The following is a 72,089-nucleotide window of genomic DNA, read 5'->3' as shown; positions in this document are numbered from 1 at the left end:
TTTGGTGCCCTGCGGTTTGGTTTTCTCAAAGAGAGGTGGCCTCTTGAGAACAAGGCAACAAATGCATTGCTTTTCATATTCTCAGGCTTTCTTCAATGTTCAGCAAAGAGTGAATGCATGCAATTTATAGAATGATTTCCACAATTATACTTGCTGTGTTGGCTAAACACATATTAAGGTGAAAGGAGATTTAAAAAAAATATATTGACTAGACATACCTTTAAAAGCATATTATGACTTGGCTTCTCCAAAGAACAGAAACCTGTGATGGTTTAGTGCTCTTACTGACATCCAAGATTTGATTTAGGAGCGTGTGTTTAGGTGATTGCAGTTTATCAAGCAGCTGGACTAAGAATACATGTTCTAGAACCAACAAAGACCGTTTACTAGAGTCCGCATGTCTGGGTTTTTGTAATTCTTTTTAATGATTCGATAAATACATGTGATATAATTTGATAGGCTAAACGTTTTGTTTTTATTTACTATCAGTTACCCAGAGGTTGAACGTGTTTAAATACATAAAATTAGGTCTCCAAGCGGAAACCTCAAATACATTTAAATAAGTCTAAACATTGAGCAAACATTTTGAGCGGAGAATCTCACGTATTGAATCTGGACACAAGTATCTTGATAAGCCACCAGGTCAAATCAGTGAAGTACTTCCTTCAAATTGTTCCATGGTCAGATGTGGTTTATTCTCCACTGGCTTGTGTGCTTTCTAATCCAAGTGGCTTGTTAGGAAACCTCAGAGGGATAACTGGTGTGTCCTATAGCCTGGCTTCTGGCCTCCCTTTCCCTGAACTCTGTGGGCAAGCAGCCACAGTGAGTTCCCAGTATTGAAGACTTGTTTCTCCTTAGCAGCCAGGAATAAACCTTTAGTGCAGTGGCTAACCTCAACATTATGGAAAGACATGGGATGCTAAAATGGCTTACGAGTTCCATTTAACTAGGAGTAGGCTGAAGTATACAAGAGAAAACAAAAGTCTCAAAAGCCTAGCCTTGCAAAAACACAGCCCTTTAAAATCATGGCTCCCCAGCAAAACTGTTTACCAAATTTTGCATATTTTTCACTCTCTTAACAGGAGCTCAAATGTCCATTTTCAACCATCCTTTATGGATATAGAACTGGGGAAAAATCATGATATTCTCCCTCCCACCCTCAACACATTACAGGTGCACTTTCTATTTTCAAACTGAGGATAGCTTTTAAAGGGAGAAAATACCGTAAAAAGAAAGCAATCCAAAATCATGTATACTGCAGGGGAGGGGTATTTAACAATTTAAATTCAGTTATTCTTTCTGGGACATGAAATAGAGAAAAGGATCAGTGTTCCTCACCCCAAAACACAAACACACACACACACACACAAACACACACACACACACATTTTTAAAATCTCAAATTTATAAAAATCCCAGAGGATGAAATGAAACTCTTCCTGAGAACACCTCCACAAGTCGCTGTGCAGTCACCAGTAGCTTAGAATTCCCTAAATGTGATCTTTCTGATTTGGCTGTCTCTCAAAGAGGCAAATCCAATGAACATTAATGTAATCGCTAGCTTTGATGGTAACTGTAATTATGTAGAAGTCTAAAAACTCAGTCATCATTTTAACTAGCTTATCAGGATTAGTGGAGGGAGAGGAAGAAAATATTGCATATATATCTGGAATGTCATTGTCTTGTGTTCATTTTACTTTCACCTCTTATTTAATTTGCTTTTCACATGTGTGTACCTGAATATGACTGGAAACTCAGTCATTTTGTTAAAATATTCTCTTCTGGTTCTAAATTGAATCCTATAGTGTGGTTAATTTATAATCCTATGAATCTGCATATTGAATAATTGTGCAATAAATAAATAACCAAAAAAACCTGGCCTATTTGATTTTCTGGTCTGTTTCAGCATAAATAAAAAGAACACGAAAAAAATTAATTGAATCTAAATAGAATCTTAGCCTTCTAGAGGAGGAAAGGGCAAAACAGTCGGTGGCCAGAATTAATTTGATGTTAATAAATAACACATATAATGAACTTGAATTCCTATTTTACTTAGAGTAGTTCCAGTTCCATATTAACTCTCAAGAATGAGATATCTTGTAAGCCTTCAGGCAAAAAAATATTTATTATGTGCTAGATTCTGTTTTATAAATCCTTCAGTGCAAGTGTTACTGCGCATGACAAATGGAAAGACACTATCATTCTTTATATTTTCTTCTTTGTAGATGAAATCTCTGAGTCAAACAAAAATAAGAGACCTGCCCTTGAGAGTAGAGTCTAAAACACAGTCTTTGGAATCAGTGGAATGCATCACAAATTCTGTGCTGTTCTGATGAAGTTATGTATCCAGAACTGCTTCTTCAGGAAGCCAAGTCAGCATTAGGGATGGCAATTCTGGTGTTTCAAAAGAGTTCGTAATGGAATCATTTTGCCCTAGAGATCATTTGGTAAGAGGAAAGCTCTAATTTCAAACAAATAAACTACAAAATGATTTAACTTATACTCAGACCATAACTAACACCATCATTCAGAAACCAACAGTACACTCTACCTTGCCCTGAATTAAATCATTTGTAGTGTAGATTTAACCACTCAACACAAATTCATTAACAGTTTTGCAAATGCTACATTTCCATTTCACCCAAAGAAGGTAATCCACTTAAGAAATGTTAATGGTAAAGACAAATGTATTTCATTTCTGCTATTCAATATTATTGGTTCAAAATGTTAGATACAGTTCAAAGAGTATTTGTTATCAGTCTTACAATCCAAGTTCAGGTGTCAATGTAGCATTCTTATTTATGTATCTGGTTTTCTAGCTCAAGGGCTAGAGGTCGGGTTGGTTATTCCACAGTGGGCAGGTATGTGCAAACCTACCCCTAAAGGCCTTGGCTGAGAGGTGAAAGAAAGAGGCTGACAAGTTTATTTTTTCAGGAAGAAATACTTAATGGAGACTTAAGAATAGAAATCATTTCTCAGTGGCCAAGAGACACTGGATCCTTGAACCTGCCTTCCAGAAAGTGTCCTTTATATAGCAAGCAGCTGGGCATGCCTCTTTCTTGCAAAACTTGTGGCTACTGGGGAGGTGAGATAAGCATCTTTCTGAGGGGTTATCTATGCTACAGGCATTGTTTCTTAACCTGGCTGCAGAACGTCTTGGGACGCAGAGGTCAAGCATCAGTCATCTTGGCAGGTTTGATTGAAGATGACGTTACTCTTGCAATACAACAGGCTATTTTTCTACATCGGTGAGTGAAAATAAAAATCTTTTTGCAGTTTTATATGTAGACATGAGATTGACCTACCCTACTTCCCAATTCAGGAATCATAACTATATATAAAACTACCAGAGTGCTTACGCATATCAGATACTGTGTTATTTCCATGAATTACCACATCTGTGAATTTTCACAAGAATTATCTGAAGTAGGCATTAGCATCTGCATTTTGGTAGATGAGAAAACTTGGATGTAAAAAATAATAAGTAATTTAAAATAACAAGGAGATACCACTAACCCTAGTAGAATGGGAAATTCAGAACACTGGCAACACTAAATACTGGTGAAAATGTGGAGCAGCAGGAACTCTCCATCGTTGCTAGTGGGAATGCAAAATGGTACAGCCACTTTGGGAAACAGTGTGGCAGTTTCTTACAAAATTTACCATACTTTTATCATACAATCCAGCAATTTTAGTCCTTGGTATTTACCCAAAGGAAAAATTATGTCCACACACAAACCTGCACACAGAGTTTAATGGCAGTTTTATTCATAATTGCCACAACTTAGAAACAACCAAGAGGTCCTTCAGTAGGTAGATAAATAAACTGTGGTAAATCTGGAAAATGAAATATTATTCAGTGTTAAAAAGAAATAAGCAGTCAGCAGTATTTTGTAGTTTACCGTGTAGAGGTCTTTCACCTTCTTGGTTAGGGCTATTCCTAGGTTTTTAAATTTGTTTGTTTTTTGCAGCTATGGTAAAAGGGGTTGAGCTCATGATTTGATTCTCAGTTTGGTTACTGTTGGTGTATAGCAGAGCTACTGATTTGTGTACCTTAATTTGGTATTCTAAAACTTTGCTGAATTCATTTGTCAGTTCTAAGAGCTTTTTTGAGGAGTATTGAGGGCTTTCTAGGCATACAATCATATCATCAGCAAACAGCAACAGTTGACTTCCTATTTACCAATTTGAATGCACTTTATTTCTCTCTTGTCTGCTTGCTCTAGCAAGGATGTCCAGTCCTATGTTGAAAAGAAGTGGTGAGAGTGGATATCCTTGTCTTGTTCCAGTTCTCAATGAGGAATGCTTTCAACTTTTCCCTGTTCAATAGTATGTTGGCTGTGCATTTGTCATAGATGGCTTTTATTACATTAAGATACATCTCTTCTATGCAGATTTTGCTGAGGGTTTTCATCATAAAAAATATGCTGGATTTTGTAAAATACTTTTTCTGCATCTATTGAGATGATCATGTGATTTTTATTTTTAGTTCCGCTTATATGGTGTGTCACATTTATTGAGTTGCATATGTTAAACCATCCCTGAATCCTTGGTATGAAACCCACTTGATTATGATGGATTATCTTTTTGATATGCTGTTGGATTCAGTTAGCTAATACTTTGTTAAGAATTTTTGCATCTATATCCATCAGGGATATTGGTCTGTACTTTTCTTTTCTTGTTATGTCCTTCCCTGATTTTGGTACTTGGGTGATACTGGCTTCATAGATTGATTTGGGGAGAATTGCCTCTTTCTCTATCTTGTGGAATAGTAGGATTGGTACCAATCAATAGGATTGGTACCAATTATTCTTTGAATGTCTCATAGAATTCAGCTGTGAATCCATCTTGTTCTGAACTTTTCTTTTTTCTTTTTGAGGCAGAGTCTCACTCTGTCACCCAGGCTGAAGTGTAGTGGCACGATCTTGGCTCACTGCAATGTCCATCTCCCGGGTTCAAGTAATTCTCCTGCCTCAGCCTCTGAGTACCTGGGATTATAGGCATGCACCACCACATATAGCTAATTTTTGTATGTTTTAGTAGACACAGGTTCTCACCATGTTGGCCAGGCTGGTCTCAAACTCCTGACCTCAGGTGATCCACCCGCCTCAGCCTCCCAAAGCGTTGGGATTACAGGCATGAGCCACCATGCCCCGCCTCTGAATTTTTTTTTTTTTTTTTTTTTTTTTTTTGAGACAGAGTCTTGCTCTGTCACCTAGGCTGGAGTGCAGTGGCGTGATCTCGGCTCTGCAAGCTCTGCCTCCCGGGTTCCTGCCATTCTCCTGCCTCAGCTTCCCGAGTAGCTGGGACTACAGGTGCCTGCCACCACGCCCGGCTAATTTTTTGTATTTTTAGTAGAGATGGGGTTTCACTGTGTTAGCCAGGATGGTCTTGATCTCCTGACCTCGTGATTCGCCTGCCTCGGCCTCCCAAAGTGCTGGGATTACAGGCGTGAGCCGCCACCGCGCCCGGCCTGAATTTTTTTTTGTTGACAATTTTTGTATTACCATTTCAGTCTTGCTGCTTGTTATTGGTCTGTTCAAAGTTTGTATTTCTTCCTGTTTAATCTAGGAGGGTTGTGTATTTCCAGGAATTTATCTATCTTCTCTAGGTTTTCTAGTTTATGCGCGTAAAGGTGTTCAAAGTAGCTTTTCACAAACAAATGGAAACACATCCCATGCTCATGAATGGGTAGAATCAATACTGTGAAAATGACAAACTGCCAAAAGCAATCTACGAATTCAATGCAATTCCCATCAAAATGCCACCATCATTCTTCACTCAACTAGAACAAAACAATCCTAAAATTCATATGGAACCAAAAAAAGGGACCACAAAGCCAAGCAAAAAGAACAAATCTGGAGGCGTCACATTACCTGACCTCAAACTATACTATAAGGACATAGTCACCAGAACAGCATGGTACTAGTATAAAGATAGGCACATAGACAAATGAAACAGAATAGAGAACCCAGAAATAAAGTTACAGTCAACTGATCATCAACAAAGCAAACAAAAACATAAAGTGTGAAAGGTCACCCTATTCAACAAGTAGTGCTGGGATAATTGTCAAGCCACATGTAGAAGAATGAAACTGGATCCTCATCTCTCACCTTATATAGAAATCAACTCAAGATGGATGAAATACTTAAATTTAAGAAGTGAAACTATACAAATTCTAGAAGATAACTTCAGAAAAACTCTTCTAGACATTGGCTTAGACAAAGACTTCATGACCAAGAACCCAAAAGCAAATGCAACAAAAACAAAGATAAAAATATGGGACTGAATTAAACTAAAAAGCTTCTGCAAGAAAAAGAAACAATCAGCAGAGTAAACAGACAACCCACACAGTAAGAGAAAATCTTTGCAATCTATACGTGCAACAAAGAACTAATATCCAGAATCTACAAGGAACTCAAACAAATCAGAAAAAAAAAATCCCATCAAAAAGTGGGCTATGGACATGAATAGAAAACTCTCAAAAGAAAATATACAAATGGCCAACAAACATGAAAAAATGCTCAACATCACCAATGATCAGAGAAATGCAAATAAAACCCACAATGTGATATTACCTTACTCCTGCAAGAATGGCCATAATCAAACAATCAAAAAAATAAATAAACATTGGTGGGAATGTGGTAAAAACGGGACACCTTTAAACTGCTGGTGGGAATGTAAACTAGTACAGCCACTTTGGTAAACAGTGTAGAGATTCCTTAAAGAACTAAAAGTAGAACTACCATTTGATCCAGCAATCCCACTACAGGATATCTACCCAGAGGAAAAGAAGCCATTATACAAAAAGGATACTTGCACACACACGTTTGTATTATAGCAGAACAATTCGCAATTGTAAAAATATGGAACCAGCCTAAATAGCCATCAATCAATGAGTAGATAAAGGAATTGTGATACACACACACACACACACACATATACATACATACCATGGAATACTACTGAGCTATAAGAAGGAATGAAATAATGGAATTTGCAGCAACCTGGATGGAATTAAAGACCATTATTCTAAGTGAAGTAACTCAGGAATGCAAAACCAAACATCAGATGTTCTCACTCATAAATCGGAGCTAAGATGTGAGGATGCAAAGGCATAAGAATGATACAATAGACTTTGGGGACTCAGGGGAAATGGTGGGAGAAGGGTGAGGGATAAAAGACTACACACTGGGTATAGTGTACACTGCTCAGGTGACAGGTGCACAAAAATCTCAGAAATCACCTCTAGAAAACGTATTCTTGTAACCAACCACCAACTGTTCCCCACAAAACTATTGAAATTAAAAATAAATGTTTTAAAAAAAGGAAGAAAGAAGCTGTTGAACTATGACAAGACATGGAGGAAGCTTAAATGCATATTACTAAGTAAAAGAAGACAATCTGAAAAGCTTACACACTGTGTGAATCCAACTATATGACATTATGAAAAAGGCAAAAATATGGAGACAATAAAAAATCAATGGTTGCCAGGAGATAGGGAAGAGGGAGGGATAAATGGGTGGAGCACAGAGGACTTTTAGAACAGTTAAAGTATTCTATATGATATTATGATGGTGTAATGGTAGATACATATCATTATATGTTTATCCAAACTGATAGAATGTACAATATGAAGGGTGAACCTAATGCCAACAATGGACTTTGGGTGATAATGATGTGTGGGCTCATCTGTTGTAACAAATCGACTGCTTTGATGGGAAGTGTTGATAATTGGAGAGGCTACTGATGTGTGGGGTGAGGGAGTATTTGGGAAATCACTGTGCCTTCCGCTTAATTTTGCTGTCAACCTAAAACTGCTCTTAAGGTTCTTAATTTAAAAAGGAATAAAAAAGAAGTAAGCCATTCAAGTAAGTGGCAAACTTGTAAGTGGTAGCTTCAGTTTTTTCTGACTTAAAAGTCATCTTATTTTATTTTCAACATTTTTTTTATAGAATGGTGTTGTTTTAACTTTTTCCCTGGTTTAAGCAAGTTTTTGAGAACCTAGTAAACTATGAGTAAGTTCTTAAAGAGCCTGAGTTACAGAAAGAACAGAGCAGAATCAGACCCCAAAACACCAAATTTATTGTAATTTTCAAGTACCAACAATATATTTTTGAAAGGTTGAATATGTTCAAGTAAATGAAATAGGCAATCAAAAGTACATGTACACCATGGAATACTATGCAGCCATAAAAAGGAATGAGATCATGTCCTTTGCAGGGCCATGAATGGATCTAGAATCCATTATCCTCAGCAAACTAATGCAGAAATAGAAAACCAAACACCATATGTTCTCACTTATATTTGGGAACTGAACAACAAGAACACATGCACATGGGGAAGGGAACAACACATCCTGGGGCCTGCTGGGGGGTAGAGTGGGGGGAGGGAGAGCATTAGAAAAACAGGTAATGCATTCCAGGCTTAATACCTAGATGATGGGTTGATAGATGCAGCAAACCACCATGGCACACATTTACAAATGCAACAAACCTGCATATCCTGCACAGGTACCCTGGAACTTAAAATAAAAATTAAAAAAAAATGCAAGCCAGTAACAGAGAGTGGAAAGTATAAAAGTTTATGTTTGCTTTTTATTTTTCTGCTTTGGTCTACAGTGGTTTTATTTTTATCTCTGTTCAAAGCCTGACATCAAGAAAAACGATTTTCCCTTTCTCAGCTTCACTTTATTAAAAATCTAAATCTTCAAATATGTAAGTAAAACAATATATAATACATTTTCATTTACCCAGCAACAACATTCAGCAGGGGTCAACTTATAGCTACTCTTGCTTATCAATATCCACTCTTTCCACGTCTTCACTCTCTCTACAGGATGACTTTTATGTAAATTCTAGACATCATTTTAGTTCATCTGCAGATATTTCTGTATTTACTTCTGAAGGCATTCTTTAACAATGTATAACCACAATATCATTACCATATTTAAAAATTACTTCTATTTTCTTCAAATGTCTCATGTTACTTTACAATTTGTTTTCTTAAGGATCCAAATAAGATCCATACATTAAAGTTGTTTTTATGTCCCTTAAGTCTGTTTTTATCTATAGATTGCTCCTTTATCTCCCACCCCCAATACACACCTTCTGTAATCTATTTATTGAAGCAACTGGATCATTTATCCTATATAGTTTATAATAAACTAAATTTTACTGATTGCCTTTTTATGGTGTCATTCAACATGCTCCTGTATCTCCTGTAAATATCGCAAATTGGTAGTTAGATCTAAAAGCTGATCTAATTGGTAATTAGATACAAAGTTTGATTTTTTTTTTCTGGCAGTAATATTTTATAGGTGGCATCATATACTTCTATGAAGAGGCGTGTCTGTTTGTCTCTCATTTTTTATGTTAGCAACAATTGATAACAACTGGCTGGATTCATTATTTCATTAGGGGTTGCAAAAATGGTAACATTTCAATTCTATCATTCTTTCTTCATTCTTTGGCTAAAGGTATCTTTAAAAAGGATTTTCTGTCATCAACATTTGGTTATCCTTAGACATAATCCATAAAGGAAAAACAGGATAAATGCTTAATTCTTCTCTTTAACTCAAAACAGTACATTCTTATGGATCCCTAACATTCTTCAAAGGTGTCCAATGACAATATTATTTTTAAATTAACATTATTAGGAATGGATAGATTTAAGCATATTTGAGGCATTTTAATCTATTGCCTTTGTTTTTCTTATTATCAAATTTTTACCTTTGGCCAATGGTAACCTCTTCAGGGTGACTCCTCTGAGTCTCTTTGATGCATCCTAATAGTCTTTCAAATCTGCCTCGCTTTTTAGTAAGAGAAGTTGATATTCCAGGCTCATCTTGTACAATATTCAACCCCCAAGCCGGAATTAGATACTTTTTGCAATGAACTTCAACTCCTTTTAGGGGCAATGTCTACAGAGCACAATCTGAGTATTACATTTCCTCTTGATATTTAGTTGTATGTTGTTTCCATATACTTTTAAGTGATTAGAACTAGGAAACTATTTTTTTTCTTTTTGTTGGGAAAATGCTTCATGACTCCATACTGATACTTTAACTTCAAACTCATATTATTGGGTTTTCATTTATTTTCTTCTACTTGCTATTATATCTTCTTTACCCCATGGGACAAATCCCATTTACAATAATGTCAACAAGCTTACTAACTTGCTTGATCTTAAAATATGTACACACCTGTCTCACAATAACAATTCAATTGCTAAAAATATAATTTTTAAACAGTTCAATATATGTTTTTGCATGTTTTTTTGTCCTTAGGATATCTCACAAAGGTTGTATAGTCAAATATTTGTGTTTGAGTAACTGATATAATTCATCTCTGTGTGATTATAATGCCAACTTAATATATTTATATTTATATTTCACCTCTTTTATCAAACTTTTCTATTATGGGTATCAATGTTTTAAAATTAAATTTTAAATTTAATTTTAAATAATGATATAATTATGTAAAATATTAAATGTTACCAGGGTCAAACCTAAAACAGGTATATTCAAATAAAATGTAGCTTTTGTTCCTATAACCTTTTCCCCATTGCATTCCTTCTCCAGAAGCAATTGTTTTCTATTATAATTTTGTTTTGCTATTAGTTTTTGGTTCATTTTTTCATTTTTTAAACATAAGTCAATACATTACAGTATATTAAAAATTATCACAAATTACATCATTTGCAGTTCCTCCCATCGAAGGTGAAAAATCTGTATCTTTACCCCTTTAAATGAAGCTGGCATTGTGGGATTTTTGATCAACAGAATGCAGCAGAAGTAACATTGTGGTATTTCTAAGTCTTTGCCTCAGAAGACCTTGCAGCTTTTGCTTTTATTGGAACCTGAGGCAACAATGAAAAACCGTGTGGAGAGAGACCCAGCTGTCCCACGTCTTCTAGGCATTCCAGCTGGGGCTCATCCATGTGAGTGAAGCCACGATGCTAGATATCAACAGCCATAGGACTCTGCACAGACAAGAACAGGAGACAAACCACCTAGTCAACCCACAATCACATTAAATTAATAAATCATTGTTTTAAGACACTATTTGGAAGTGTTTATGTTTTTTGTTTTTTGTTTTTTAGTCGGAGTCTTGCTCTGTCGCCCAGGCTAGAGTGCAGTGGTGCGATCTCGGCTCACTGCAAGCTCCGCCTCCCGGGTTCACGCCATTCTCCTGCCTCAGCCTCCCCAGCAGCTGGGACTACAGGCGCACGCCGCCATGCCAGGCTAATTTTTGTATTTTTAGTAGAGACGGGGTTTCACCATGTTAGCCAGGACGGTCTCAATCTCCTGACCTCGTGATCCGCCTGCCTCGGCCTCCCAAAGTGCTGGGATTACAGGCGTGAGCCACCGTGCCTGGTGGAAACGTTTATGTTTTATGGAGCAATGTATAATCCTCAATATATTATACTCACTTAACTTCATAATTTTTAAAAAATTTTTACTATTGTCTGAATATTACTTGATAACAATATACAGAAATATGCATCATTCTTTTATAAAGCTGCACAATACGTCATCATGGGCTTCCCACACTAGGAAACTTTCCTTTACTGATGGCACTTGGTCTGTTTCCATTCTTTCACCAGTACAATAATGCTTCAGAGAAAAGAGTTGTGCATATGTCTTTTTTACATTTTTTAACATGGCTATTTTGATAAAGAATAAAATAGAACTTATAGAAATAAGACACAAACCAATTAAAATTAAAAATTGCTATGACTTAAGTAAACGTTTTTGAAGACAGACTGGTAAATTGAGATATAAATCTGTAAAATTATCCAGAATGCAGCAAAGAGCCAAAAAAAAATTGGAAAAGAAGAAAGAATGGACAAAAAATAGGTTAAAAAGTGACCCTGGTGATGGGAGTTAAAGAAGGAGATAAGAATCGGGGGAAAAACAGTATTTGAAGAGCTTATGCCTGAAAATATTTAAAACTGATGAAAGATAGAAATTATAGGAGTTAGTATACAAATACTTGTAGTTAAATTAAAAGAAGTCCTTGCTAGGTACGTTATAATAAAATTGTAGACACCAAAAACAAAGAAGATCTTTAAAAAGGCTGAAAGAAAAGAAAGATTACCTACAAAAGAACCAAATTTATCCTGACAGCTGCCTTCCCAATAGCAATACTGGAAACTAGAAGCAAAGTGAATAATATATTCAAAGAGATGGCAAAAAATAACTGTCAAGCTAAAACTGTACACCCAGAAAAAACTGTCCTTCCAAAGTGAAGGCAAAATAAAAATATTTTCAAGTAAAAAAGAAATCCTGAGAAATTTTACCACCAACAGACTCTCATGAATAAAGTCTAAAAAATGTACTTTGAGAAAAAAGAAAATGATCCAGAGAAAAGGTCTAATGTAAAAGGGGCAATGACAAGCAAAAAATAAGTGTAAACATGTAAGTAAGTATGTCAATATGAATGTGTATAAAAATAATAGTAACGAAATTTGTAGGATTATAAAAATAAAATCATACTAAAATAGCAGAGAAAAATACAATATTTGTGAAATTGCTTATTTAAGTTAAAGCCTTCGAAGCTAATTGTTTTGATAAAAAGAAGGGTAAAGATATTGATTAGTTTTAGAATTAACTGTGCATATTAAAAAGAGTAGTAACTAAAAGCATAAAATAAAATACATAGCATGAAAATAGAATACATAATTTTCAAATAGCTAGAAAAATAGGAGAGCAATTATTTAATCTCAAACAATAAAGAGGAAAAATGAAACAGAAAATGTAGGACAAATAGAGTCCAAAGAAGATAAGATAAAATTAAGAAGCCTAACTAATTCAAATGAATTAAGCTTTCAAATTAAAAGAAAAACATATTCCCAAAAAAAAAAAATTCTGTCTCTATGTTGCTTTAAAAAAGACACATATACATTATACAAACAGAAAAAGCTAAAAAATTAAAGACTGAGAAATTATATAAGAGGTGAATACTAACAAAAGTGAAGCTATTGTTGCTTCTAGATAAATTAAAACTACGGCAAAAGGCATTAATGAAGAATGCAATTTACTAAAATGATATATTAAAATCTTTTGGCACAAAATAATATTGCTTCAAGATCCATAATGAGAAAGTTGAAAGAAGCATGTAGCGAAATTGATAAATTCACCACCATAATGAATCTCACTAATTAGTACCTCAATCAAATAAAAAAGAGATCAGCTAAGACAGAAAAGATTTGAACCACAAAATTAACAAGCATGATCAATGGACTTCTATAGAATCATGTACACAACTTTAAAAAATATATTCTTCTGCATAAAGGTTTTTTTTTATATATACTTTAAGTTCTGGGATACATGGGCAGAACATGCAGGTTTGTTACGTAGGTATACATGTGCCATGGTGGTTTGCTGCACTCATCAACCCGTCATCTACATTAGGTATTTCTCCTAATACTTTCCCTTCCCTAGCCCTCCAACCCCTGACAGGCCCTGGTGTATGATGTTCCCCTCCATGTGTCCATGTGTACTCATTGTTCAACTACCACTTATGAGTGAGAACATGCAGTGTTTGGTTTTCTGTTCGTGTGTTAGTTTGCTGAGAATGATGGTTTCCAGCTTCGTCCATGTCCCTGCAAAGGACATGAACTCATCCTTTTTTATGGCTGCCTAGTGTTCCATGGTGTATATGTGCCACATTTTCTTTATCCAGTCTATCATTGATAGACATTTGGGTTGGTATCAAGTCTTTGCTATTGTGAATACTGCTGCAATAAACGTACATGTGCATGTGTCTTTATAGTAGAATCGTTTATAATCCTTTCGGTATATAACCAATAATGGGATTGCTGGGTCAAATGATATTTCTACTTCTAGATCCTTGAGGAATTGCCACACTGTCTTCCACAATAGTTGAACTAATTTGCACTCCAGCAAACAGTATAAAAGCATTCCTATTTCTCCACATCCTCTCCAGCATCTGTTGTTTCCTGACTTTTTAATGATCACCATTCTAACTGGCATGAGATGGCATCTCATTATGGTTTCAATTTCCATTTCTCTAATGACCAGTGATGATGAGCCTTTTTTCATATGTTTGTTGGCCACATAAATGTCTTCTTTTGAAAAATGTCTGCTCATATCCTCTGCCAACTTTTCAATGGGATTGTTTTTTTCTTGTAAATTTGTTTAAGTTCCTTGTAGATTCTGTATATTAGCCCTTTGTCAGATGAGTAGATTGCAAAAATTTTCTCCCATTCTGTAGGTTGCCTGTTCACTCTGATGACAGGTTTTTTTTGTTTTTTGTTTGTTTGTTTTGTTTTGTTTTTGTTTTTTTGTTTTGTTTTGTTTTGCTGTGCAGAAGCTCTTTAGTTTAATTAGATCCCATTTGTCAATTTTGGCTTTTGTTGCCATTGCTTTTGGTTTTTTGGTCATGAAGTCTTTGCCCATGCCTATGTCCTGAATGGTATTTCCTAGGTTTTCTTCTAGGGTTTTTATGGTTTTAGATCTTACGTTTAAGTCTTTAATACATCTTGAGTCAATTTATGTACAAGGTGTAAGAAAGGGGTTCAGTTTTAGTTTTCTGCATATGGCTAGCCAGTTTTTCCAACACCATGTATTAAATAGGGAATTCTTTCCCCATTGCTTGTTTTTGCCAGGTTTGTCAAAGATCAGATGGTTGTAGATGTGTGGCACTATTTCTGAGGCCTCTGTTCTGTTCCATTGGTCTATATATGTTTGGGTACCAGTACCATGCTGTTTTGGTTACTGTAGCTTGTAGTATAGTTTGAAGACAGGCAGTGTGATGCCTCCAGCTTTGTTCTTTTTGTGTAGGATTGTCTTGGCTATACATGCTCTTTTTTGGTGCCATATGAAGTTTAAAGTGGTTTTTTTCTATTTCGGTGAAGAAAGTCAATGGTAGCTTGATGGGGATAGCATTGAATATATAAATTACTTTGGGCAGTAAGGCCGTTTTCACAATATTGATTCTTCCTATACATGAGCATGGAATGTTTTTCCATTTGTTTGTGTCCTCTCATTTTCTTGAGCAGTGGTTCATAGTTCTTCTTGAAGAGGTTCTTCCCATCCCTTGTAAGTTGTATTCTTAGGTATTTTGTTCTCTTTGTAGCAATTGTGAATGGGAGTACACTCATGATTTGGCTCTCTGTTTGTCTATTATTGGTGTATAGGAATGCTTGTGATTTTTGCACAATGATTTTGTATCCTGAGACTGATGAAGTTAGTTATCAGCTTAAGGAGATTTTGGAATGAGACAATGGGGTTTTCTAAATATACAATCATGTCATCTGCAAACAGAAAATTTGACTTCCTCTCTTACTATTTGAATACGCTTTATGTCTTTCTCTTGCCTAAATGCCATGACCAGAACATCCCATACTATTTTGAATAGGAGTGTTGAGAGAAGGCATCCTTGTCTTGTGCCAGTTTTCCAAGGGAATGCTTCCAGGTTTTGCCCATTCAGTATGATATTGGCTGTGGGTTTGTCATAAATAGTTCTAACTATTTTGAGATATGTTCCATCAATACCTACTTTATTTAGTGTTTTTAGCATGAAGGGGTATTTCCTGCATTTCCTGAATTTGAATGTCGGCCTCTCTTGCTAGGTTGGGGATGTTGTTTTCCAACTTGGTTCCATTCTGCCCATCACTTTCAGGTACACCAATCAAACGTAGGTTTGGTCTTTTCACATATTCCCATATTTCTTGGAGGCTTTGTTTGTTCCTTTTCATTCTTTCTTCTCTAATCTTGTCTTCACGCTTTATTTCATTAAGTTGATCTTCAATTTCTGATATCAAGTGGAAGCACTTGATCAATTCAGCTATTGATACTTGTGCATGCTTCATGAAGTTGTTGTGCTGTGTTTTTCAGCCCCATCAAGTCATTTACATTCTTCTCTAAACTGCTTATTCTAGTTAGCAGTTACTGTAACCTTTTATCAAGGTTCTTAGCTTCCTTGCACTGGGTTAGAACATGCCCCTCTAGCTCAGAGAAGTTTGTTATTACCCACCTTCTGAAGCCTACTTTTGTCAATTCATCAAACTCATTCTCTGTCCAGTTTTGTTCCCTTGTTGGCGAGGAGTTGTGATCTTTTGTAGGAGAAGAGATATTCTGGTTTTTGGAATTTTCAGCCTTATTGTTCTAGTTTTTCCTCATCTTCCTGAGATAAATCTACCTTTGGTCTTTAATGTTGGTGACCTTCAGCTGGGGTTTTTGTGTGGACTTCCTTTCTGTTGATGTTGATGCTATTCCTCTCTGTTTGTTAGTTTTCCTTCTAACAGTCAGGCCTCTCTTCTGCAGGTCTACTGGAGTTTGTGGGAGGTCCACTCCAGACCCTGTTTGCCTGGGTATCACCAGCAGAGGCTGCAGAACAGCAAAGATTGCTGCCTGCTCCCTCCTCTGGAAGCGTCATCCCAGAGGGGCACCCGCCAGATGCCCACTAGAGCTCTCCTGTATGAGGTGTCTGTTGACCCTTGCTCAAGGTGTCTCCCAGTCAGGAGGCACTGGGGTCTGGGACCCACTTGAGGAGGCAGTCTGTCCCTTAGCAGAGCTCGAGTGCTGTGCTGAGAGATCTGCTGCTCTCTTCAGAGCCGGCAGGCAGGAACATTTCAGTCTGCTGAAGCTGTGCCCACAGCCACCCCTTCCCTCAGGTGCTCTGTCCCAGGGAGATGGGAGTTTTATCTATAAGCCCCTGACTGAGGCTGATGCCTTTCTTTCAGAGATGCCCTGCCCAGAGAGGAGGAATCTAGAGAGGCAGTCTGGCTCGCTTCTGCATAAAGGGAAATTTATGGAAATTGCCCATATACCAAGCCATGAAACAAATGATACACATACCCACAGCAACAGAATTGAAAAAAAAAAATAGGCCAGGTTTTCTAAGCACAATGCAAGCACTTATAATATAACAGAAAAAAACCCTAGGTTTCCTAAATTACACTTCAAAAAAAAAACACTTCAAGGAAGAAATTATAATGAAAACTAGAAAGTACTTAAAAGTGAATAAAAATGAAAATACTTTATACTAAAAATTCATTAACATAGTTAAAGTTGTCTTCTCGGACTTTTGGCTAAGATCAAGTGTAAAATAAAAATTTAGTTTTCAAGCTTACAATTGAAAACTTAAAAAACTAAACAATGATGAGGTATGCATCCAATTTAAAAAGTCAAAGTAACAGAATAATCCCTAAATCAGGGGAGATAAGGAATTTGTTTTTAAAGAACAGGACTTAATGAAATAGATAAAAACACAAAGTTACAACAGAAAGCCTCGATAAAGTGAAAAGTTTGTTCTTTGAAACAAATTATCTCTGGCAAGATGAACTGGGTGAAAAAAATAATAAAAGGCACAAATAAACAATACTAGAAATTAACAACAAATTAACTAGAGATACACACAGCAGAGATTATAGATGTGTGTGTGTGAGTGTGTATGTGTATGAAATAAGCAAATACTTTTGCCAAAAAATTTTAAATGTTAGATAAAAAGGGAAAATTATTAGAAAAAATATAACTTACCAAAGCTGAAGAGAAACTGCAAATCAAAATTGTCCATAAACATCAAAGATATGAATCAGGAATTAATGTTTTCACAAATAAAAGATCAAGTCCAGAGAATTGTACTGAATTACCAAGAAACAATTCTAATTGTATATAAATATTTCCAGAAAACAGAAGTAGAGGAGATGCACTTGAAGGAATTTTAGGAAGAAGATGTAAAATTGATCCCCAAATTAAATATGGAAAACAGGATTTTTACTTATGAACATAGACACAGAAGTGTGTGTGTGTGTATGCGCACATGCGTGTGACCAATTGTGTATTTATTTCAGGAATGAAATGTTAATGTAAGAAAAACAGATTAATTTAAATCACCACTTTAGCAAGTTAAAGATGACAAAGTGGTACAGCATAAAGAGTGTATTTAATAACACTGTATACTGAAAGTTTGCTAAGAGAATAGACTTTGTGTGCTCTTACCACACACACAAAAAGGGTAATTATGCAAGGTGATAAATAGGTTAATTTGCTTCACTGTAGTGTAATAATTTCATTAGGTATATGTATATCAAAACATCATGTTATATACCTTAAATATATACAAAAATAAAATAAAGATGACAAGATGATTCATCGAAAAGATGCAGAAAGTGGCCAGGTGCAGTGGCTCACGCCTGTAATCCCAGCACTTTGGGAAGCCAAGGTGGGCAGGTCATTGAGTTTGAGACAAGCCTGACCAACATGGCAAAACCTCCCCTCTACTAAAAGTACAAAAAATTAGCCGGACTCGGTGGGAGGTGCCTGTAATCCCAGCTACTTATGAGGCAGAGGCAGGTAAATCACTTGAACCCAGGAGACAGAGGTTGCAGTGAGCCAAGATCATGCCACTGCACTCCAGCCTGGGCAAAAGAGTGAAACTGTCTCAAAAAGAAAAGAAAAGAAAAGATGCAGAAAGAGGGTTCAACACTATTTCACACCTACTTATAATTAAATTATAATATAATTAAATATAATTTCCCACCTATTTATACCCAAAAAAAACCTCTTGGTAAACTAATAATAAGAAGAAATTTATTTTCCCTTTTGCAGGTAATCTATCACAGCTTTACAGCAGTCAACAAACTTGCTCTAAATCAGGAAGAAGTAAGGACTTCAGCTGTTACAGCCCCTTTTCAGCACTGTACCTGAGGCCACAGACAGAATGGTCAGGATTGAAAAAAAAAGAAGCAAAAGCAACTAATGGTCTCAGAAGTCCACTTAGAAAGCAAACAGAATCTGTACCCAAGTTACTGGAATTAGTAGTAGTTTGGCAGAGTTACAAGACAAAAATTCAATGTGCAAATAGTGATTGCATTTTGTCATGTTTATCCTAGTCCATTAGTGCTGCTATAACAGAATACCTCAGACTGGGTAATTTACAAATAACAGGACTTTATTGCTCACAGTTCTGGAGGCCAGGAAGTCTACCATCAAGTTTTTGGCACATTTTGTGTCTAGTAAGGGCTTGCTCTCTGGTGCCTTCCTGCTGAGTTCTCACCTGGCAGAACAGAGGAGGGAGGCAGCTAGCTCTCTGAAACCTTTTATAAGGGCATAAATCCCATTCATAAGAATGGAGCCCTCATGACCTAATCACCTCCCAGAAGTCACACTTTCTAATACCATCACTTTGATGATTAGGTTTCAACATATGAATTTTGAAGGGATGCACACACTCAAACCATAGCAATAGGAATACAGAGTTAGAAAATATTCAAACTAATAACAAAATACAACATTTGTAGTATATATCCAACAAAAAATGACATTTGGGGAGAAAATGATAAATTTTTTTAAAATATCAAATAAGAAAAGGAGATGCTATGTTCATAGGAAAATTCAATATTGTAATGTTAAATTTTTCAAATTAATTTTTTAAATCAATGTAATTCTAGTTAAATTACAGCAGAGTATGACATTGACAAGAATGACATTGGAAGTAAACAAAAGAAACAGAACGGAGAACCTAAAAATATGTTGGGAAACTTGACATACAACAGAGGTGACATTGTAAATCAGTAGAGGAATTAGAGATAATTTAACAAATGATACTGATACAATTGATTATCTCCATGGAAAAACAAATTGGATCAAATCTTCCATGACATAAAAGTCAGTTCCAGGTGGAATAAAAATTTAAATATGAGATGGCATTTTAAATGTTTCATATGGTTGATTAAAAATGATTATGTAGGGAGTTGAAAATGTGTAAATTTAACAATTATAAATCTGATGATATGGTCTACAGTAATTGCTGCATATGTGTACCAGGAAATACATAAGATAGTGTTTATACCAGTATTGTCTATAATCACAAAAAATAAAAACATCCTAAATGTTCTTTACCAGGAGCACAGATAAATAATATGTGAATATATGTTGCAATATAGCCACAAAAATTAAAAGGAAGGTACATGACCTTTGTGCATCAACATGAAAGAACTCCACAACTCAGGATAGTGATGACCTGCTGGAGAAGAACTCAGTCACAAAGGGGATGCACAGAGCTTTGAAGGCTAATTGTGATTTCTCATGTTGAGTAGTATGCAAACAGGGGCTCTGAAAAGTAATTGTGTACCTTCTGTACATGAAATATATTCACTTTTATGTATGAGATAGTTTACAAGTCTAAAATTATAATAATTTTAAAAGAAGAAAAGCATTACAAAGGATATTTACATTATATTTTATATATAATTGGAGGTGGTTTACCAAACCCTCTGTTTTTGTTGTTGTTGTTGCTTGTCTGTTTTGTTTTTTGATTTTTGTTTTTTTTGAGATAGAGTCTCGCTCTGTCGCCCAGACTGGAGTGCAGTGGCACGATCTTGGCTCACTGCAACCTCTGTCTCCCGGGTTCAAGCAATTCTCCCTGCCTTAGCCTCCTGAGAACTGGAATTATCAGCGCCCACCACTATGCCCAGCTAATTTGTGTATTTTTAGTAGAGACAGGGTTTCGTCATGTTGGCCAGGCTGGTCTCGAACTCCTGACTTCAGGTGATCCGCCCGCCTCAGCCTCCCAAAGTGCTAGGATTACAGGCGTGAACCACCTCACCTGGCCATTGAACACTCTTAAATTCTATGTTAGGAGCCCCTGCTAGAAAAAGTTTAACCTCCTATATTTTTAGAGCCAGAGATGTAACCAAGCCCTCATAAACCAAAAGTTAGGTCAGGCCCAACCCCGGAGAGGGAATCAACTTAGGCAATCACTGAATCAAGTTCAAGAAAAATTAAAAAAAATCAAAACTAAAAACAGTTAGCTCATTTATTTAGCATTGTACAAACCAGAGTGCCCAGACATCGGTGATGGTAATTGAGTTTTCATTTTCTAGAATTCTTGAGATCACTGGTAGTGCAAATGCATATTGAGGGTACAGAGGAACATTCAGGAATGATGTTTCAGTGATCTGCCTAGGGGTAAGGAGTTGTTACAAGCATTACAATTTGCTGGAACTCACAGTTCCTTTTGGCACTAGGTACTTTGACATATTTAAAGATGAAGCCAGGGCAGTCAGAGATAAGGTCTCTGACTTATTATTAGATTAAAATATGAAAGATCTGAAGATATGAAATTATACTAGTAGGTTCAGATCTGCTTTTTGAACAATGACCTTCACTTTCTCATATCCTAAGTATGAGAAAATATTTGCTAATAATATTAGCTTTGGACCATTTTGATATTGTATATCTATAACAAAAGTGTCAAACCAAACTATTACACACACTGAGACGACTTAGGGTTTTACATATGGGACATGATGAAAAGAATCAAAAAGAGAGTAATTGGCTTATATTTAAAATATCAATGGAAATAAATTCCCTGAGAAGCTGAGCTTATTATATATTTTAATGAGTTTGAAGCCTACTAAAAGAGGGCCTGATATTTGTCTCCTTACTCTTACATCTGGAAATGTGGTCATTTAGGACAGAATCATAGATAAGATCCCTCTGGATGTAAATCTCACTTTTGTAGGAACCCTAGGTATCCAAGGGGAAATATTAAGAAAAAGGATTCACAGGTAAGCAGTAGGGCTCCAGATGAAGGGATAAAAGCCATTGAAGGGAACAGGTGAAAGGCAGACCTTCTGCAAACCCCCATATTGTGCAGTCATGGCCATGTTGCACATGGTGGGCAGATTTCTATTCTGTGTTTTAACACTTTCAGATGTAGGGTGTGATGCTGTAACTTTTATTTGGTCAACCATTTTCCTCACTATTTACTCTCTCTCTCTTTCTTCTATGCTCTAATATTGCAGATCCCAAGAAAAATATTTGGCAAGTTGTTCCAAGTTGTTGAAATAGTTGGCAAAACAAATCCCTAAGAAATTGAAACTTTCTAATCTGATCAAATAAAATGTTGAATATGGCTTACTGTCAAGACGAGTTACAGGCTTTAGAAACTAAAAGAAGAATTCATGAAGAAATGCTGAAAATTTTCTACACAGAACATTGCATTTTATTAACAAGTTTAAAACATAAGCCTAGCAAACCACAGGAGAGATCTTTTTCTTAATTCAACTTTATTAACTTTCTTTGATTCAAAGCATCAATATTTATGGGGCAGAAATTTCCAATTGTCTCTTAAAAATTGTTTTTTTTTTGTTATATAAGAGAGATTATGCCATGAAGATAGTTTAGTAAAGAACCATTCTTCACACATTTTCATGCAGCATTTCTGTTTACTCAATAGCTATTATATTCACCTAGTAGCATCCCTGGCATGGAGTTATTGTTTGGGAAAACAAATGGGACTGTTTTCATACTCTGAGAAGACGTTTTTGAGCAGATACACGCCGAGATGCTTGCAAATTAGAAGGTGGACACCTTGGGTGAACTACAAGGAGAAATCATTCTAATCAAATAAAACAGGGCTTGAGAGAAGGATGAGGGGAATAGAAATTTGGTGAAAGACAGAAAAGGAGAAAGAGAGTGAATGAAGGCCTGAAAAGAGATTTGAACAGACACTTTACCAAAGAAGATACATGGATGACAAAATAACATCAAGAGATGCTCACCATTATTAGTCATTGGGGAAATGCCACCGTAAACCACAGTGAGTTACTACAATGTATCCACAGGATGGCTAAAAGAAAAAATTAAATGTTAGTAAGGATGTGGAGCAACTAGATTTCTTACACACTGTTGATAGGAATATAAAATGATGCCATCATTAGCTTTAGACTTTGAAAAATACTCTCAAGTTTATTGTGGAATTAGACACACGGACTCAGTAATTCCACTCATAGACATGCACTTAAGAGAAATGAAAACATACATCCATAGAAAGAATTGTACACCTTGAATTGTACAACTTCAGAAATGTTGATAGCAACATTATTTAGAATGGGGAACAACCCAAATGGCCATGAGAAAATCAATGAATAAACCTGCAGACGATGGAACATGACTAATTAATGAAATGGAATGAACCACTGGTACAAGCAAAATCATGGATATATCTCAAAACATTCTGGAAGCCAGATACAAAACAGTAGATACTGCATGATTCCATTTATACGAAACTCTAGAAAGTGCAAACTAATCTGTAGAGACATAAAGTAGATCAGTGGTTGCCTAGGACTGGGGAAAGGGGTATTGACTGATAACTTTTGGAGTGACGAAAATACTACGAATCTTGATTGGAGAAGCAGTTACATAAATGTTTACGTTTGTTCAAAATCATCCAATGTTTTATTTTAAATGGGTGAATTATAGTGAATGTGAATTTTACCTCAGGAAAAAAAAAATTTAAACACATACACAGACAGGGTACCTGAGAAGAATGAAAAACATGGTGAAGGAATTAGAAGACAACAAGCTTTTTTAGTCTTAGAAAATATGTCAGAGTTAGTACTAGATATAAAAATTGTCATACTGGGCCAGGCGTGGTGGCTCACGCCTGTAATCCCAGCACTTTGTGAGGCTGAGGTGGGCAGATCACCCGAGGTCAGGAGTTCAAAACCATCCTGGCCAACATGGTGAAACCCCGTCTTTATTAAAAATACAAAAAAAATTACCCAGGCATGGTGGTGTATGCCTGTAATCCCAGCTTCTTGGGAGGCTGAGGTAGGAGAACTGCTTGAGCCGGGGAGGCGGAGGTTGCAGTAAGCCAAGATCACACCACTGCACTCCAGCCTGGGTAACAGAGCGAGACTTTGTCTCAAAAAAAAAAAAAAAGTCATTCTGAAAAACTACCTGTTGGGTCCTGTGCTCACTACCTGAACCTCAGCATCACACAACACAACTTTGTAACTGACCTGCATGTGTACCCCCAGATTTTAAAATAAAAGTTTAAAAAGAATGAATAAAACAAAATCAGGAAAACTGTTACAAGTTCAAAAAATTAAGAGAAATACTAACCAAATGCATTTTTGGACTTGTTTAGATTTTGTTATGTGTGAAAATGGCATCACAGTAATTTTCAAATAAACAAAATTTTTCAAAAGCTACAAAATATAAAAAATAAAAATTGTCATAGCATTTTAGGGAAGGTTGGAAGGAAAAGAGGAAGCCAGGCCCTTAGCTGTGAATCAATCTGACAGGTGATTGACCATGCCGGTTTTTATCTGTGGTTGTTCTGATCAACAATTTTATCCATGACTTTGGTTCTTTCTGGTCTAATATTTTATGATTCTGTGTTCAGTGATAATGTTTTAAAATGTGTTCATCAAACCTACAGAAAGCATATAGCTAAAAATGATAGCTAGCTAATACTTTGGATGACAGATTCAGGATTCTGAATCATTTTGACATACAAGAACACTGAACTGAAGCCAACCAGATAAAATTTGAAAGGACAAATCTCTTGAATTTAGGTTTAAAAATTCAACTGGGCAGATATTGTTGTGGAAAAATCTGGTTTTCTTTTTAAAAAAAAACACCTATTTCCAGAAGGAGAAAAATTCTTTGTAATAGACTATATATGTATATATGATTCCATCTATATAAAATTCTAGAAGATGCAAACTAATCTACAGTGACATAAAGAAGATCAGTGGTTTGCTGGGGTCAGGAGTAGAGGATCTATTGAGTCAAACCTCAAATGGGGTATTAGAGAAATTTTGCAGTGGTGTGTATATATATATATATATATATACACACAGCTTACTGCAAGGCAAATGAGCCAATTGTCAAATAATTACTACAAATCCCATTCAACATTAGACTACATGAAGAGAAGTAGACATCCAAAACATTGTAAAGAATAGCCTCACCTTGTTCTGCAGTAGTCCGACCACATGTGAAATATTTTGTTCAATTATGAATGGCAGATTATAAGGAGAATACCTGAAAAGGAGACAGATTTGTTGAAAGATTCTCTAAAACATGTCAGAGATTAGGATACCAAAGTGAAGAAAGTCATAGTAGTTTCCAAATTTTGAAAGCACTGCAACATACAAGAGAAACAGAGAGTGCTCTGTGTTAAAGATTGGGGTTAATGTATATAAATCACAAAGAGGTAGAAATGAAAAAATTGAATACATCAATCAGTTCATAACGGTATGAACTATCTCTTGATGTACAAGGTAGCCTTTCACTGAAAATAACTGAGCAAAGGATGCATGATCACATTACAGAGATGCCATATGGGAATCCTACTGTTAGATGAGAAGTGGGAATAGATGTCACTAACTACAGAATTGTAAAGGTGGAATTTGACACAGTCTTAATAGTGGGAAATATTTGGAAAGGCAAAGAAACAGGACAGGGATGGGGTTGATAAGTTGGGGAAAGAAACAGCATATATAATAACACGATGATGTGAAAATTAGGGCAAAAAAAGTCAAGTGTGCCTAGCATGTAAGAACTCAATCTGGCTAAAATGCAATGCTGTTAAGGAAGAGCACCCAAATTAGCCTGGGAACATAAGAAAAGCCTTGTGTCTGGGCACAGTGGCTCACACCTGTAATCCCAACACTTTGTGAGGCCAAGGCAGGTAGATCACTTGAGGTGAGGAGTTCAAGACCAGCCTGGCCAACATAGTGAAACCCCGTACCTACTAAAAATTACAAAAATTGGCCGGGCATGGTGGCATGCACCTGTAATTTCAGCTACTCAGGATGCTGAGGTGGGAGAATTGCTTGAACCTGGGAGGTGGAGTTTACAGTGAGCTGAAATCATGCCACTGCACTCCAGCCTGGGAGACAGAGCAAGACTCTGTCTCAGGAAAAATAAAAGCCTTGTTATTAGGACAGGAGGTTTAATGCCTGACTATAGTGAGCCGAAAGCTAGAAGCTGATACTTTCAAATACATTTTAGAATAGAATGCCTTCCTTCCTTGTTCACACCGTTAATAAAGGGAGGTAATTAAGGGAAGACATTCTTAGAGTTTGCCCAAGAGATTAAGAGAATAAGACAGTTCTTTGAAGAAGAAAGAAAGGTAAAGTGGGGAGAGTGTTGTGGAAGAAAAAAAAGAATCCTAATTGGTTTTGTATGTGTAAGAGAAAATTAAGAGGCAGAGGTCAGTGACGGCCTACTAAAGAAAAGGACAGTAGAAAATCAACACTGAACAACAACTGGAAGGGAATAACAAAGGGAAATGATCTCAGTAAAGGCCAATCTTTTGAGTTGATCCTATGAGCCCAACTGGCTCATAAAATGACCTAGGCACATGAAAAACTCCAAGCTGATATTTGTTCTGAGAAAGTCAGTATACAAACATACCTGAGGTTCTTTTATTTGCTGTATTTGTGTTTCTCTATATTTGTTAAGATGGATGAATTCTCTGCTTCATTGAACACAGTAGTTAAAGCAAGTGAAAATTAAATGTTGACTTGGTTTGATTAAAGTATAAATCTAAATGCAGCTTTAAGAGACAGAATCAGAAAGTGAGAAGAAAGATTCATTATGCATTTATATAGAGAGAGAAATTTGGCTTCTAAATATCCTTATAATGGGTTGGAAGTCATAAAGACAACAGATACAACAGTTTTACTTTAACCTACAGACTATATCCTATGCATTTAAAACTCTAGAAGATGAAATTACCTACCAAAGGAAATTAAATACTGAAAGCCTAACATAGGAGGCCAAAAAGTCCAAGCTCTTTGTTTTGCCTTTTATATAAAGAAAAACATAAGAGTTTTAGTTAAACATCTATATATTTAAATGGCCAATGCACGTTTGAACATATGTAAAATTTCAGTACTAGTCAAATAAATCTAAAGTAATGACATATTGTCTATCTAACAAATTGGTAAAAATTAAGAAGATGAATAATATTTATTGGTAATGAGGAGTGACAAACTGAACATATTGTAGAATAAAGTTTTCAACTTGCCAAAGTACAATCTAATATACTGTGCATATTTTTTGATTCAGTAATTTTACTTCTAGGAAAATATTCTAAGCTAGATGAGGAATTTGTATACAGAAGAAAATACAAATTTTCAAAGGAAGCATTGAGTATTACAATGCTGCAGACAATTTAAATGCCTACTAAGAGGGAATTGGATTGAATAGATTATAACATATTGATAATATAAAATAGTAGAGAGCTGCTTAAAAGGAAGAATTCATCATGTATGATTATGTCATTATATATTAGATAAAAATGAGATTGAAATATATATACAAAATGCTATGCTACACTATATATTTAGTACGTTTCAATTTAGTAGATAATTAATCTCTTTATGAAAAAGTCTGAAATGGTATTTTTTTTGACATTTCCATTTTTATTTTTATTTATTTATTTGTTTATTTTTTATTATTATACTTTAGGTTTTAGGGTACACGTGCACAATGTGCAGGTTTGTGAAATAGTATGTTTTTAATTGTTATATCTGGCTAGGATTATGTAGATGTTTTTACCTTCTATTCCATAAAGGTAGGCTTTAACTTTGGAATTATAAGCTTGCATTATTTTGTGATCAGCAGAATCAGTTGAACGATTCGATCTAATAGATTTCAGTATTCCCTAAGTGAAGTTGTGGCTGTACACACAGGTGGCTGAAGTAGAATCTAAAGAAGGTTGTTGCAGTTGAAGAGTTTAATTATCTTTGAGGCTGGATAATTGGATGTGTCATCCTCATACATAATGATGACAAGAGATTGAATAAAAAGAAAGATCAAATCTATTGTAACTTTAACAATTTATAAAGTGATAAACAACAAGAAAAGACATAAGCAGTATTGAGTGGCAGGGATCTCAAATGACAAAGGCTTTTGGCATGACTTTGTAAAAGTGACAGTCAGGAAGGAGAAATAGGGAGCTGGGAGACTATCCACACCACTCTAAACCCTGTGGTTTAGGGAACCAGTAGCCTCCGAAGTTAGGGTTACTAGAGAGGTCTTGCTCTCAGGGGAGACCCAGTGTTCAGCAAAAGCTGGTGGAAGGGCCATGCAGGGAAGATGCTTCAATTTATATAAATTTTGATTGTGAATCTACCACACGCCAGTTGCTGCACCGATTCTTGAGTAACAATTTAATGCTTACAGAAATCACAAGGGAAAAGGTATGGACTGGATGAAAAAATAAGGAGAGAAGAAGAAGAGAGTAAAATGAGGATAAAAGTTCATGACAAGACAGCTTGTCCATCCTTTCTTCTGGAAGGTGACTAAGGATGGTGATAACAAGGTTTCTATCAGAAGTGCAGCCTAGCAGGTTACAGGCACAAGTGCAATAATAAATGACAGTTTTGAAAATATACAATATTGAATATAGAGAGATGGAAAGGTCAAGGTATAAATATATCTTAAGAGCTAGAGAGGCCAGATCATGCGTCTGGCTAGACACATCACCATTGTGAGCCTTGCACTGAGAGTGTGGTTCATGGACCATCAGCGTTGGCACTACCTGAGCTTGCTGAAAGTGCAAAATCTTTTAAACCCGATTTCTGACCTACTGAATCAGGATCTGCATTTTAACAAGTCCAGCTGATTCATAATCTTGTTAAAGTTTAAGAAATATTTCTCTAAAACATATATTCCAAACACTAAACCACATTCAACTGAATTAGAGGTTGAGTTACAACTAGGATGCCGGAAACTATGCATAAACCTGTATCCTATTGTAGCTATGAAGCAGTCTATTGCCTCACAATTCCAGCGTATGCATAATTCCTGTGTCCCCAGCCTTATACGCTGGGGAAAACACACACTAGTGGGAGTGCGTAAGGCTGGGGAAACTAATTTCCTCTATCTTTAGGGAAAAAAAGTGGTTGAAAATAAGATTCTAGAAAAACTGATCTGCAAAACTGTGACTATTTGCCTGCCACAGGGGATATTTGTGCCTAGGAGGGGTCAGAGTTTCTTGAGACAACCCTGAGGACTTATATCCCATTTTAAGAGAGGATTTTGATTCACAGAGAATCATTAATGGATACTTAGACTATGTACATGAGTTTAATTGGGCAGGATCTGCCACAGCCAGAACCTTTAGAGAACAGGAGACCTGAAGCCATGGGAGCAGGGGGCCTGCCATTCCTGAGAGAGCACAGGAAAGAAGGATTGCTGGCCCTGTGATGGACATTATGTCTCTAGCAATCAAAGTCCACTCCAGACTCCCTGGGTAGTCTTACAAGACACAATCTGTAAGTGTAGTACTAAGTAGGCTATCAGCCTTGGCAATGAGGTCAGTGAGATGGGTGGAGAGCAGGGAGAATGTGGGGCTCCAACACACCTCAGTTTCCAGAAGGCCCACGAGAGTCTGTCACAGATTCAAACTCAGCCCACAAGAAACCACCCCAAACTCAGGGTGTGCAGGTGGAAACAGAGAAGCCTGCCCTGGGAGGAGCCAGCATATGACTAAGCCGCACCCTCACGTGTAGGGAGGATTGGCGGATAAGCCTATAGGGGAGAAATGGGGCTGCAACGACTTGAAAGCAAGCTCCCCTTCTTCTCACCTCCCATTAAGACATGCCACACATAGAAATGTGTGAGAGAACCTACCTTCTGGTATCAGTAGTTATGCTGAACTGAGAGAAAACACATAACACCTTTACCCCTTTTAGATAACCCCTTGAGGACACCGTGTAGACCGTCATCAGTGAACTTGCCCTACACATTCTTCTTCACCACACCTCTCCCTTCCAGTCCTTACTTCCGGCTAGTTTAGACATAAAATTAGTGTGAGCATTGAGACCATCCTGGCTAACACGGTGAAACCCCGTCTCTACTAAAAATAAAAAAAATTAGCTGGGCGTGGTTGCTGGCGCCTGTAGACCCCAGCTACTCAGGAGGCTGAGGCAAGACAATGGCGTGAACCTGGAAGGCGGAGCTTGCAGTGAGCCGAGATCGCGCCACTGCACTCCAGCCTGGGCGACAGAGCGAGACTCCGCCTCAAAAAAGAAATAAAAAAATAGTGTGAGCATTCTTTCCTTGCAGATAGATGCAAAAAAGAACTTAGCCTTGGGTGGCAGTTTAACCGGGAGTTAACTGGTAAACAGGTAGGAGTACCACCCCAATTAGAGGTATTGTTTTTTCCTATAGTATTTACCTCTTGTTTTGTGCACCCTCTCCCAGAGAGACAGAGTCTATACATGTGGACATATTACTTTCAATTAGTCTATTGAAGATACCACTTGTCATCCTCATTTGGTATCACTTCTTTCTTCAATCAATATCTAGCTCAGGTCAGCACAATTAGAAATTTAAAAGGTAGAAAGAAAAAATATACTTAGATTATTAGTTTCTCATTACATATTCAAAAGGGCAAAGGCAACTCAATAATTTTAGATCAGTTGTCTATCCAACCAAATTGCTCACAAGGGTAAGTTTGGCTGTAGAGCACTGAACTGCTTGAAGCCATGAGTCAGGGACATGAATGAGACAGTCTTGCAAAGAATCCTCACTCTGCATCTCCTTTTCATTCACTTGGATTCTGTCCCTTAATATGGAAAGATGTCTTACCGTCCCTAACATTCCCAGAATCCTCAGCAAAACAAGTCAAACTCACTACCCCTTGTGTCCAGCAGGAAGCCAAGTAGTATCAACATGATCAAAAGTAATTGAACCAGCAGTGAACTCTTTTTGCAAATCTTCTGCATCTAATCATAATCTTACATTTGTCTACTCTTTGATTTTGTGACAATCTGTAGAAACACAGTTATGATAGAATAATGGGTAGAGAGTGACAGTCCTTAGTCATAGTCAATTCATTGTTTAACTGAAACAATCACTGACTCCTACAACATCAATTTGATTGAAATATGAGAGGATTTAATTTATTCTTGGGGATTATTGAAATAGCCAAGTCATGACATATCTGAGAAAATTATTCCTGTCAGTGTAAAAATAGATTCCAATAAACTGGGCAGTGATCTGCTTGATTATTTGGCCATTGTCCTATTCTTATATCGGAATTAAAATGTAACAGAAAAGTTATTTAGGTGTGCCACATAGACAAAGCCTGAATGTATCTGCTACAGACGTGTGTATTTTTTCAATTAACTGGCAAAAGTCTCTACAGAACTACCATTTCACCAGCTTACCAATCATTTTACCATAAGAGATACAGGAGGAGACAGAGACAGATAGAACAGAGAGACTTTACCCAAGCAGTCCTGCCTCACATATGTACAAAGAAAGAAAGAAAGAAAGAAAGAAAGAAAGAAAGAAAGAAAGAAAGAAAGAAAGAAAGGTGGGTTTTATTTAGTGAGGCCCATTTAAAAATATGAAGTGTGCATTATGTTTTTTTATAGAAAATATGGAGAAGTGTCCAGACATTTAATTTTTTTTTTACTATTTTTGCAATGCACTTTACCTCTATCTCGCATTTTGTGCAGTGTGACTAGGATAGCAATAGCCAAAAGACAATAGGATGTCCACCCAACAAATGAACAAACTGGCAAGTTGTAACCTGCAGCCTTCACTCCCATGTTTCAACCCTGAAAAATATGTGTTGTCATGCCTACCCATGGGGCAATGACCAATTGTTGGCCCCCAACAAAATACAAAATAAGAATTATCAAATATAAACATTTATATGATTTAAAAGTCTCATTAAGTCTGCTTTATGCATTCTATTACCTTCATTACTTAAATGTTAATTCTTCAAATGCCAAACACATATTTTATAGTATTATTACTAAAAGATTGTCAATTATGCAAAAGATTATGAGGGTATAAATAATAAAATAATAAAAAGGGAATTTAGAGACATTTAAAGATTCAATTAGGTAGTCATGTTTATACCTTTTCTTGTTATTTTACAATACCCTCCAAACTTTAATGTTAATATAATTATTTTTATTTCTTCTGTTGCCTTTTTGGTAACTTCATTTTTTATTTTATTTACTTTATTATTATTATTATTTACTTTTAAGTTCAGTAGTCCAGGTGCAGGTTTGTTACATAGGTAAACTTGTGTCATGGGGGTTTGTTGTACAGATTATTTGTTTAAGACTAGAGATTTTAAACTGCTTTAAACACTCTTAAATTTCTGAGATTTTAAATCTGTCTAGAAAGAAACATCAATGCAATGTCATATGTTAAGCAAAAGATAAGAAACTAGCCAAAAATAATTAAAACTCATGCAGACCTAGCCTTAATCATCAATGGCCAATAAATATAATAACTAGAAACAGATGGAAAGAAGTGTGAGTGGCTACCAACATCTGGAAAGACAACGGAAATCTTGCAAGCCAGTTCACCTACTAACTCACAAAACTGTATGATAGATGTAGATAGATAGATTAGGTAGGTAGGTAGGTAGGTAGATAGATAGATAGATAGATAGATAGGTAGATAGATTATAGATAGAAACAAGAATCACCACAAGGCATTTCAGAACCAATGAAATAATTAATCTGAGACTGACATTTGAAAAATTAAAAACCTCCTTATAAAATTACCATGGTTCTAAGGCAAGCATTTAGCATAGATATTAGGATTCTGTAGGAATTCAAGGTTGGACTGGCAGAAAATGCAAACATGGCAATAGATGCAGGCCCATGTTTCCCAGAGCAGGATGCATGTGCCTCAAGCTTCTCTAAATGCTTTCAAACAGCATATGGAGAATAAATAAATAGCATCGATTTACATAGCAACAGTTACTCCCTCTTCAAATCAATATGATTAAGTTAAAAATCAAGTCTCATCATAGTGCTATTGGGCCCTCAAAAATTCTCTAGCATGTGGTAAACTCCCTTTAGTAAACAAACAACCAAAAAATAAACAAACAAAACACATAGGAAGACTTCTACTTGACAGGCATCCAAATACACCTTTACTTCTTCCTGGGTTGCAAGTCACAAACCAAGGTTTAGGTCACAGTATTTCACCAAGGATTCTCCAAAAGCATATGTCTTCCTCTGCTTGGACATGAATAAACAAGTTTTAGGGAGTTTCAACACTGAAATGCTTTTTGAATTGACTGACTTACGGAGTTTTCTTGGCTTCACACTTCTATGCTCAAGATCCTTATCACAGAGAAACATTAGTTTTGGTGTTTTATCACCACTGAGGATGAAAATAAATCCATGGGATATTTAAGTTTCACTAGGCTTTGTTTCCTTTCATATTTCTAACTTAGACCAGAGGTTATACAAGGCAGCTGTCCAGCATCCATACCATTAAGGTAGACTTCCCCTCATAATTTTAAGGTAGGATTCCTCTCACTTCTGTCAACTGGAAATTGATCTGGATGTCATACCATGGATACGATTACAATGATATATTACCTAATCAGATAGAGTAATATCTCCTGACACCTTATACTTACTTGGAGTTAACATAAAACACTAATATTTTAATTAAAAGAGGCTAATAAATATTTTTCCACAGGGCATATGAAGAAGGTAATGATAAAGAAATTGTTTGTATAACTGCTCAGTCAACTTTCTGAAGTGCAAAAGTGGTTCTTGGCTAAAAATCTCCCCTTAAGAAACTATAATCCATCAGACCACACTAATATGATCCACAGTACTACATATGCCAGGATAAAGTAAACCCAGTACTTTTGCTCATGCTGCCCCTTTCTAAGTGACATTTCTGCCTCTTTCATATTTGAGTCTCTGTCAGTGTAGTATCGTCTCCTCCAGGAAGTCGACTTCAGTTGCCATCTGAATCATTAGGATTTCCTTTGCTCTATTCATGTAGTACTTGGCAAGCATTTCTATTATAGCATATAGCAAGTCATGTGCACATTTGTTTACATGTCAGTTTCCTTGCCTCCTCTCAGTGTGAGGGGATGGAGGACAAGACTCCATCATCTGTGTATCTCCAACCATAAGAGCTAGCAAGGTACCTGATCTCTGGGAGCTATGGAAGGAATACATGCTGAGTGAGTGTGTTACTGAATGACCTCGCAGACTTGGTGCAGACTCTTACGTAAAGATAAGAAAAATCCCCTCATCATCTTTTATATATGTTGGTGAAGGGGGCGTGCCTCTGGATATGAGTTTAAAAATATAGCTACATGAATCTCCAAGATGTATTCATGAGGAATCTGAGATGAAATGAAGCCCCAGTTTCCTATACTTTAAAAAAACCCTCCTGCTTTAAATTTTTAGCTGAGAAAGCTATACTATTTACAGGGATTATGCTTCTACTAACAGACTTGCATTTGTTTTTTAAATAGGACCCTCTATCATTTTCCCTTAGTTAGTTAGTAGCTGTCATGTATAAAATTACCACAAATAAAAGAAGGAGGTGGAATATAAATGTTCAGAGGCAACACAGCATGGTAGGCAGAGGTGAGAAAGGAGGTTGCAAAACACTTGTGTGGTTCCCCAGGGGGCGAGGAATGTAGAGCAAGTCACATCAGGAGCCTAGTGGCTGCTCTGTCCAGAGATATATGTACATTCATGTGTGTATATTATTTTTTTCTTAGAGGTAAAATATTTTAGAATCTTTCTGATTATGTACAGGCTTCTGCTACTCATAACTTAAAATATCATGCATCTTGTTGCCGCATGTAGCTATGGCTGGGGCAATTCCTGCAAAACCTTCCTCAGCTTCCAGCCTCTTTTATCACAGAGAAATTTAATTTCAGCAAGGAAGAAAGGACAAGCTAGACAGGGAGTCTCCTCAGTGAGGAAGCAAATTAGTGGGAAAGGAAAAGGACATATTCTGGCTCTAAAAATGGAGTTGTTCACCTCCAAAGTGCAATTGAACAGCTATCAGTATGGACAGTGGGGGAGCCAATAAAGGATTTTAATCAGACAAGATGCAAGATTGTATTTGCTTTTGGGGAAGGTCCAGAAAACTACAATATTGGGGACAAACTGGATGGTGCTGGGCACATCTGGATGAAAAAAGAAAAAGTGATAGGAAAGAGTTGAGGGGAATATACTGAGGGGCTATTTAGACAATACTTGGGGAGGAATTAGAGAGATATTTGAAGAAAGAAGGTGTTTAGGTGACTCTCGGATTTGAGCAGCCCCTTATATCATGGAGTCAGTACTTACCGTATTTGACTACTAGTCTAACGAGCCTTCTATCGCATTATATAATGCCTATTCTGACATCTAATTTCAGAATCTCAGATGAATCACCCAGTCCTTCTGTACTTCTTCATCATCAGACAAGAAAGGACAGCAATCTTAAATTATTCTCCCTACTTCCTACCCCCAATCCCATTTCCCAAACTTTTCTCTCTCCCCCAACTAAAGTAAGGTGGGAATCCTTACTCAGCATTACTCAATCAATAGAATTAGGTAACCTCAAAACTGTGAGCTCTCCATCTCTGCAAATCTAGGAATGAGGAGGCATGGATCTCTAGGATACTCACAGGAATTGTGTGCAAGAAGACCTAACTGGCATAAGGATGCAAGATCCCCCCAGTCTTCTCTAGCTGTAGACTGACTGATGTGGTACAATAGTATTTCCTAATGGAAATTAAAATATATGTGAACAATATACTTAATCAAGAATCTCTGATCAGGCTTTATTAACATGAGAGTTAGGCCACCAAAGGATTCTATGGACCACTGTTAAAAAAAAAAAAAAAAATCTGGGCAGGATGGAAGCATGCAAACAGGAGATCTGGGTTCTGGGTCAGCCTCTGATTTAGGTGAGCTGGGTAATTAAGGGCAAGTCATCCCCTGCTCTCAAACTTGGTTTTATTGTCTATAAAATAAGGAATTTGGACTCTAACATCTTTCCCAGGTTTGATGTTCTGTGCCTCAGGGAATTTCTATAAAATGTTGTTTCATGCTTTCATTTTCATGAACTCTAGCAAATGGGAACTAATGACTCATTCAAAGTATATTAATTTACCTGGAGTCTGTTAGGGCAACAGAAATAGTATGGTTAAAAAATAGAACTGATATTTTTCTTCCTGCCAACCCAGCAAACATCAGAAACAGGAAAAGGCTTCGCTTAATAGTGAGACACCACGCTTTATGGGGTGCCACAGTTTACAACATACTTCATAGGGAAGGCATCGACAAGCAGGGAAAAGTACAACTTTTATTTCTTCCACTTGGAATTAAGAGTGTTTTTCATTGCACCCTATGCCCAGGGCTTTAGCGTTTGAATCAGGTGGTACAAAGCTGATGAAAGAGAGCCTGGAGCAATTGATGGCATTGTCTATTTGGGCTCTACAGCAGAACGGCGAATTCGGAATTCGGCCTTCTAGTGGACACATACTCTCATTGCAAGTTTCTTTACTAGGAAGGAGAATCACATCTACAACTGCGGGGGATCAATGGGTGAGAGAGAGACACCGCTTCACATGATTTGTGTCTGTCACGGTCTGATTCTTATCTGTGACACATATAAAGACCACGAGACGTGGAGCTAAGCAGTCCCAAGTCTGAGTGTGTCCTAGGCTGGCCATTAGGGAGCTTTGTGAGTCTGGATCAATCTCAGAGTTCCAGTGTTTCCATTATATGAGTGTCTCCCCACGCCGGGCTTTGTTCTTTAAATGGAGTAATACATCCACATATGCTTTGTGAAATGTAAGTGCTTGCTACCTACCAATTTCTATTATTAGTTACATTTTTTAAATACCTATTAGTTTTTTGAATGCCTAAATCATTTTTTCTCTTTTTTTTTTTTTAAACTTTTAAGTTCAGGGGTGCATGTGCAGGTTTGTTATATAGGTAAACTCGTGTCATGGGGATTTGCAGTACAAATTATTTCATCAGCCAGGTATTAAACCTAGTACCCATAAGTTATTTTCTGTGATCCCTCCCGCTGGATAGTAGACCTTTGTTGGACGCAGAGTTTGCAAAAATTTTCTCCCATTCTGCAGGTTGTCTGTTTACTCTGTTGATAGTTTCTTTTGCTGTGTAGCTCTTTAGTTTAATTAGATCCCATTTGCCAAATTTGCTTTTGTCCCAATTGCTTTTGGTGTCTTCATCAGAACTGCATGAGGTGATGAATACACTAACTATCCTTATTTGATCATCATACAACATATGTCAAGATATCAAGTTGTAGGCCATAAATATATACAATTACAGTGTGTCCATTAAAATAATCAATTAAAAGTTTTTTAAAATGCAGAAAATAAACCAAAAAAATCTCTAAATAGGTAAAATTTTATATATTTGAATAGAAAAAATATTCTTCCACATTTCTCCCTTTATCAATCACCTCTCATCCTTATTCAATGTCTTCTCTGATCTCACAACTGCACTATTAATTGAAAAAAAATCTTAGATAAAATTTGAATATTTACTTAAGACTTACCTCATTATTAACTGAAGAGTTAATAGGAGATCTGCAAAGTTCCTGAACTTAAATAAAAACAAAAGTTAATAGTTAACAGTTAAATGATAAGAAGATAATGCCACCTACTTATAAGAAATCCACCTTAAATATAAAGATAAAAGTAGGTTAGATGTTAACAAATGGAAAAGATAGCTATTTTGACAGTAGTCTTATTTAAGATGAAATTATTTCCCAAAGAGCTTCTCTACAAGTTGCTTAATATCTCTATGGTAAAAGTATCTAACATTTATAACTGACTATTTAAGGGTAATGGGATTATCTAGCCTTTTATCTTTTTATTTTGATTGTCCTATATGTTAACAGTAAATCACCAAAATTATCTTTATTGAGATAAAAACATTATCTCAAACTAATTCAAAAGCAATGAGTAATATGTATGAAATTGACAAGATTAACTACCTCACTCAAAATATAAAGGTACTCGCCTTCTTTCTTCCCAATACTTTCTCCAAGAAGCCCACAAACCCTGCTGCACACAGAGAGCAGCTGACTATTCTTGCAAAGCATTCCTCTTGTTTCCCCAGATGTGTTTGTGTATCATCTTAGTCTACACAATACACCCTCCTCTTTCCTCTCTTATCACACGTTTTTGAGAACATCTTTTAAATTAAAAAGTATCTTCAGTATTTATGAAATAGAGTATTGTTTTTTCTCTTTGAAACTATGCAATTAATATTCCAGTATAACCAAAGTAGGTGAGCCTTCTGAGTCAGGATCTATGGTAACAGTCAGAAAGAAAAGCCATGCTAAAATTTTAGCAAGGAGAAAGGATGAAGAGGGAGGGCAAGGAGCAGGCAGTGATGGTGGAATGGGAAGGTGGGGTGTAATAATGGGCTAATTTGAGTCTGAAACAAGGGCAGAAGAAAGTGCATATGGGTGGGAGTGGGAGGAAGAAGTGGTCAGCCCACCCCTCCAGGAGCCCCATATCCTGGCTTATATGTTCTGATGATACCCTAAACCTCCAGGAGACACTAGAGACTAGAGAACTCTGCTCTGAGCCACAGAAAAGTCCTAGCTTCCCAGAGACATTGGATTGCCTTCCTGAAATGCCTATCGGCCAAATCAAGACCCCTTCTACTCTTGCATAACACCATGAACTTGCCTTCATGGGCCTTATGATATTTTAGGTATAAATTTATTTCTTTGATTATTTCTTTAATATTTGTATTTTCTAACAGATGATAAGCTTTGTTGCAGGTAAAGTTTTTGCTACTGTACAACAAGTGCCTGGCACTAAATGCTCAGTTAGTGTTTGCCGAATGAAGAAAATGAATGATGTGGATGAGAAGGCCACTCTGCACTTCTCCAAGGTAACTCTTCAGAAAGACTTGGCTCTTTCTTTCCTGCCTGCTGGCCTCTTATGTGAATAGTAAAACTAGTACAGTCATGTATCACTTAAAAATGGTGATGTGTTCTGAGAAATGCATCGTTGTGTGAACCTCACAGAGTATATTTACACAAACCGAGATGGTACAGCCTGCTCACCCCTAGGCTATTTAGTATAGCCCATTGCTCCTAGCACCTGTACAGCATTATAGTATACTGAGTACTGTGTATGTATACCGAGTACTGTAGGCAATTGTAACACATGAAAAGTATTTGTGTATCTAAACATAGAAAAGGTAAAGTAAAAACACAGTATAAAAGAAAAAAATGGTACACTTTTATAGGGCACTTACCATGAATACAGCTTACAGGACTGGAAGCTGCTCTGGGTGAGTGGTGAGTGATGGGTGAGTGAATGTAAAGGCCTAGGACATTACTGTATGCTACTGTAGCTCTTATAAACACTGTACAAGTAGGCTACACTAAATTTATATAAAAATATTTTTCTTTCTATAATAAATTAAACATAGGTTACTGTAATGTTTTTACTTTACAAACTTTTTTTATTTAGCATTTTGACTCTTTTTTGGTAACAGTTTAAAACACAAACACATTGTACAGGTACACAAATGTATTTTTTTCTTTATATCTGTATTCTATAAGCTTTTTTCTATTTTTTAAATTTTTTCTTTTCATTATTTTACTTTTAAAACTTTTCTTAAAAACAAGACACAAACACACATTAGCCTAGGTCTACACAGGGTCAGGATCATCAATATCACCATCTTCCACCTCCACATCTTGTCCCACTGGAAGGTCTTCAGGGGCAAGAGTATACATGGAGCTGTCAACTCCTATGATAACAATGCCTTCTTCTGGAATCCCTCCTGAAGGACCCATCCGAGGCTGTTTTACAGTTAACACTTTTTAAATATAAATAGAAAAGTACACTGTAAAATGACATTTTAAAGTGTAGTACAGTAAATACATAAAGCAGTAAAAGTTGTTTATCAAGGATTATGTATTGCTGTACATAATTGTATTGCTAGATTTTTATATGACTGGCAGCACAATAGCTTTGTTTACACCAGCATCACCACAAACACATGAGTAACATGTTGCACTATGACGTTAGGACGGCTATAACATCACTACATGATAGGAATTTTTCAGTTCCCTTATAATCTTAGGGTACCTTGTCATAAATGTGGCCCGTCACTTACTTCAACAGTGTTATGCAGTGCAGGACCATAATTAAGCTGATATAAGGGTAGGATGGTCCCAATTTACATATGATTACACAAAACTCAGAAAGACTCTACGGACAGATGCCCAAAACTGTTAGCCTGGTTAGCATTTCCAAACCTTTCCATAAGGCAGTCCCCACCAGGCACGTATGCACAGAATCTCACCAGTTTGAGTTATAATCATTCTGGCTGAAAATTACAAGGAATTGTCTCAATTGACTGCTTAGAATCTCCTGGGAATCTTTTAAAACTCCCAATCCTAAGACAGCACCTATGTGAAGTTAAATGAGAATGTCTTTGGGTATGAACCAGGTATCAGCAAATACATAGTGAAGGTTGAGAACCATTGCTCTATCTCCAACTTTTCCAGTGACCTTCACACCATTCCTTTTTTTCCTTTTGACAAGAGGGATCTCGTGATAAACTAATGAGCACAGAGCCCAAGAAAAAACAAAATAGAAGCAAGAGAATGGCAAGAGAGAAAACAGTTGGGCTGACGGGCAGCAAACACAACGGATTGTAGTAGTATGAGCAAAAATCTTGTGCACAATAATTTATTATAAAATAGAAGAACAGACTGCTTTGATTTGAATTCTATTGATCATAATAGACAAAATTTAACAGGAGAAAAGCATAGTTCGGTAATTTGGTGGAAAAAAAAAAGCAACTTACACATATAGGATGAGGGAGAGGTGACTAAACATGAACCAACATGGTGAAAATAAAGGAGTGTATTAGCTCAGGGTATAGAATGGGTACTATAGTACTATAGAATGGGTGATTTAAACAACAGAAGTATTTTGCACAGTTCTGGGGGCCAAAAGTCTAAGATCGGGGTGCCCTCATGGTCAATTTTTGATGAAGGCTCTCTTCCTGGCTTGTAGATGGCTGCCTTTATGCTGTGTGCTCACACAGTCTTTCTCAGTGTCCTTAAAGAGAAGGAGCTTTGGTGCCTCTTCCTGCTCTTACAAAGGCACCTGCCTTCTCTAATTAGGGACCACTCTTATGACCTCATTTAGTTTTTTATCACCTCCTCACAGGCCCTGTCTCCCTATAGCATCACATTAAGGGTTAAGGTTTCAACATATGAATTTAGTGGGGAGAGGAACAAAATTCATCCCATAACAAGGTGATTTGGTTGAGTCTGGGCAAACTGTAAGTCAACGATGACCGCCAACATCTGTTTTTATGTCGATATAAATAAAAATGATAGTGATTATTTATGAAGGCCTACCACGGGGCAGGCACTGTAACACAGTATAATACATAATACATAATACATGGACCCATATATATATATTTTATATATATACATGTATAATCTTATTTAATGTATGGGGAGAGACTCATAGGATTGTCCAAAGAAGACCTCTGCAAGGTCATGAGAAAGGGAGTTTCCTATTTCTGGTAAGAGCTGATTTTATCCAAATTAACCTGCCATGTTATCTGGTAAGAGCTGATTATATCCAAATTAACCTGCCATGTTATCTGGTAAGAGCTGATTGTATCCAAATTAACCTGCCATGTTACCAGTGTCCCATGTCCTCCAATAACCTGAAATTAATTTCTCAGAAAGTCACCAGGTACCATCAGCTAGGGCTCAGACAACTCTTTGCAGTTGGTGTCTAAACCCTGGTAATTGCCTGAGCTCTAGCTCGTATTTGCATTTGAAGAAGGTAGATGAGGAGGCAGGATCCCTCTCTGGGAACACAAACCTGCCTATATCCTGCAACTTTTTCCAAACCCCTGCAGTTGTCCCCATGATATAGGACAGTGTGCCACTTCTGGTCCATTTCCTCAAAAAAATCCTCTTTCCCAAGCAAGTCTATTTTTAAATCCTATGCTTCTCAAATGTTTATGGACATATAAAATACCTGGTGGGAATTTCTGGAGGATTTCTGTAAAACGCAGATTCCAATTCAATCTGTTTGCAGGGTGCCTAAGCTTCTGCAACTTCTAAAAGCTCTAGGCGATGCCACTGCTGCTGAAACAAGGGCCATGCTTTGAGTAATAAGTATGTTTTGAATAACATACTTGGAGATATGGTGGTGTACTTACCTTCTCTACCTTCCTATCAATCCTTTGATCCTGACAGCCATTTTCTCAGGATTCTTGTTTCTAATCCTAGCCATCATTTTGTGTATTAGAAAAATTAAGGCCAAAAGAGACTATGGAATCACAGAATAAGAGACAGATACAAAAGTTTCAGTTATGTCTTTTGGAAAAGAGACAATGTACCTCTTTCTTCTTTCTTCTTTTTCTCCCTTTACAGTTTCAGTGATATTATTTTGAAGAATTATAACTCACTTTATGATTATCCAAGCTATTTACTTTTGCACCAACCTATTAGCTCTGGGAAAACATGGAGAAATATTCTGGATTTTGATATGAGCTACAACTCACCAATCAATTAACTGTCTTTCTTAGACCTAATTAGCTATAAGTTAGTGGGTGGCAGCTAGAAACAGTTAAGAAGCCACCAGTTGGGTAATGTTGGAAAATTTTATTTTCCTTTATTTTGATTTTTCTTAAACCCATGACACCTAGGACATAGAAGAATGAATAAAAGAATGAATAAATGTATTGATAAGTAAATGAGATTCTTGTGCTAGGCCCAAAGGTTGAATGGGTTATTCTTCTCTAGGAAAACCAGGAGATGATTAATCAGATAGATAGAGAGATAGATAGATCACATATACACATACACATGTATATATACATATATGAGTGTTTTTTACTGTTCAGTATCATATATTTTTATTTAAATTTATATATAATGTGTACAACAGACATATGCATGTATCATACAAAATAAGCGTAAAGAAGCAAATACTTTTATGCTTTATGCATGTCCTTCAAATGAACTAAGCAGCATCACTTCAAAATGATACCAAAACCACGTGATTCAAAAAAGAGATAAATTAAACTCATGAGCTGGTCTGTATTTTGCCCACTTAAAATAATTTACATGAGTTTCAAAGTGATGTTGTAACCAGGTTCACTTCACTGAACCTATTTGCATATCTATCTGAATGCGAAGCACAGAAAGAAAGTGAATTGCTGTTTAGCTTTCTTCCCTGTAGTTCTCTGCATGATTCACCTCTTGCTGATGGGCATACCAAAGACCCTAGGGAAGCATTTACAAAATGGGCTTACAAATTTGTTTATGTGTAATACCCTCTTCACCAAAACAACAAAAATCACCATGATCGTGCAACTGAAGCAACTCCTTCCATTAAATGTGCTGTTCCTACTCATTTTCCACTCTATTCTTATTTTGTACAGTTTTAATTGGAAATTATTATTCTATTTAACCCCTTAAAAGTTATTTTACACGTGTAACAAGACATCAACTATTCATTAAGTACCTCTTCTAAGCTTGGCTCTATATTAGGCACTGGGTAGACCCAAATACAAGTTTTAATGAATCATTTTCTCATTATTATAAGAATAAAATATATAAATATTAAAATTCTAAATAATATTAGAGGATATTATATTGATTCAGTTCACCCTCATTTCCAGCTCCAATGCTTCCAAGAGTTTTAGTCATTTGTAATTATTTCTTCTGTATCCCTCCAGAAAGGATACATTTATGTGCATGTGGCTGAGCCTCTGTAGTACACCCTTAAGTTATATGCATCTGTCTTTCTATATTTTCCAAGTAAACTTAATCTTCCAAAACAAAAAATATATAACTTCTACACTTTTGGTGTTATCCTCAAAATAGTAAATAACATAGATTCTTGAATATCAGTGCCTGACAATGTATTCGTTAACTCATCAGACCTTCATGTCCTATTCCCATGACCCCATTCTGGTTTGGGTATTTAACTCTGTGTATGACTTTTTCTCTCAACTCCTATTACATTAATCAAACTGTAATTTAAACATCTGAATCAACTTACTTATTTCTGAAATATTAGGCTCCTTTTGAAAAGGATTACTTTGCAATTTCTCTATTTTATAATTCTACTGTGTTTTACTGGCTTTACTTGAAAGAAAGGCATTTGATATACAGGTCTATTCAATATTTCACCAATCACACAGTCAGTTACTGTAGGCTTATATAGGAAGTCTTGAATTCAGTTAATATGAGTTTTCCATTTTGTTGTTGTTTACTAATATTGTTTTGGCTATTCAAAGACTTTTCATTTTCATAAACATTTTAGAATCATCTTGTTAATTTCTATGTAAAATCCTCCTGGGATTTTTACTGAGATTGCAAAAAATCTATAAATTTGGGGAAATTAAAATAAAAACAATATTGAGTTTCCTGACTCATTATCATTTTATATCTCCATTTATGTACATCCTCTTTAATTTCTGTCAATAACACTTTTTAGTTTATAATGTAGAGGTTGTATACATATTTTTGATATTTTATCTCCCAGGTTTTCATATTTCTATGTTATTGTAAGTGGCACTGAATTGTGTAATACTATTTTCCAATTATTCACCAGTAGTATATAAAATACAGTTGGATTTTGACTTTGTTTTGCTATTTTGCTAAGCTAACTTATTGGTCCTAGTAGATATTGTACAATCTTTAGGATTTTGTACATAAATAATTATGTTTCCTATGAATAAAGACAGTTTCATTTCCTTTCCAGTATGTATAATTCTTTTTTATCCTACTTTATTATACTGGTAGAATCTCTATAACAATGTTGAATAGAAGTGGTAAGAGCAAACATCCTTCCCCTTTTTCTGATCTTAGGAGTAAACCATTCAATTCTTTATTAAGTAATATTAGCTGTAGGTTTTTTCATAGATGCCCTTTATCAGTGTTAGGAAATCCTCTCCTATTTGTTTTTGTTTGTTTGTTTGTTTTCGTTTTGAGACTGAGTCTTGCTCTGTCACCCAGGCTGGAGTGCAGTGGTGCGATCTCAGCTCACTGCAACCTTTGCCTCCTGGGTTCAAGCAATTCTCCTGCCTCAGCCTCCTGAATAGCTGGGACTATGGGCAGGTGCCACCATGCCAGGCTAATTTTTTTTGTATTTTTAGTAGAGATGGGGTTTCACTATGTTGGCAAGGCTGGTCTTGAACACCTGACCTCATGATCTGCCCACCTTGGCCTCCCAACGTGCTGGGATTACAGGCATGAGCCACCATGCCCAGCCTCCTATTTCTGTTTTTTGGAGGGTTTTATTATGAATGAATGTTGAATTTTGTCTCATGCTATTTCTGTACCTATTTAGATAATCATATACTTTTTTCTTTTTTAAGTATGATATGATGATGAATTACATGAGGTGATTCTTACATGTTCATACAAGCCTGCATTCTTTGTAATTATTTTCTTATCATTTCCTTCTTTCTCTTTGTCTCAGTTTAATTTGTTCTGCTTTTTCAAACTCCTGCACAGTGAATCTTAATTATTTTAGACTTTCATTCTTTTCTAATATAAGCATTTAGTACTATAAATTTCTCTCCAAGCACTTCAGCTTTATCCTATAAATGTTGATATATTTGGTTTTCATTTTCATCTGGTCAAAACATCTTTTTATTTTCTTTCTGATACCTTGTTTGCTCCATGGGTTATTTAAAAGTGTATGGTTATACTGCAATTGCCTAGGAATTTTCTATTTATCTGTCTGTTCATTTTTAGTCTTATTCCATTGTGTTCAGAAAACTTTGTCTGATTTCAATTATTTTAAATGTACTGAGTCTCAATTTTTGCCACAGTTTATGATCTTGATAAACTTTCCAAGTGTACTTTCAAATAATGTGTGTTTGTCTGCTGTTTAGTGAAGTTTTCTGTAAATATCCATTCACTCAGGTCGGCTTTTGTTTACTGGTTCTATCAAATACTAAAATGATAAGGGTTGAAATCTGTAACTCTAATTATAGATTTTTATATTTCTTTTTTCAGTTCTACTTCTGGTTTACAGATTTTTGAAGCTAGTTTATTAGATGCATGCATCTTAAGTCTGTTTCTATTCTCCTGATGAATTTACCCTTTTATCATCATGAAATAATCCTCTTTGATTCTTTCATATTGCTTGGTTTGGAATCTACTTAGTCTGATATTAATATAGTTACTTCAGCTTCCACTCATGATTGTTTTAATAGTATATATTTTCCATTCTTTTACTTTTAACTTATTTGAGCCTTTAATAAAGTGTTTCTTTTAAACAAAATAAATTATGTCCTGCTTTTTTATGCAATCTGAAAATCTCTGCCTTTTATTCTAAGTGTTTACTTCATTTACTTCTTATTTAACAACCGTATTAAATATAATTTAGATACAATAAATTAACCAATTTTAAATGTACAATTCAATGCGTTTTAGTAAACTCACTAGGTTCCATAATCCAGTTTTCAAATGTTTTCATCACATAAAATCCTTTGTGCCCATTTACAATTAATTCTTATTTCTATGCCCAGACCAAGACAACCACCAATATATTTCTGCCCTTACAGATTCTTCTTTTCTAAGCATTTCAAATAAATTGAAACCTATGTGTATTTTGTGTGGTGGTCTCCCTTCCTTCCTTCCTTCCTTCTTTCCTTCCTTCCTTCCTTCCTTCCCTCCTTACCTCCTTACCTCCTTCCTACCTTCCCTCCTTCCCTCCTCTCCTCCTCCCTTCTTCCTTCCTTCCTGCCTGCCTTCCTTTCCTCCTCCTCCTCCTCCCTTCTTCCTTCCTTCCTGTCTGCCTGCCTTCCTTTCCTCTTCCTCCTCCTCCTCCTCTTCCTTCTTCACTTAGCTTAATGGTTTTGAAGTTCATCCATGATAAATCATGTATCAATATTCATTCTTTCTCTTTTTTACTAGTATCCCACTTCATTGATATGCCACATTTGCTTAACCATGTACCAGCTAATGGATGTGTTGGGTCATTTATATGTAACTACTGTAATATAAACACTCAATTTCAAGTCTCTGCATAGACATAGATTTTCATTTATCTTGGACGGACTTAGGAGTGGCATTGCTTTGTCTTCTTCTAAAGTGTATTAAACTTTTTTTTAAAAAACTGCCAAATTGTCTTCCAAAGTGGCTGTTTTTACATTCACATCAGCAATTTAGAGTCACATTTCTCTAAATTCTTATTAATATTTGGTATTGTTTGTCTTTGTAATGAAAGTCATTCCGGTGGGTATTAAATGGTATATCATTGTGAATTACTTATTTTTTTCTAGAGACAGGGTCTTGCTGTGTCATCCAGACTGGAGTGCAGTGGTGTGATCATATCTCACGGCAGCCTTGAACTCCTGGGCTCAAGCAATCCTCCCACCTCAGCCTCCCAAGTAGCCGGGACTACTTGGGAGTATCTTCTTTGGAATGTGACACTACACCTAGCTAACTTTTTAAAAAAAAATTTGGTAGAGACAGGGTCTTGCCATCTTGTCCAGTTTGTTCTGGAACTCCTGGGCTCAAACAACCCTCCAGCCTTAGCCTCCCAAAGTTTTAGGATTACAGGCATGAGCCACCTCAGCAGCCTCCTTGTGATTTTAATTTGCATTTCCCTAATGACTAATGATGTCAGGAATCTTCTCGTATGCTTATTAGCCATATCTTCCTTGGTAAAGTCTCTATTTAAATCTTTGTCCATTTTGTCAGTTGGGTTGTCTCCTTATAATTGCATTGTAGGAATTTCCATTTACTTTTAACATCATTATTAATGTAACTGAGTCTGAATCTACTTTCTTGGGACGTTTCTTTTGTTTACCTCATTGTTCTTCATTACTTTTTTCTATTCTGCCTTTCATTGCACTGCATTTTCTTTTCTTTTTTATTGAGACAGAGTCTCGCTCTGTCACCCAGGCTGGAGTACAATGGCGCTATGTGGGCTCACTGCAACCTCCACCTCCTGGGTTCAAGCAATTCTCCTGCCTCTTGAGTAGCTTGGATTACAGGCAGCCACCACCACGCCCAGCTAATTTTTGTATTTTTAGTAGAGAAGGGATTTCACTATTTTGGCCAGGCTGGTCTCAAACTCCTGACCTCGGGTGATTCGCCTGCCTCAGCTTCCCAAAGTGCTGGGATTACAGGCATGAGCCACTGCGCCTGGCCGTGTTTTCTTAAATTCTATCCTATCTCCACCAGTGGTATATTGTCTATAAGTCTGTTTTATTTTTATGTGATTGTTCCAGAGTTTAAATCCTATCTGATTACATTTTAACTTTAAATAATATTAGACCACTTCATATATAGTACAAGAACGCTACACCAGTCTTCCATTTTCCCCTCCCAACCTTTGTGCTATTGTTGTCACACATTTTGCATCTATAAACACCCAATATATAGCTATTTTTATTTTTCTGTAAGCAATCAACTACCTTTTAAATAAATTAAAAATGAAATAAAATCTCTTCTATGTTTTCCTACATATTTATTATTTCTAGTGACTGCTCTCCCTTTATGTAAATTCACATTTCCATTCGGTATCATTTTGTTTTCTACCTGAAAACAAAAGGAAGAGCTTCCTTTAACATTTCTTGATATGCTGGCTTACTAGTGATAAATTCTCTCAGCTTTGTGTACCTGAAAAAGTCTTTTGCTTTTTAATTAGAAAAAAATCATTCGTGGTGCAATGAAAAACAGGAAAATAAATGAACTATACAAGAAATAAAATACTGAATTGAGATAGAATTCTAGGTTGACAATTTTTTTTTAATTTTAGTACTTTAAGAATGTCACTCTTTTGTCTTATAGCTTACATCATTTTTAATAATTCTATTGTTACTATTTTTGTTAACTTTTAAAATGTTCTCTTTATACTTAATTATTAACAATTTGCTTACAATGTACCTTGATAACGGCTTTCTATATTTCCTCTACTTGAGGTTCACTGACTTTCTTGGATTTGTGGGTTTATTATTTTCAGCAAATTTGAAGTATTTCTAAATCATGATTTTTTTTTCTGCTTCCTCCCTCCACTTTCTTATCTCCTTCTGGGATACTAATTGTACTTAAATTATACTCAATGCTTATTATTTTCCCACAGCTCATTGAGACTATTTTCTTTTATTTTTAACCATTCTTTATTTGTGCTTCACTTTGGGCTGTATCATTTGCTATGCCATCAAGTTCACTGATATTTTTTGTAGAATCTAATCTGCTATTAATCCCATCTGATAATTTTTTTCATTTCATATACTATACTTTTATTTCTGAAAGTCCTATCTTGTCTTTTGTAAAATATCCATTCTATTTTCAAGATGTTCAATTTTTCTCTATTACATAGCTTATTTTAAATCACTGCGGTTTTTTTTTTATCCTTGTTGAATAACACCATCATCTCTGGCATTTGGGGTCTGCTTTTATTGATTTTTTTTCCTGGTCATTTGTCATATTATCATTCATCTTTGCATGCCTGGTAATTTTTTATTGTTTACCAAACATTGTGAATATTATGTTTCTTGTATGCTGCTGGGTTTTTCTGTATTTTAAACAATACGGTTTGACTTTATTCTGGCCATGCAGTTAACTTACTTGTGAGTCAATTTGGTCCTTTTAAGTCATGCTTTTACATTTTACTAGGGCAAATCTAGAGCTGCCTATGTAATATAGCCCAACTACTAAAACCCTTCTGAAAATTCTGCTAGAAGTCCTATGTATTAGAAGATCTTTCCACTCTGATTACTGGAGACCTGAATTGTTCCCAGACTTATAATTGCTCCAGGAATTATCCAGCTTATAGATTTCTGGTGGCGATGTCCCTGGGCTTGGATGGTTTCCTCATATGCATGTGCAGCTCTGTATTCAGCCAGAAGGAAACCCTTCTAGAGATATCCAGAGGGCCCACTCTCTCTCTCCAGCTCTTTTATCTCTGATATTCTGCCCCAAAATTTTAGCCATCGTGGCTTCCTCCAACTTTGTTCTCTAGTTCACTGACTTAGGACGAATACAAAGTTGTTTGAATTCCCTCTCCATGCACTCTGGCCTAGAAATTGCTTCCAAGATAATAGTTACTGGAATCGCCTGGTTTGTTTTTCTTCTCTCAAGGATTCCAGTCCTATGCTGACTGCTGGCCAATGTCTAATCTTTGGATTTCGGTGTATTTTGTCTGGTTTTCTTGTTTAAAGATGTAGATTAAATCTGGTCCCTAGCTAGAAACTGAAATCTCCTGTTTTATCTCTTTTATTTTTCTTTGCTGATAGATTTTTAAATGCCAGACCTGATTGTATTTTATTTTAACATATTTCATGTGCATCTTCTTTAAAAATGTCTACATTTTCTTACATAATCACAATTTCATTTTTATGCTACAGAAATTAACAATAATTCTTTGGTTTATCTACCACTTAGCCATAAGCAAATTACTCCAGTTTTGTTCAAAATGTGTTTATAATTGGGTTGTTTGAATCAGGATCCAAACAAGATTTACACAATTTACTTTGTCATCTTTTCTTTCTTCTTTTTCCACCAGTCATTGACTTGTTTGAAAAAACAATTTTCCATATCCTGGGTGCATCTATTTTCTTTCCTGTGACAGTGTTTAGCTTATTTATCTAAATGAAAGTTAGCTCTAGAGGTTTGATTAGACAAGGTATATTTATAAATGTTTCATATGTATTATTTTATTTTCTGAAGTATATGTACTTTACATTGTATCACATCACAAGGCACATAACATCTGATTGTCTTATTTTTATTATACTAACATTAATCAATTGCTTTAGATTGTGACAGTATAATTCTACCATATTTTCCCATCTACCATTTATTTTGTGGATTCATCCATTGATAACCACTGCATGAATTAATTCTTCCATTATGAGTTACACAGTGACAATTTTCTAGTTCTATTATTTCTTTCACATTTATTAGCTGTAATTCTGCAGAAAACTTTCTTTTATTAGCTAGATTTGGCATCTCTGACATATAGTTCATACAGGAAGATCTCAATACGTTTTTAATTTTTTCTCTTTAATTGCCAATTTTCAGAGTAAGGATTTACTCCCTTATTCACTTTCAATGACGTCTAATGAAATGAGTATGCAAAAACAGTATTAACAAAGCAGATTTGAGACTGCATATCTTTACAAAGTGCTGCTTAAAAGATTGGCTTTTGGCTGGCATCTGGGAACTTAGAAGTCAGAAGGACTCCTAACAATGCCAGAACTGATAAGCGTGGCTCACTGTACGTAAAGTTGTTTGTAGAAACAATGTGGTTTGTGCTGAATACCAGCCTTCCGGTGCCTGGAATTTTGGTGCATGCTAGGCAGATCGCTCCTACGTGACCAGCCTCCAATTAAAATCTTGGGCACTGAGTCTCTAACAAGGTTCCCTGACAGACAACACTGCACGTTTTGTTATACCTCATTGTGGGGAGCACTAAATGTACTTACTGTGTGTGACTCCACTGAGAAAGAGCTCCTGGAAACTTGAGCTTGGTTTCCCCTGGACTTTACTGCATGTGCCTTTTCCTGCTTATTTTGCTTTGTATTCTTTGACTGTAATCAATTTTAGTCATGATTACACTACATGCTGAATCTTGTAAGTCCTCCTAGTGAATCATTGAACATGGGAATGGTCTTGGGGAGTCCTCACACAGTGAACTTGTTTGGATTTGGGGCTTTTTTGGTCGTTTTTTCTTCTTAGTTTATAATTAATATGCTTTAATATAATAAACATGTTTCAATAAGTTTTATTCATTATTCTTTTTTGAAGCAAAATTGTCTCAACTTTGGCAAATAGTAGCTCTTTCATGTTTTTTCTCTCGATGCAACACAGTCATCTTTCATATTTATCTTACTTTCTGGCACAATGTGGCCCAGGCTAATCTTGAAAACATTCTATCCCAGATCTGAAATAAGCCATTCCTGCAATAATACTTAAAACAATATTTAAGCCACAATCTGAGCACTAAGTATGCCCTTGTTAATTAATGGTTATTAATGTTTTCATTCTTTTAAGTGGACAGAGCTAGGAAATATACGATTTGTGAAATGAAAAAATAGAGTCCACCTGATAATCTCAATTAAAATTATATGAGATTTCTTATTTGATTTTCTACTTCTATCTCTCTTCTATTACATTGAAAATTGTGATTACTGATGTTAAAATAACTACATATTTATATCCTACAATAGATACAAAGGAGTTTTGAAATAATACCAATGTTGTTACTAACAACCAAACAACTGAACAATTTAGTTGCAAAATGTGTTTGCAACTATATTCATCCTTAGAATACATCACACTAAATATATATAGTCAAAATATTGTTTCTAAAGCAACCAGATATAATTTTTTCTCTCTGTGATAATGTCTTCAACTTGATATGTAGTTAAGTTCATTTATTTTAGTTTTGAATTTGTAGGAGTTACTCTACTGTATCTTTTTATTTAATTTTTAAAATGTAAAGCATTCATCAGTTTCAAATGTCAACATTATTTCACAAGGTATTTTCACAGAAATTCTTGCTTTTATACCTGTTTTCTTTGCTGAATGTTTTATTATATAAATATATATACATATACACAAGTGGCTGTATATTATATATACCCTTCTGAATCTTACTTTTTTCACTTGCTAATACATCCTGGAAGTTACTCCATATCCGCTTATAATAGAGTGCTTCCTCATTCCTTTTTACAGTGACACAGCATTCCACTGTGTGAATGGATTATTTTGTATTCAACCAGAACCTATTAATGGGCATCTGAAATGTTTCTAAGCTTTTTGCTTAAAACACCATTTTTAAGGTGTAAGTTATATGAACGTAATACAAGTGATTTGGCTAACCTCATACTTGCAAACATTTATTTCCCATATTTTATCATTACAATAAAAAATACTCCAGAGGGAATCTTTTCACAAAAATCTATAAATAAATCCTGAATTATTTTCTTAGAACAAATTTCTAGAAGTGGAATTTCTGGGTCAAAATCTTTGAACTTATTTAATGTTTTATTCCCATTGGTTTAAGGCCTATTTAGACAGCTCTGACATATAGTAATCCTGATAATAATTCCCAATTTGATCATTCAGTAACATAATTGTCATCCTAAATATAGAGTTTTTTCAAATCTAAAACTTATAGACATCAAAAAGTTGAATTTAAAATAGTAATAGAAACTATTTTAATATATGAATATATTCTCCACTACGAGAATATCTGTGACATGAAGGTAAGTTTGATCTGTCAAACCTACTGAACAAGGCTTTCATTGAAGGTGGCATACAATGAATTTTATCCACATAGATTGCTCTAATTTAAATTGTTAGTGGAGTGTAATTTGAATATTTGCTTTGAGCTTTAAGGACAAGTTTTTTTTCTATTGCTTTATTTTTAAATATGTCCTTTTGCACATAGTATGCAAATGTAGAAAATTTTGAAGCCATTGCCAAGTTCCTTAGAAACCTACAAATTTGACATTGCTGAAAAGATAATGTGCTCTACAGTGTTCTCATTGAGAAGCTGCCAATAGGGACCAGGTTACTGACTCTGAGTCAAAAGAAGAAACTCAAGAAGGAAAGGAGTTGGGATCATCATCCTTCCTCTAGATAAGCATATAGACCTTGAATAATTTTTCTTGAAGAAATACTTCCTGAGAAACATACAACATTGAGGAATTAATTCTAGAAGTTTCCACAGAAAGCCACTTCTACAAGAATCCCTAGGGAAAATATATTTGACCAGTTTATGTTTTGATTCTGACCAAGGAAGCAAATAATGAACCACATGCATACCTAGGGATGTACTTACCACGTAACAGATTATGTTCATGTGAGGACTGCTTGTATAAAGGTAAAATTCCTGCTAATTACCAAATACAGATTCAACAGAACAGAAATCCTCAGCCAACAGAAACCATTAATGCCCAACATTCCAGAAAACTATCTGGATGGACAGAGAGAAAACTAATTCTGATAAGGTGAAGATTCTGGAGATAAAATTTCTATGCCATAGTCAGCAAAGTAAAATATCTTATAGTACCAGATATAAATTCAGTGACTGACATTACGCAATATCAATGACTGACACCGATTAGACTATAGGGAGTGATGGGTAAGATGACACACTACTGAGTGCTCTCCCATCTAAAGATACTAGTGGCTACTCAGGGGCAGCTAACAGTTGCCACTAAGGAATTTGGGCCCAGTATCACCATACTGTCTGATTTTATTAAGAAAAGTCAGAAAACTTTTGTATGAAAAAAATCAGACAGTTATATGTACAACAAATTTTTTAATTAAAAAAATCTATATAGGCCAATCAAAACATGTCTGCAGGCCCCTAATTTGTTATTTCTGTAATTGTCCTCAGGTTACTGGGCCTTAGGAATCTGGTTATTACTACTGGGCCTTACCATTCCCTTACCTACGAGGAGTCACAGTTCAAGTACAATGAACTTTACCAGAGAAGTCCATCTATTTTTTTTAGGGCAATATATAGTTCTCACTGACTTTGAATTGCACAAGTTCTGTTACCTCCTAAGTTAACAATGTCAGTTCAAAATACCCTTCAAATATCGTTTATTTTATAAAAACTGTAAAGCTAAAATAGGACTGTAGCTTGCCAAATTTCAAACTAGTTCACAGTGATGGAATTCAAGCTTTTCTCATCTTGTTAATGAAAATGGCACACTGAGCATTTCATGCCTTCAGCATTTTATGCAAAGATGCTGATGTAGCCCCTAGAAATAAAAGACTCATCTCCCAAATAATTACTTGATTAATCTTCTCACTGAGATGACCAGATATTTTGGTGCTGTACATAAGACGTTACTTGCAAGATCACAGGCTGGAGTTGATAAAATATCAACTGGTATAGTATTAAATTTATTTCCATTCCTTTTTCAAAGGCAGTACTTGATTTTAATCCTAGAGAACTTTTTCTTCCATATAAAACATCCATGCCCCTTCTTCCATCACTCTGCCTCTCACCATTCCCATTCCACCAACTTGATTTTATTAGAATGAGGGAATTCAAAGTTAGAAAACATTGTAGATTATCCTGGTCAAATCTCTCATTCAGTGAAGAATTAATGCTATGGAACCCCCCAACAAATGACCATTTAGTCTATGCTTAAATAGCTGGTGAATTTCATCTAGGCCCTAAGAATTCTGGCTAGTATGGAGGACTGGAAAACTGTGTCTTGGAATTCTCTCACCTCCCCCCATCTCAAGTACACACATAATAAAATGAAACATACCTGCTATTAACTCTCACCTATCATGTTCTGCTCTCTTGTTAGTAATCCTCAGCACCAACAAACACCCAACAGACTGGCGTCCCAAGCACCAGTCGTGACTCACAAGTATCTGATTATTTAAAGCAGTGAAATATCACATTTGGCACCTCTCCTGAGAGGCAGCTGCTGTGCTTAGCTGGTGTGTGAGCAGTTGGTGGGTCCTGCCCACTGGCAGGCCAAGTCAAAAATAGTGCCCACGTCAACAGTCAAAACCACACATTTCACTGAAATTCCAGAATCTGTGGGGCTAACTTGGCCAAAACGAGGAGACAGAAACCCGTATGAAAGTCAAGGCAAATAACCTCCCTAGATTGCTGGCCTATCTGTCCTCAAAGGAGAGTACAAATTACTGACTTTGTGGAATTGGTCTGAATTGCTTGAGTTTGTCATAAAATGCATTACCATTAGAAATCAGATTAGTTAACTATGGATAATTTCAAAATAAAAACAAAAAATTATTTCAATTATTTAAAGGAAAATATATTTTGTTGTGGGATATGGGTGCATTTTGAAATTTGATTTAATGTGATACAGGATCTCTAATAGTACAGGTAAATGACTAGGGCTTCTAGAGCTCATAAAACAATGTTCTCAAAGCTGTCTTCATTTTTCCTATTTGTGCTCATGGCTCAGTTACTACTTTGGTCAGTTATATATTTTGAAAATACCTTCCAGTTAATGTCTTTCCACTTTTTTTTCAGTAAATTTACATGAAAAAGAAGTACTTCATTTAATGCATTTGGTTTTATTAATTTTTTCTTACACATTTTGTTTCTTGTGTATTTTAAAAACTATTTCCCATCATAAGATTTTTTTAAATTTAATTTTAAGTTCTAGGACACATGCGCGGGATGTGCAGGTTCATTACATAGGTAAACGTGTGCCATGGTGGTTTGCTGCACCTATCAATCTATCACCTAGATATTAAGCCCTGCATGCATTAGCTGTTTTCTTCTAAAAGGCTTACAGCTTTGCCTTTCAGAAATAAGGCTTTAACATAGCCAAAATTATTGTATATATATGTGGTGTGAGGTAAGAATCTATTATCTCTTTTTTTCTAGTATGACAACAGATGGCTGGCATTGATCTTTTCACCTATTTGTAATACTAAGACTTTTGCAAATCAAGAGTTCACAAATGTAGATTCTGTTTCAGGGCTCTTGACCCACCTTCATGAGTCAATTTGTCTACCAAGCATAAATATCACTACATTAAATTCTGTAACTGTAAAGTAAGTCCTGATATCTTTGTAAAGCAAGTTTCTACATTAGATTCTTCTTCAGCAATGTTTTGGCCATATTTTCCCCCTAGATTTTTAGAATCAACTTGTCAAGTTTCTCAAAAATCTCCTAACTTAATTTGTAGATAACAGGTGTCTTTATGACACTGAGTTTTCCAGTCTACTAGCATATTACATCTCTTCATTTATTTAATTTTTTCCTCATGGCTTTCAAACAGTTTTGTAATTTTTTTCTATAAAAGTCTTATGCAGTTTTGTTAGTTTTATTTCTAGGTACCCTTATGCTTTGTGCTATCATGAATATTATCACTTTAAAATTATATTTATGTTTATTGATGATATATAAAAATTCAATTAAATTCTTTTATATCTTATAGCCAGCCACATTGATAAAACCTCTTATTAATTATAACAATAGGGGTGAAGACATTTTAGTTTTTTAATTTAGGCCATCATTATCTGCAGATAATGATGATTTGCTGCTTCTTTTCTTTGTGTATTTTATTATTTTGCTTTTTTATTTTGGCTGCACTTAATACACTAAAACACAGAAAATAATGTTAAATAGAGGCCGTTATGTTGGTCCATACTTATCTTGTTCCCAATTTTACAGATAATTTTTCAAGAATAGTTTTTTGAAAATAGTTTTAAAACATTTTTAAATGTTTTAAAAATAAAACATAAAATAAAAATAAAAATAAAATACATTTTTCAGGTTAAGAAGGTTTTCTTCTATTCCTACTTCAAAAATATTTATAATAAATGATAGTGTTGAATTTTATCAAATTTCTTTTCCATGTTTTGAAAAAAGTCACATCTTAGTTTCTCTTTTAATCTGTAAATATAGTACACTAATTAATAGACAGCTTAAGATATAAACTACTCTTGAACTTCTGGGGTGGAAACACAATTTATAAAAGATGTGATCTTTCTATTCATAGCTATTTGGTTTGCTAACGTTTCACTCAGGATTTGCACATCCATGATTTCGAGTAAGATGGCCTATGACTTTCTTTTCTAGGTGCCCTTGTGTGGTTTTGTCAATAAGGTAATACTAGCTTCCTAAAGTAAATTGAAGAACTGTAATTTTATTTTCTATTTTTAGAAAAGATATAATAGTAAAACTATCCCTCAAAAGTTTAGTAAAATTTTTTGTGAATCACTCACTAGTTTTTCCTCTTTGTGGAAATAATTTAAATTACTCAATTTCTTTAATGGTTACAGAAGTAGTCATACTTTCTATTTTCTCTGTAGTCAGTTTGAATAAATTATGTTTTTCTAAACATTTGTATATTTTATTGAAGTTTTCAAATCTATTGACACAAAGTTATCCATGGTATTTTCTTACTTCCTTTTGAATCTCTTCTGTTTTTGTAATTATAAATTTTTTCTATTCCTAATATTGGATATATATGCCTTCTGCTTTGTTTTTGATCAGTCTCACCAGATGTCTATTTGATTAATATTTTCAAAGAACAACTTTTGGTTTTGTTATTCCCACTACTTTATCTTTGATTTCCTTTATTAATTTCTGTTTCTAATATAATCTTTCTTTTACATTCTCTTGAGTATATTCTGCTGTTCTTTAACTCTCTTAAGATGAATACTTAGCTCATTTAATTTTAACATCTTCTTTCACAGTAGTAAAAGAAGCCAAACTAGAATTTCTGACTAATAAGAATTACATGTATTTCCATATCATGTTTTTATAGTTGCAGAAGTCTTAAAATATCATTTACATTTATATCTACTTTAAAATTATAGTTATTAGATGCTATTTAACATATTAATAAAGAAGCACATATATTACAATTTTTAAAAATGATTTGATAACTATATTCCTATGTAATTGGTTTTATTCGTACTTTCATTTTTTTTATTTTATGTATCAAGGATCACTATTATGTGAAGGAACCGATATGATTTGTCATGTTTCCATAAAAGAAAAAGAAGTTAAAAAACACTTTGTAAAGCTTAATGCAGGATTCTCAGATTTAGCTTCCTCACTTTGCCAGAGGCCAAAATCTCTAGACACTAGTGTCTGTCTCGTCTTCTTCCATGTATTCATACTTTACCATGCCCTGGTTTGCTTTCTTTTTCACAACTTACTTCTCTCTACTGTATTCAACTCACTGGGTTTTATTTTGTTTGTTTATTTTTGCCCTTTGGTATTTTTCTTACTTTATAGGAAATCCAATAAGGCATTAAATACTATATTTGTGGTAATTTTCAAAGGTCTCATTGTATTTCAGCAACAGGATATCTCAGACTACGTAGACAATTAACCTGCTGTAAATAGAATTCTTGTCTAAGATTTTCCAACTTTTGCTTAAGCTATGTTGGGAAAAAGATCTACCATAATTTATTTATCATTCTGACCTTCAGATTTATATTCAAGAAAGGTCCTATTCCTTGAAGAGCAATTGTCCCCAGTGTGAGCTTATATATCTTACATATCTAGCTCAAAATCGTTCTTTCCTAGTGGCAAAATTCAAAAATTTAAATCTGGAAAACTAGTCTTCAAGTTTTAAGTATCTATTGCTGTCACCTATTTTGATAGGGACATATACAACATTCTCTCTCATGAAATAGGATTTAAATGACTATCACAGGCCATTCATGAAGCACAGTGCCTTGATCCTCCCTCAGGGCCTTGTCACCCTCATTCTTTCTCTGCTCCCTCAGTCCTTACAGCCCAGGCTTTAATATGACTCCTAAACTGACATTGTCATCACCTAGTCAGTGCCTTACCTTCAAATTTTCTCTTAGAATGTCACACGATGACCAGCAATCAAAAGAATTCTGATTGCTATAATATTCATATTATGAATATGTAATATTTATAATATATATAATATATATGTGTGTGTGTGTGTGTGAAAGGTGCCACCTATTTTGCTGATTTATATTAAAGCTATTTCCTAAATACTATCAAGGCTATAACCTGAATTCTATCGAGGCTAATGAGAGGGGCAATATTAGAACTATAATTTTCTTCTACTTTTCTTTCAAATAATTCCGTACTTGGTTGCTCTTATTTGTGTTTCTCTAGCTGTACATGAGCAAGATTATCTCAAACACCTTTATCAGCATTAGTTATTATTGTTCAATTTAGGCTTTTCCAATCCAATAGGCAAAACTCACGACTATGACTTAACTTATGACTAGTGATGTTAAATTTTTATGTGTGCTTTTACAAAAGCTGACTGAGTTATTGTAAAACGAACTCATTGTCCTTTCAAAATGGACTCAATCTTCCAAACTTAGTCCAGATTGTGCTTACTGCAATAATTAACTGTTTGTTTTCATATAATCTTTTTAGATGAACTTTAGGAAGTAGTTATTTTCAAAGGTAGTTAGATCCAATACTTGTTGCCTTACTGCTCAAATTAATATGTCATTTCTAATTCATTTACCTCAGTTATCCAGGGATTAAATTATATAAAGAAACTGAATGATTTGAAGTACCTAAATAATGGCACCAACTCTTTTTTGATCCTCAATACAGCCTGAGAATATTTTTATAAGATTTCAAAAATATTTGAAATATAAAGATTTCAAAAAGCCATTTGATTCAGTCACAGCTTCAAACATTTATAGATTTTAGGAGAAGAAAGGTCGTTAGAGTCAAATCCAGCCCTCTTATTTTGTAAATCTGAGAATTAAGATCCAGAAAGGAAGGCTGAGTTATCAATATCACACAGAAAGTGGTAAATCTAGGATTAGAACCCAGGTGGCCTGACGCCTTTTCTACTGATTTATACCCATTTTGCGACTCTACAAATGTTTCCATTTTTGGAAAAGGATTTATGACAAATAACACACTTTATATATTCAGATAGACATTTGTATGTGGACTGTAGAGGCTACCAAATTTTCTCTGACTAAGGATATCAATCCATTGGGATAGGAGGAGTATTGAAACCCACATGGAATGTGGGGTTTTTTTTTTTACAGTTTTAAACTATTCAAAAAATAATCAGGCTATATCCCACTGAGGAAGCGTGTTAGATAACCAGCAATAGATGATATTTCTGGAATTGTTCTTTAAAGATATTTCAGTGACACTTCAAGAAAAAAGAGCATGGCTGGAGTTAGGACTCAATAAGTTACCTTTTTATATATATATATATATAGCATCAAGCTGAACATGGAACTTAGTCCCCATATCAATTTCTACTTGAAAATCCAACCTACACAAAGAATTTTACTTAGGTAAAATTTTAACCAAAGACAGTTCTCTCTATAAGAGCAATTCTAATGCCAGCTGTTGAGATAACAACATTTTCTACTATATTACACAATAATCAGAGGGTGCTAGAAGGATTTAGTGTACACACAGTTTCCACAGCACTTATTTCACAATCTCTCAACTCTAGTTATCTTCTTCTATTTCTCTAAGTTCATTTCATTTCTGAACAGGTATTTCTCTCCTTCTGAAAGTGACATTCTCATGCTAGTTCTACTGATATCTCACCTTGTTCTTAGCCAAAGGTTTTTTTGTTTTGTTTAGCCTTTTTCTCCTTTCCTTCAATTTCCTATCTAGCCCCAAATGGCCACCAACCCTTTGCTTAGCTGTTCTAAACAAAGCAAGAGTTAATCCAGTAATCTTCAACTTTTACAGAATTCTGCAGGGAAAAAAATCTTTTTTTTTTTTTTTTTTTTTTTTTTTTTTTTTTTTTTTGAGACAGAGTCCTGCTCTGTCACTCAGGCGAGATAGCAATGGTAGAGTACAGTGCTGTGATCTTGGTTCACTGCAGCTTCTGTCTCGCAGGCTCAAGCTATTCTCTCACCTCAGCTTCCCAAGTAGCTGGGACCACAGGCATGCGCTACCATGCCCAGCTAATTTTTGTATTTTTTTAAGATGGTGTCTTGCTATGTTGCCCAGGCTTGTCTTGAACACCTGGACTCAAGCAATCTGACTACCTGGGCCTCCCAAAATGCTGAGATTACAGACGCAAGCCACTGTGCCCAGCAAAAAAAAAAAAAAAAAAAAATCATGCTTTATTCACAGTTTTCCATTTTCAAGCCAAGCACCCAAATATCTGTTATTTTCTATTCTAGAGGTTTTGAGTCAAAATGTTACAGCCTCACATTTACTTGCTATCATTAGCGTATATGGGCAGTAATTTTAAACTCCTACATTGAAAACAATCCCAGTGAAATTTCTCTTTTTGCACTGAAAAGATGCCAGTCAAACAATGACGGTTATGTCTTAGTTCATTTGATCTGCTATAGCAAATGACTATAGACTGAGTGGCTTACAAACAACAGAAATTTATCTCTCACAGTTCTGGAGGTGGGAAATTCTAACACGAAGGCACTGTCAGATTCACCATCTGGGGATGACACACTTCCTCATAGAAGACTGTCTTCTCAGGGTAACCCCACACGGCTGAAGGGCTGAACAAGCTCTCTGGGGTCTCTTTTCTAAAAGCCCTAATCCCACTCCTGAGGGCTCTATCCTTATAATCTAATCACCTCCCCAAAGCCCCAACTCCTAATACCATTGACTTGAGAATAGAATTTCAACATATTAATTTTGAGGAGACACAAACATTTGGACCATAGCACGGCAGTAAGAATTTTCTTCCAAAATTCCATGTCTTGTAATGATTTCATGTTGTTTCTCTCAAAATCAAGATGGCAGATGTCATTATCTTAGTAGATCTTCATTTTAAAATGAAATATTTAGTATTCATTCCATCTATGGAATAATAGATCCCAGTCTCACTTCCCCCTGATTTTCAGTCTCTGGGAGAAGTTCTCATCCAATTCATATGTAAAACCATTTTGTAACAAGGGAATTTAGCAGCACTGAAGAAGAGTTTCTATTGTACTCCATAAAGTAGCACGGTGAGTTAAGCAGCATTTGTGCAGCTCTCACAAGGGTCCCTGCTTCAATACTTCCAAATACATTGCTTCAGGAGTCTTCAGACCCATCACATGTTTAGTTATAACCCTCAGTTGTGAAAATCATTTTCGTTTATGGATGTGTTAAACCTGTCACTGTTCTCATAAAATATTTTTTTTCTCTATGGTTCAAGTTTATTCTTTCTGCCTTTTAACATAACTATTTAGCTAGACAAAGAAGGAATTTAATTCAGAACGAGGGAGGAGGAAGGCTGGAAGGAAAGAGGATGGACAAAAACTCAGAAGGGTACAAACATAGTCAGGTGCCACACAACCTAGAGAGTGTCAGTACAGGAGGAAAGTAGGAAACAGAATTGTGCTTGTTAATGGGTATTTTATAGGAAATACCACTCATGTCATGAGAATGCTGTAGCAACCCTGTCAGCTGAGGCAGGCCTGATATGGATGAACGGTGCTCCATAAGGTAAGACTGGGTGCAACAGAGCTTCATGTATCTACCACCTCATGGGATTCTCCAGTTTTGTATTTCCTTGTTGCACTAGTTCTCAAATTACTAAAAATAATATGTTCCTCTCTTTACAAAGAAGAGATGCACTCTTTGCTAAGAAAATACTGGAAGTAATTTTCTGGCCATTGAATTGTTTTTCTATAGCTGACCTCAATTCTTTCAGAATAAATTGATATTGTTGAATTGCCACACGAACACCTCACATTGAGTCCTTGTAAGTTGGCACGTTTCTCATACATGCTTAATATAACTAAGCTTGCTGCTACACATAATTTCAGTTGTTTTTCAATTTTATGATCATCTATTAGCCGGAGGCTAAGAAGGCAAAAAACAGATGCATTATCTTAAAAACACAAAAACATGATTGACAAGCAAGAACGGCAGTCTTATATAATCCAAAATCTGCAGGGTCACTGTAAGCTAGAATTGAGATGTTTACTCCATCAGGTACAGGATGAGGCTAAAATCCTCCCCTTAGGTCATAAAGGAAACTAGAGACTTAAAAGAAAATCTTCAAGCTATCATTCTTAATTAATCAGTGTGAGGTTTTTATAGTTCTTCAAGTTCCAGGAGTTCTCATCTTTTTTTTTTTTGTCTTTATTATCAATACCCCTTCCCCACCAAAGGGGAAACATATATATATATATGTGTGTGTGTGTGGTGGTGTGTGTGTGTGATCCTAAGTACCATGAACACTTCAATGTGTATGACATTTCAATCCAATCACATAACTAGAAACAACAAAATCTGTTTTCAGACATTGAGAAACTTTCCAATTTTTTTCTGTAGGTTAAAGAATCCCTATTCTAATAGCTTCTCCATACAGAATGTGATTTTCTAAATGAAACATTTTGGTTGCTCTCTTGGAGAATCTTCAAAATGTCCACATGTATCTAATCTAGCAGAACCCAAAAGAAGAATCTAGCAAATCTCTGACTAGTGAATATTAATGTAAATCATACAACTCATCCTTCTGAATATTTGAATGTAGCATCATGCTGTCAGAAGAGTTATCTTCTAGTGATTTTCTCTCTATTGCATAGGTATAAAAGTAGGCTGGGAGCAATCTTTCTATGTATCTCAGCCATGTAGAGAAGAAATTATAAACTCCTACAACCACTGTCCTCTATCTCTGTGGGCACAGGTTCATGGTGCCTCCTGCTCCGGATTCTGTGAGTTACCAAGGAAACTGCATGTCACATAAATATACTGGGTATTTGAGAGGTATTCCCTGGAATACCATGGTATACTCCTCCACTTGTTTTTAACTAGCTCTCTTTACTAGTGCATAACTAAGTAATAAAGCAAACTCCCATCAATGATTCTCTGAATTAATAGAAGATCCTTGCAGTTGAGGAATGTACAATGCTGACAACATGGGGAAATTTGGTTCAAAGACAGTATATTAGTGTAGCAACGGCTCATCCCAGCCAGTAACCTGCTATTCAGAAATGCCTGAGATTATCCAGGAGTCAGATGATGCTTATATGCCAAAAGTCTTAGAATTCTCCTGAAAGATCAGTAGTGCTGAGGAAGATGGGGCCAGGGAAACAGTTATGCTCCAGCACTCTTCACCCTCACAGACCCTTCCCTTGCCCTTTTCTTCCTCTTATGACAAAGTCCCAGCTTCACTTCACAGGATGTGGAGGAATTTTAGATGCTGAAATTACAGTAGGAAGAGGATGGAATAGCAACTGAGCTCTTCAAAGTTGTCTGGGTGTCAAATTGAATATCTGAAAAGCAATCCGAATGTATGTACAGCAAAGGTGAATCTACTACCAACACATCACCTATATCTCATAATACTAAAAGAATGTCTTTATCCTGGCTAGCTTAAAGCTCATCGTAAAAACACTTGTATTATAGCTGGCTTGTGGAAGGGAAAAGAGGTGGAGGTGAGAATGAGGAAAATCATCCAAGTATAAGTTTAAAGGTAATTATAATATTCATTTATCCACATCCAAAAATTTTATCATAATTTTAAACATATATAAAAGTTAATTAAAGAGTGTAATAATCCCTATCTACAATCACCCAGCTCCAACAATTATCAAGCTCAAGTTATTTTGAAGCAAATCTCAGTTGTTAAATCATTTTATTCATAAATATTTCATAGGTAAATCTAAAATCATCATGACTCTTTTTGAAAACATAACCACAATAACTGTATAAAAATTAGCAATAACTCCTTATCACTAGGAAATACTCAATTAGTCTTCAAATTTATCTAATTTTCTAACGATTTTTATAATGTATTTGCTCACATTGGAATCAAAATATATTACAATTGGTTGATATGTGTGTCTCTTAAGTCTTGAATCTATGTAAGTTCTCCTCTCCGTATTTTTTATAATTTATTTGTTGAATAAATCATACTATTTGCCCTCTGTATTTGGCCCAGTCTGTATTTTGCTGGTTTCCTCCCAGGGGTCACTTAGCACGTTCTTCTGTCCCCATATATACTGATAGTTCTAGAGGTTTCATTAGACTCAAGTTTCTTTTATTTTTAATGCAAGAATACCTTAGAAGTGAAGTGTGTACCTTCATCAGAAGGCATTTGAATGGCTGAATGTCTCTATTTCCTGATGTTACAATCCTTTATTGTAATTGCCTATATTCTTTAATTCACTGGGGGGAATTTTAAAAGATTTAGGTAAGTCACAATGTATATATCCTGGAAATAGGAACTGGAGATTCAAAGATTAGTAAGGCATGTTCTTGCTCAGAAAAATCCTATAGCTTAAAGTGTGGGAAACAAACAGGCACAAAGACATTTTTATAATGCAAGGCAGACTCTGGTCGATACCAGGTAAATGCATAGTTTGAGACTAAGTCTTATAGAACAAAGGAGACAGGCTAAGCAGCAAAGGGAGGCATCCCAGGTAAAGTCAGCTCCACAAAAAGCAGTTGTGCAGAAGACCACTGGGAGTATATGGGGGAAAGCCAGTCTCTCTGACCATTGATTCTCTTTGTTCAGATACACAATAGGTTGATCTAAATGTTCTCTAAATTTCTTCCACCACTAAAATTCTTGTATATAGCAGCTTGTATATTTAACCTGTGAGGCAGCCAAAATACATATGTAACAAAAATAATAATCAGAAAAGCAAAGCAAATGATAAAATTCAATATGAAATAATTTGTTTACTCATGAATTTAGCTTCTTCAATAAAAGTTTCCATTGGAGGAAGATAAATCAGTAATTAAGATATTTCAGGCACTTCTGCAAAGAATTTTTTACTAATTTCAGAGCACTTTAAAATGCGATCACTCCAGTTCTTTAGTGAGTTAAGTTTAATATCAAATCATCATTTTCTAAGCACTTAGTGTATCATGGGAAGGAGTATAAATTAGGATAATAACATTTTGAGGAAGAAATTTAGAAATATTTGTTAATAAAATAAATTTGCATACATTCTGACTTAGCAATATGCTTTAAGTAATAAGTTTTACAGAAATACTAACACAGCTATGCAAAGATGTTGACTGTAGCCTTGCTTGTTATAACAGTAAGCCGAAAAAATATATATACTCATCAATGGGGGATTGATTAAACAAATCATGATTCATCAAAAATGAGTTACCAGGCATCCACAAAATAAATGAACTAGATCTCTAATACTAATAGGAACATCAGTCTCTAATTTCAAGTGAAATATTAAGTTAATATATTGGATATCAATTTGAATTATTGTTTCAAAAAGTATATGCATATCTATTTGTATTTGTAATAGAAAAAATGTCTGAAAGTAAAAATCCAAATTAAAATTTTAATACTTACTTATAGGAAGTATAGTTATAGGAGATTTCTACATACTGTGTTCTTTCTACATTATTTCAATACATCATACTGCTTTTCAAATTTGAAAAGGGACAAAATTTTCTTTTAACCAAAACATTTTTTTCCTTGATACATTTCCCATGTCCCCTCACTCCCTCTCTTCTGATTTGTGTCCCTTACTACATAAGCGTGCCCCATCTTGGCACACACGTTATTTAACTAAGCAAAGCAAAAAATCCTCACTTGAATCTGTGTGTTACCCTGGGTTCTGGTCTGTCACCCTCACGAGCACATCTGATTTTTAGGCCATGCTCACTGATGTGCTGTTCACCTCCTGCTCAAATTTCAACCCAATGTCATCAGGTTTCCATCCCTAACTCTACTGAAGCTTCCTTGATGATAGTCAGCAATTGCCTTCTAATTGTGAAATAGTGTGGATGATGTGAGTCTTCCTCTTGGTCCTCCCAGCCACACTAAACGCTGCCTTCCGGTAACTGTATTCCCAAGACTTTTATAAATGTCCTCCCTGAGATTCTGCGACACCATTCTTTTGACATCATCTCTGTATCTGCGGTTGCACATTCAGAGACTCCTGTGAATCCTCTTATTCACGTCACGCCTGAGTGTTCTCTCTGACCTCTTTTCCTCTTGATTCTATCCTCTCCCATGCCCTCAGAAACTTCATTTTACCTTTCATGCTCTCTCTTTTGTGTAACCCTCTCCATCACCTCGAATTATTTCACCAGCATGCTCACATCACTCCATAAACACACACACACACATACACACACTCCTTTCGTGCCCTCTGCTCTCTACCCACCCCCCCACAATGATTTTTCAATGGTTCTTCTTTTTTTCAAAGATGACCTTCTTGAAGGAGGAACCAATCTATTTCATCATCACCCATTCATTCTTCAGCCCAAAGATGGATGTGTTAAAAATCAAATGAATCTGAAGATGGCTGAATAGGAACAGCTCCAGTCTCCAGCTCCCAGCCCGAGCGACACAGAAGACAGGTGATTTCTGCATTTCTGATTGAGGTACCGGTTTCATCTCACTAGGGAGTGCCAAACAGTGGGTGCAGGACAGTCGGTGAAGCGCACTGTGCAGGAGCCGAACCAGGGCGAGGCATTGCCTCACTCGGGAAGCGCAAGGGGTCAGGGAGTTCCCTTTCCTAGTCAAAGAAAGGGGTAACAGATGGCACCTGGAACATCAGGTCAGTCCCACCCTAATACTGCGCTTTTCCAACGGGCCTGGAAAATGGCACACCAGGAGATTGTGTCCCGCACCTGGCTCGGAGGGTCCTATGCCCACGGAGTCTCGCAGATTGCTAGCACAGCAGTCTGAGATCAAGCTGCAAGGCGGCAGCCAGGCTGGGGGAGGGGTGCCTGCCATTGCCCAGGCTTGCTTAGGTAAACAAAGCAGCCAGGAAGCTCGAACTGGGTGGAGCCCACCACAGCTCAAGGAGGCCTGCCTGCCTCTGTAGGCTCCACCTCTGGGGGCAGGGCACAGACAAACAAAAAGTCAGCAGGAACCTCCACAGACTTAAATGTCCCTGTCTGACTGACAGCTTTGAAGAGAATAGTGGTTCTCCCAGCACGCAGCTGGAGATCTGAGAACGGACAGACTGCCTCCTAAAGTGGGTCCCTCACCCCTGAGAAGCCTAACAGGGAGGCACCCCCCAGTAGAGACAGAGTGACACCTCACTCGGCCAGGTACTCCTCTGAGACAAAACTTCCAGAGGAACTATCAGACAGCTGAATTTGTGGTCTCACGAAAATCCGCTGTTCTGCAGCCACCGCTGCTGACACCCAGCCAAACAGGGTCTGGAGTGGACCTCTAGTAAACTCCAACAGACCTGCAGCTGAGGGTCCTGTCTGGTAGAAGGAAAACTAACAAACAGAAAGGACATCCACACCAAAAACCCATCTGTACATCACCATCATCAAAGACTAAAAGTAGATAAAACCACAAAGATGGGGAAAAAACAGAGCAGAAAAACTGGAAACTCTAAAAAGCAGAGCACCTCTCCTCCTCCAAAGGAACGCAGTTCCTCACCAGCAACGGAACAAAGTTGGATGGAGGATGACTTTGACGAGTTGAGAGAAGAAGGCTTCAGACAATCAAACTACTCTGAGCTACGGGAGGAAATTCAAAACAATAGCAAAGAAGTTAAAAACTTTGAAAAAAAATTAGAAGAATGGATAACTAGAATAACCAATGGAGAGAAGGGCTTAAAGGAGCTGATGGAGCTGAAAGCCAAGTTTCGAGAACTACGCGAAGATTGCAGAAGCCTCAGTAGCAGATGCGATCAACTGGAAGAAAGGGTATCGCTGATGAAAGATGAAATGAATGAAATGAAGCGAGAAGGGAAGTTTAGAGAAAAAAGAATAAAAAGAAATGAACAAAGCCTCCAAGAAATTTGGGACTATGTGAAAAGACCAAACCTACGTCTGATTCAGGTATACCTGAAAATGACGGGGAGAATGGAACCAAGTTGGAAAACACTCTGCAAGATATCATCCAGGAGAACTTCCCCAATCTAGCAAGGCAGGCCAACATTCAGATTCAGGAAATACAGAGAACACCACAAAGATACTCCTCGAGAAGAGCAACTCCAAGACACATAATTGTCAGATTCACCAAAGTTGAAATGAAGGAAAAAATGTTAAGGGCAGCCAGAGAGAAAGGTCGGGTTACCCACAAAGGGAAGCCCATCAGACTAACAGCTGATCTCTCAGCAGAAACTCTACAAGCCAGAAGAGAGTGGGAGCCGATATTCAACATTCTTAAAGAAAAGAATTTTCAACCCAGAATTTCCTGTCCAGCCAAACTAAACTTCATAAGTGAAGGAGAAATAAAATACTTACAGACAAGCAAATGCTGAGTGATTTTGTCACCACCAGGCCTGCCCTAAAAGAGCTCCTGAAGGAAGCACTAAACATGGAAAGGAACAACCGGTACCAGCCACTGCAAAAACATGCCAAATTGTAAAGACCATCGAGGCTAGGAAGAAATTGCATCAACTAATGGGCAAAATAACCAACTAACATCATAATGACAGGATCAGATTCACACATAACAATATTAATGTTAAATGTAAATGGGCTAAATGCTCCAATTAAAAGACACAGACTGGCAAACTGGATAAGGAGTCAGGACCCATCAGTGTGCTGTATTCAGGAAACCCATCTCACATGCAGAGACACACATAGACTCAAAATAAAGGGATGGAGGAAGATCTATCCAGCAAATGGAAAACAAAAAAAGGCAGGGGTTGCAATCCTAGTCTCTGATAAAATAGACTTTAAACCAACAAAGATCAAAAGAGACAAAGAAGGCCATTACATAATGGTAAAGGGATCAATTCAACAAGAAGAGCTAACTATCCTAAATATATATGCATCCAACACAGGAGCAACCAGATTCATAAAGCAAGTCCTGAGTGACCTACAAAGGGACTTAAACTCCCACACAATAATAATGGGAGATTTTAACACCCCACTGTCAACATTAGACAGATCAACGAGACAGAAAGTTAACAAGGATATCCAGGAATTGAACTCAGCTCTGCACAAAGTGGACCTAATAGACATCTACAGAACTCTCCACCCCAAATCAACAGAATATACATTTTTTTCAGCACCACACCACACCTATTCCAAAATTGACCACATAGTTGGAAGTAAAGCTCTCCTCAGCAAATGTAAAAGAACAGAAATTATAACAAACTGTCTCTCAGACCACAGTGCAATCAAACTAGAACTCAGGATTAAGAAACTCACTCAAAACCGCTCAACTACATGGAAACTGAACAACCTGCTCCTGAATGAATATTGGGTACATAATGAAATGAAGGCAAAAATAAAGATGTTCTTTGAAATGAACGAGAACAAAGACACAACATACCAGAATCTCTGGGACACGTTCAAAGCAGTGTGTAGAGGGAAATTTATAGCACTAAATGCCCACAAGAGAAAGCAGGGAAGATCCAAAATTGACACCCTTACATCACAATTAAAAGAACTAGAAAAGCAAGAGCAAACACATTCAAAAGTTAGCAGAAGGCTAGAAATAACTACAATCAGAGCAGAACTCAAGGAAATAGAGACACAAAAAACCCTTCAAAAAATTAATGAATCCAGGAGCTGGTTTTTTGAAAAGATCAACAAAATTGATAGACTGCTAGCAAGACTAAAAAAGAAGAAAAGAGAGAAGAATCAAATAGATGCAATAGAAAATGAAAAAGGGGATATCACCACCAATCCCACAGAAATACAATCCACCATCAGAGAATACTACAAACACCTCTATGCAAATAAACTAGAAAATCTAGAAGAAATGGATAAATTCCTCGACAAATACACCTTCCCAAGACTAAATCAGGAAGAAGTTGAATCTCTGAATAGACCAATAACAGGTTCTGAAATTGTGGCAATAATCAATAGCTTACCAACCAAAAAGAGTCCAGGACCTGATGGATTCACAGCCGAATTCTACCAGAGGTACAAGGAGGAACTGGTATCATTCCTTCTGAAACTATTCCAATCGATAGAAAAAGAGGAAATCCTCCCTAAAACATTTTATGAAGCCAGCATCGTCCTGATACCAAAGCCTGGCAGAGACATAACCAAAAAAGAGAATTTCAGACCAATAACCTTGATGAACATTGATGCAAAAATCCTCAATAAAATACTGGCAAACCGAATCCAGCAGCACATCAAAAAGCTTATCCACCATAATCAAGTGGGCTTCATCCCTGGGATGCAAGGCTGGTTCAACATACTCAAATCAATAAATGTAATCCAGCATATAAACAGAACCAAAGACAAAAACCACATGATTATCTCAATAGATGCAGAAAACGCCTTCGACAAAATTCAACAACGCTTCATGCTAAATACTCTCAATAAATTAGGTATTGATGGGACGTATCTCAAAATAATAAGAGCTATTTATGACAAACCCACAGCCAATATCATACTGAATGGGCAAAAACTGGAAGCATTCCCTCTGAAAACTGGCACAAGACAGGGATGCCCTCTCTCACCGCTCCTATTCAACATAGTGCTGGAAATTCTGGCCAGAGCACTCAGGCAGGAGAAGGAAATAAAGGGTATTCAATTAGGAAAAGAGGAAGTCAAACTGTCCCTGTTTGCAGATGACATGATTGTATATCTAGAAAACCCCATTGTCTCAGCCCAAAATCTCCTTAAGCTGATTAGCAACTTCAGCAAAGTCTCAGGATACAAAATCAATATACAAAAATCACAAGCATTCTTGTACACCAATCACAGACAAACAGAGAGCCAAATCATGAGTGAACTCCCATTCACAATTGCTTCAAAGAGAATAAAATACCTGGGAATCCAACTTACAAGGGATGTGAAGGACCTCTTCATGGAGAACTACAAACCACTGCTCAATGAAATAAAAGAGGATACAAACAAATGGAAGAACACTCCATGTTCATGGGTTGGAAGAATCAATATCGTGAAAATGGCCATACTGCCCAAGGTAATTTATAGATTCAGTGCCATCCCCATCAAGCTACCAATGACTTTCTTCACAGAATTGGAAAAAACTACTTTAAAGTTCATATGGAACCAAAAAAGAGCCTGCATCGCCAAGTCAATCCTAAGCCAAAAGAACAAAGCTGGAGGCATCATGCTACCTGACTTCAAACTATACTACAAGGCTACAGTAACCAAAACAGCATGGTACTGGTACCACAACAGAGACATAGATCAATGGAACAGAACAGAGCCCTCAGAAATGACGCCGCATATCTACAACTATCTGATCTTTGACAA

Source organism: Nomascus leucogenys, chromosome 13 (genome assembly GCF_006542625.1).
Source record: "Nomascus leucogenys isolate Asia chromosome 13, Asia_NLE_v1, whole genome shotgun sequence".
NCBI classification, from domain to species: domain Eukaryota; kingdom Metazoa; phylum Chordata; class Mammalia; order Primates; family Hylobatidae; genus Nomascus; species Nomascus leucogenys.
The sequence above is the reverse complement of the archived record's forward strand: the minus strand, read 5'-3'. Positions refer to the sequence as shown.